General features: G+C 35.1%; 7 protein-coding genes, 1 long non-coding RNA gene and 1 pseudogene across 10 annotated transcripts in view; 1 reads left to right on the top strand and 8 right to left on the bottom strand.

Moving 5' to 3' along the window:
* Positions 1-5,070: 5,070 nt before the first annotated feature.
* On the bottom strand, positions 5,071-11,186 carry LOC111883299 (putative disease resistance RPP13-like protein 1). 3 transcript variants are annotated; one of them, XM_042900402.2, is made up of 5 exons: positions 11,048-11,186; positions 6,950-10,763; positions 6,753-6,853; positions 6,538-6,627; positions 5,071-5,408 (listed from the first exon to the last, which is right to left on the bottom strand). In XM_042900402.2, exons 1-2 carry the CDS (start codon positions 11,091-11,093, stop codon positions 6,976-6,978), a joined length of 3,834 nt encoding a protein of 1,277 aa, XP_042756336.1. In that variant the 5' UTR covers positions 11,094-11,186; the 3' UTR covers positions 5,071-5,408; positions 6,538-6,627; positions 6,753-6,853; positions 6,950-6,975. The 3 variants fall into 3 exon arrangements, with proteins under 3 accessions (XP_042756336.1, XP_023735402.1, XP_023735403.1); XM_023879634.3 differs by lacking the exon at positions 5,071-5,408 and adding an exon at positions 6,111-6,425; XM_023879635.3 differs by lacking the exons at positions 5,071-5,408; positions 11,048-11,186 and adding an exon at positions 6,111-6,425 and having other exon boundaries at positions 6,950-10,943.
* A 63-nt stretch (positions 11,187-11,249) lies between these two features.
* On the top strand, positions 11,250-11,830 carry LOC111883300 (uncharacterized). The gene is made up of 2 exons (XR_002847401.3): positions 11,250-11,389; positions 11,603-11,830. It is a non-coding gene; the product is annotated as an uncharacterized LOC111883300 (long non-coding RNA).
* A 4,453-nt stretch (positions 11,831-16,283) lies between these two features.
* Positions 16,284-21,636, bottom strand: LOC111883310 (putative disease resistance protein At3g14460; annotated as a pseudogene).
* Positions 21,637-25,244: 3,608 nt separating this feature from the next.
* Positions 25,245-30,245, bottom strand: LOC128132695 (putative disease resistance protein At3g14460). Its single transcript, XM_052769564.1, has 2 exons — positions 26,349-30,245; positions 25,245-25,642 (listed from the first exon to the last, which is right to left on the bottom strand). Exon 1 carries the CDS (start codon positions 30,188-30,190, stop codon positions 26,366-26,368), a length of 3,825 nt encoding a protein of 1,274 aa, XP_052625524.1. The 5' UTR covers positions 30,191-30,245; the 3' UTR covers positions 25,245-25,642; positions 26,349-26,365.
* A 4,025-nt stretch (positions 30,246-34,270) lies between these two features.
* On the bottom strand, positions 34,271-39,273 carry LOC128132694 (putative disease resistance protein At3g14460). Its single transcript, XM_052769563.1, has 2 exons — positions 35,375-39,273; positions 34,271-34,668 (listed from the first exon to the last, which is right to left on the bottom strand). Exon 1 carries the CDS (start codon positions 39,214-39,216, stop codon positions 35,392-35,394), a length of 3,825 nt encoding a protein of 1,274 aa, XP_052625523.1. The 5' UTR covers positions 39,217-39,273; the 3' UTR covers positions 34,271-34,668; positions 35,375-35,391.
* A 4,065-nt stretch (positions 39,274-43,338) lies between these two features.
* Positions 43,339-48,337, bottom strand: LOC128132693 (putative disease resistance protein At3g14460). Its single transcript, XM_052769562.1, has 2 exons — positions 44,443-48,337; positions 43,339-43,736 (listed from the first exon to the last, which is right to left on the bottom strand). Exon 1 carries the CDS (start codon positions 48,282-48,284, stop codon positions 44,460-44,462), a length of 3,825 nt encoding a protein of 1,274 aa, XP_052625522.1. The 5' UTR covers positions 48,285-48,337; the 3' UTR covers positions 43,339-43,736; positions 44,443-44,459.
* Positions 48,338-52,408: 4,071 nt separating this feature from the next.
* On the bottom strand, positions 52,409-57,410 carry LOC128132692 (putative disease resistance protein At3g14460). The gene is made up of 2 exons (XM_052769561.1): positions 53,513-57,410; positions 52,409-52,806 (listed from the first exon to the last, which is right to left on the bottom strand). Exon 1 carries the CDS (start codon positions 57,352-57,354, stop codon positions 53,530-53,532), a length of 3,825 nt encoding a protein of 1,274 aa, XP_052625521.1. The 5' UTR covers positions 57,355-57,410; the 3' UTR covers positions 52,409-52,806; positions 53,513-53,529.
* A 4,076-nt stretch (positions 57,411-61,486) lies between these two features.
* LOC128132691 (putative disease resistance protein At3g14460) lies at positions 61,487-66,483 on the bottom strand. Its single transcript, XM_052769560.1, has 2 exons — positions 62,591-66,483; positions 61,487-61,884 (listed from the first exon to the last, which is right to left on the bottom strand). Exon 1 carries the CDS (start codon positions 66,430-66,432, stop codon positions 62,608-62,610), a length of 3,825 nt encoding a protein of 1,274 aa, XP_052625520.1. The 5' UTR covers positions 66,433-66,483; the 3' UTR covers positions 61,487-61,884; positions 62,591-62,607.
* A 4,063-nt stretch (positions 66,484-70,546) lies between these two features.
* Positions 70,547-72,089, bottom strand: part of LOC128132690 (putative disease resistance protein At3g14460) — a 4,999-nt gene continuing 3,456 nt past the window's right edge. The window contains exons 1-2 of the mRNA XM_052769559.1: positions 71,651-72,089; positions 70,547-70,944 (exon numbers count right to left, since the gene is read on the bottom strand). The exon at positions 71,651-72,089 is cut by the window's right edge and continues 3,456 nt beyond it. Coding sequence (XP_052625519.1) covers positions 71,668-72,089 — 422 coding nt within the window. The 3' untranslated portion in view covers positions 70,547-70,944; positions 71,651-71,667. The remainder of the gene's footprint in view (positions 70,945-71,650) is intronic.

Here is a 72,089-nt window from a genome sequence, read left to right as displayed (position 1 = left end):
TTGAACGCGTTCACCCTTGGGTACACTGGGCGTAACCAGTCCAGACCTAAAAACCCTAATTGTTTCGGATGGCTATCAAAGGAATGTGTGGCTCGACTCCTCAGCCACCATCCCTCAGAAAGAACCCTAAAGAGAGTGTTTTTTTTCGTTCTTAGCCCATTTGTGAGTGTTCTAAGCTTGGTGGTGCCATTTCAAGGTAGCAAAGGAGAAGAAGAGTTCATTGGGAAGGCTAGAAGTTGGTGTTCAAGTGTGGATCCGAGCTTTGCAAAGGTTGAAACTTCATTCTAAGGTAAAAAGTTCGGATCTTGACATATAGTTCTTGTGATATGCTTTAAGTACCATTTTCTAGGGTTTTGGTCCCAAAGGTGGAGACTTTATGAGCAAATGGTCTCCATAAGCTTAGATCCATCATATTTCTGGTCTATTTGAGTTGTAGACTCATAAAAATGTAATTTTGGATGTGAATGTTTCACCATGCATGAGATCTAGATCCTTGAGTTGGAATAGAAAGATGTTATGGAGTGTAGGAGCCTCTACAGCCATGCCAAGGCTTAAAGGTTTCGACTTTATGGGTAAAGGCGCTTAAATAAAGCCGGATCTAGAAGTTGGAGTAATGGCTTAACCGATTAAGACCAGAAATGATGAATGCTTAAGTCTGATGGTTACGCTGGGCGTAACTCCCAGTACATGCAGCGTACTGGGTGGACACCCCTGATCCTTGGGTTGGCGATGTACGCCCCACGTACATCAAGCTGTACACCCCGCGTACTCAAAAGGTTGACTTTTGTTGACTTTTAGGGTTTTGGTCAACATGTAGACTTTGAGTCAAGGAAGGGTAAAATGGTCTTTTACCCTCGGAGGAATGATGATAAGGGGTAAAGTCTAGTTGTGGAAGTCTATAATAATTAAAATGATATTTATTATGATTAGGCGTGGTAGAGTCGTCGTTGGGATTTGGAGATAGCGAGTACGCGAGATTCTAGACTTTCCACGAGGTGAGTTTTCTCACTATACTGTACCCGGAAGGGTTTTATTGTGTGACCGGAAGGTCGGATATGTTATCATTTATATGCATTGTATATGATTAGTTAATCGTTTATATGTGCTATGTATGATATGCTTGATATGGGCCGGAAGGCATATACGTTATGGGCCGGAAGGCGTTGTGATGTGGACCGTAAGGTTGATGCAGGTAGGACCGGAAGGTTTACCGATTCGGGACGGAAGTCCCCTGAGACACATGGACCGGAAGGTCATGGCCTGGAAAGGCGTATGTGCGTAAGTAGTATTTTGGGGAACTCACTAAGCATTTATGCTTCCAGTTGTTGTGTTATGTGTTTCAGGTACTAGCGAGGACCGTGGGAAGGCGTCAGCGTGATTTGTACACACTGACGAAAGAACTGTTTTTATGATCATGGGATGTATTTTGTTATGATGACATTGTTACACATTTGAATTCAGAATATTAAACGATGGTTTTGATGTTTGAAAAAATGGAAAATTTGTTTTGAAAATTTATGTTGTTACAAAAGTGCTCAACCGAAAGTGACTGTGAAAACAGAAACTACACAACCAGAAGTCAGAGTCACAACCGAACTGAAGGATAATGTAGCTTCAGGTTTTGATACAAAAGAAAAGCAAAAGGAGACCATTGATGATAGTGATAGTGATGTTGGTGAAACTATTGCTGAGTCTCTCAAGAAAAAGAAGAGGGACCGAGAGTTGGATGAAACTCTCAAAGTTGCAAAGGAAGCAGAGGATAGGGAAAGGAGAAATAATGAAGAAGAAGAAGCCTTGAACTGTAAGAAGGTCTTGTTTCCCTTATGGACCAGAGAGGTACTTATCAATCAAGCTATAGAGTTTCCAAGTATTTATTGGTTGGAACCTGTTGCTTCGTTTGACTGTGATAACTCGAAGGACTCGCAGTTCGATATGCCGATAACAAGAAAAGCATTCACGTTTCATTGCTTTGAATCCACTGCTGAGGTTCCTTTTCCTTATCCGAAGGTTGATTGAGAGTTGATTGACTTCTATCTGGAGTATGGAAAACCTCAGTACCTAACATGGAGTGCACAAAAGATTGTGACTGTTAAGGTACTCAAACCCTCATCTGCTGGGAGATTTATCAATGTTCGTTTTAAAATCACTCGAGGTTCTGCAAACTCGGTGTCGACTATCTCTCTAGCAGACCTTCCTACTTTAAATCCCCATGACTGGATTCTACTATACAACATTTTGCTCACTAATCCGATGAAATATGAGCCGATTCTGGAACAGTTAAATAGAATGCTGGCCTCCTACATCTATGAAGTTACAACTATGGATCAGGAGATTGCGAAGGTTATGAATAAGAAGCCTACTGTGAAGCCTACACCAAAACCTGGAGATGTAAACAAAATGAAGATGGGTCAAATTGATTCAACACATTTGACTGTGATGTTTACTAAAGGCGAAGGTCACAGGTTTTTATTCGCTCTTGTGGATAAACACTTGTTTTCTACCAACTGCTTGGAGCACATAATCAACATAATTCATCTGTGCAAGCAGAACTCTGAAGCTGACAAGAAGAACTTTACAGATATGCTTCGGTGGTACATTACATTTCGCTATCATCTTTTAGCCATCATACCGAGGGTGTTCAAGACAGTGAAGAAGTCTTCTGTTGCTAAACAGAATTGAGGTTTCGGCTCCAAAGACGCAAAGGGGGGGATTGTTGAGTCTATTTGTGTTGCGTCATCGGCCTAATGTTTTGTATCTGGATTGGGCCTGTCCATCCGTGATTATCTAGTAGGGTTATAGTATAAATACGCATGCATGTATGCATAATACGATGTTAATTATCACGTTCATTGTTTTGTAACCCTAAACACCTCTACAGTCGATGTTCTTAATGGAGCTCTTCTGAGGTGTTGAAGTATTAATCATACGACACATTCAAATCCATACTCGTGTTCTTATTTACTTTCATAATTGTTTACTTGCATAGAATCTAACGATCCTAATAGAACTTTGTTCTAACAACCTCCAAATTCCTCCAACCACCACTCCTATTATTATCTCATCAGAACCTATCAGTGAAGGTCCTAGCACAACGTATGAAGCTGGTGGATCCTCTCCTCCAACAGGATTCTCTCCTCCCCGGCCAGATCTTGATGCTGCCTCCATAAGGCTAGCCCTGCATTTGGCTCGGGAACAACGTTTGGTACCTTCTCCTAGAGCCAAAGGAATCTCGTTTAGGGAAGGTATCACAGGAGAATACAATCCTTCTATTGTTGAGCTTAAAAAGGAAATAAGTGTGCTAAATCAAAAGAACATTGAGCTTGTAATTAAGGTGGCTGATCTTATGAGTGAAAATATCATGTTGAAGACTCTAGTTTTTGATCTTGAAGAAGATAAGAATTTAAACACCAAGTAGATCTCCAATCTTCAGACTCACTTTGGTCTCCTCACAGCTTGTTATTTTGATTTGAAAAAGAAACTGGCAGAAGAACTTGGTGACAAGTTTAAGTCCCCTGTTGATGAATCGAATATGTTTCTGCCATCTCAAGATCCTCCGGTCGTACCACCATCTGCTCAATCGTCCCGCATTGTAGATCATTTTGAAGTAGAGCCTGTTCAAGCTCCTAACGTCGTCGCTCTTAAACGTGCTAGACTTGCTGAATCTGCTGAGAAGGGAAAACTTTTGTTTAAGAAGAGCTCAGATCTAAATGCACTTGGAGATCAACAAAAAATCACTGTTACTGATCTCAAAGAAAGACGTTTTAGAGATACATATGGTGATAGGCCCGGAATTGCTTCTTGGGGTATTTCATGACACGTTAAATATGTGGATTGTGAGAAGAAAGAGTGGCAACATGGAACTGTACAAAGACTGTCATGACTTCCATTCTTGGACTAGAGTTGATCTTTCAGAGTTATCTCAAGCTCCTTTTTCAAATCCCTCACAAGATCCAAAGGCAACTCACTTTAAGCTCTTCTTAGAAGACCATGTGAAGAAAAGATTTCCGGCAATGAAGACTGCAAAATCTATTATCAAGCATTATCCTTATCTGATTGATCCCAAGACTGGTCATCCACTTCAAGTTGTGATATGGCATGCTACCAGTCAGGTTAAGCAAATCCCGGTGCTTCAAAACTATCTAGATGGATCCTTAAGCTCCATGCTTTGCTGGGTATTTGACGAAACTACAGCCTCTGCTGTCATCTAGCTTAAAGATGGATGCATTCATCTATATGACCGGAGAGATCTGTTCCAATTTGGGAAATGGGATATCCGTCAACTGAGACTTCATTAGATTAAAGTTGTCGAGGAAATTTTTGAGCAAGTTGTCGAAGAGTATACGTCAATGGTTGCAGACATTATCAACAAACAAATGTGGAACGGAGAAATGGGGAAGTCAGACATGTTGGTGGTCGACAAAGATCGAATCCAAGCTAGCCCCAAACCAAAGGGGGAGATTGAAGGGCTCAATTAATGGTTTGTGTAGGCTTTCAGTTGTAACAGTTCTTTTAAGTATTTTTGGTGTAATAGTAGGTCAAATTAGGGTTCGCGGTTTTGTGGCGAGTTTGCCGTAAACCCTGTTTTCGGCCGATGTCCTGTTTGCGGTCATTGTCCCCTATAAATAGAGGTTGTGTAGGTCATTATTGGTTGTTGATACCACAGAGTGTTCATAGTTATAGAGAACAAGTTGTACCAGACATTTTAAGCAATAAAAGTGTGTGCAAAGCTTGTTTCAATTCTGTTTCTACTCCGATTCTTATTCAATCTGATTGTTTGATTGCTTGATCATTGGTAAAGATCCATTTCAAGACCTTACACAACAAGAGGATTGTAAATTTAATAATATTATAATACGTTGTTATATTAAAGAAGGAATCATAATTAAGGGGGATTGCAAACATGTTGAGTTCTTTTGGGTAGTATTGTAACAAATTACCAACGAAATGGATTATATTGTTAAACCGTCTAGAAACATAGTAAAATCCAAATAATTAGGCTTTTTTATTCCATGAAAAATCCGTCTATATTACATTGTTGTTTTTGACAAATTTTTATGTTGCTAAAATTCGGTTGGCATTACATTTGTTTTCTAGTAGTGAATTAAATCGAACGTTTTAATACTTCCCCCGTTCCATTCTAATAGTCTATGTTTCCTTTTTGATTTGTCACATAATAATAGCAGACTTCTAAAAATAAATACCCTCATTATTAGTTCACCTACCATGGAATTAAATACAACAAGCAGGGGCGGACCTAGTAGGTGTCCCGGTGTGGCACCGGTAACACCTACTTTTTCTATCCGCAGTGGAAAAATTTTCGATTTTTCGATTTTTTTACCTTATTTTTCTACATCGGCAACACCTATTTCAACCTCGGCAACACCTACTGTGTATTCCTGCGTCCGCCCCTGACAACAAGGGATAAAACTGTCAATTCATTTAATAAAATTAACGGTAATTAATATTTTTTTAATTTGTGTGTTTTTTTTGTTTGTAGACAATAATTTTGGGACATATGAAGTATTTTGCAACCCATAAACAAAAGAAATTTCTTATATTAAGACGTTTTTTTATGATGACGTTGTAAATAGTTTATAATACTTTATACTTATGTTGCATTACTATTTATATAATCTAGTCTTTTCAATAGAAGACTATACACCTTGAATATGATTCTTATTTTACTAGGAAGTACCCAAAAAACATAAAAACCACTGTATAATCATGGAACATAGTTTGTTAAAAGAAAATAGGCCAAATTTACTTAAAAATACATTGTAAGTTGTTTTACTTTTACTTTTACTTTTTTATTTATTATTGAAGCTATTTTTTCTGATTTAACAATTGAGAGTTCTTTTCATTTAAGAAAAAAAACATTATATAAACTTTAAATTCTATGAAAATCACTACCACTCAAATAATTTTGCTTATGATTTAACTGATAAGACTTCGATTTAAAAAAAAATAATAAAATAAATAAATAAAAAGCCACCATTATCTATTACTTCTTGTAATTTATAACTGGAAAAAACTCATAGTTGTTTTTTTTAGAAAAAAGAAATCTATGTGATTAAAGTATAAAAAAATCTTGCAATGGCTAAACAAAAAAATCAAACAACAAATGGGTTCCATGGAATTTGCCCAAGAAAATACACAAAAATCTACAGTGGAAAACAGAATATACAAACAAATAAAGAAAAATCACAACAGTCAATGAAAGTCAAAGTGACAACACTTGATGAAAGTCAAAGTGTCATGAACTCTGTTTTCAACTTCTTGGAACAGCAGATGGAGTTCTCTGTTTTTGTTATGTTTTTAATCTAACTTTCAAACATAGTCTTCCTATACAAAACAAACAACCATGCCTCACAGGATGTCACTTCATGAAAACCTACACTTCTCTTTCTCTTTGGTTTGAATCAAGTCTAGAAAAAAAGTAAATATCAGAAAATATATCATATAATAATTTCTATTGAGTTTGCCTTTAGAAATTAAGAGAATAGGCCTAGTTTGAATGATTGAAAAGATGCTACATACAAAAATCATTGAAGCTTCACAGCTTAGATCATCAGCAGGAGTTCTGCACTTAACTTCCATGAATGATTGTTGGAAAGTAAAGTCGTTCACCTATAAATCAAGATTCCATTTCAAGCAAATTTAGAACAAGAAAAAATTAAGTAATTTTGGAAACCACTGTCCATAAAAGATTGTTTCAGATTGCGTAAGGGTTTATCAGTCAGACAGAAACAAACCTTGTAAACTAGAAGCAGCACCATATAAATGTCTTCCTTTGTAAACCATCATCAGTTTGATCTTTTACTTCCTCTTGATGCTTTCATTTCAAAATTCATGGCTGTAAGTGTGGGAAATGTGAGAAAAATACATTCGAACTCGATTAATAAGCCATCAATTTAAACAAAAGAAGTCCAAGGCAAACAGAGGGTTGTACCTTCAAATTAAACTTGTAAGATCTCCTTAGTGTAATCTGTTGAAGCAGGGGATAAGGGAGATTTGGGGCCAATAGTATCCTCCTTTGCTACTCTTTTCTTTCAGATTTGGGCATTCATAGATCCACAATACCAGAAGCAAAGGCAACAAGTTTTGTGGTAGATCTTTCATCTTCGGGCAGTACTCAATGAAGAGATGTTGGAGGGAGGTGAGGTGTTGGAGTCCTGTTGAAACCGATTCCAGTTTCTCAAATCCTTCTATGCCAAAAATAGTAAGAGATGAAGGAAGAAGATGTGACAATTGATCAAACTTTTTCATGTCATCATATGGTCCGGCTTGTAATATTAGGTTAACAAGTGATGTTGGAAAATTCTGTGGGCCCCACTCTGAGATGGGCTTCTTCAACCTTCCTATTCTCAGGTAACACAATTTGGGAGGCCAAAGCCCACGAGGAAAGGATGCATCCATACTTGTACACCTTTCTATGCAGATATTTGTTAAAGAGGTGAGATTTGGCAACTCATGGTCAGGAAATGACTCCATACTTGGACACTCTATTATTATCAACCTGACAAGGTTAATGAAGTAACCCAACGCAGTGATCGATTTCAGAGTTGGCCATTTATATATATGTACTGATCGAAGCATCCGCATTTTTGAGTCTATAAGCATCCCTGTCTTCTCTCTTCCTCCCAACTCCTTTTCCAATAGTTTCTTGCAACCAGTAATGAGAAGTTCCTTGAGCTTCTGCCCTCCTCCTGTTGGGAAGGAGACCGATGTAATTGAATCACAATGACAAATAGTCAATTCCTCCATGCTATCTGGACAACTGCAATGCTCCAAGTTGTTACATTTCCATACTTCTAACCTCCTAAAAGATGTTAGGCTGCTCCCACTATTAATATTATCCTCTTCTTTCTCCCCTAAACTCATCAAATTTTCACATTCACATAAATCCAAATTCTTTAAATTCATAAGAACCTTACTTGCCTCTGCTTCTGATTCCCACAAATATCTTATTTCATTACAAGAACGGATACTTATTTCTTCTACCGCCCCAAGATACTCTGTAACACCTCTCCACAGTTCATCAGTAAGCCCTGAAATATCATCTATTTCCAACTTGGTGATTGTTGAAGCTACATCAACAAGGTTTTTCAAGACACCATGACCACATTTTCTTAGTTTCAAAACCCTTAGTGAAGGTAGTGCTTTAAGGGAGAGCCGAACCAGATTAGGACAATCTAAAATTCGAAGCTCTTGAAGGCAATGAAACGCCCCACTATTTGTTGACCATTCCTCCCACCCCGACATACTATCAAACCTTAGGATTTCAAGTGAAGGAAATGCAAGGCCGGTTCCAAGTAACTCCAAACCTACAACCTTCACCTTACTCATCTTACCAATAAACAGCTCCTTCAATGATGGCAGTTGCCCAAGTCTTGGTAGAGATGTACATTCTTCACAGCCATCTATCGACACTTTAGTCAACCGAAGAAACGAGGGATCCCCAACCCAATTTGGAAACTCTGTACCCCTATATGACATAATTCCGAGTTTCTCTAGAGTACCATTATGAGGCATAAGCTCATTAAGGATCTCTTTTTCAAGTAATTCCGTCCTAATAACATTAAACTCAGAACCCCAATTCAACTCTAACTCAGTAAACCTCTTTTGTGATAAGTTTGCCTCACGTGCATCCATTGCATTCTGCACATTGCCCAGCCCTGCAATAAAAACTTTTCCATGGAGATTTTGCAATTTCTTAAGCTCTTTTATTGCAAAGCCGGATTCACCTCCAATAATGATGTTGGAGAAAGTCTGTAGGCTTTTCAACTCACCAATCCCTAAGGGCATCTTCTTCAAATTAGGAGTATCTCTCATGTCAAAATGCTGCAAATTTTTAAGCTTTGAGAAGCTATTGGGCAACTTTTCAAAACTATTACAGCCAGAAACGATCAGTGACTGTAGATTATAAAGATTGCAGACATTTTCCGGTAAACGTGTGATTAAAGTTCGAGATAGATTAAGATACCGTAAGTGCTTCATACTACCGATGACTTCTGGTACCTCGCTTATGCTAAGATTACTCAAACTTAGGACTCTTAACAATGGTAACTCCTGAAGTAAGTCACTCAGGACCTTATTTGATAAGTTAAATTTAACCCGATCTTCTACCACCCTAACAGACAATGCTATAAATGTTCTCAAATTTTTAGCTCCTCTGTATGGACTAAGCCTTTTGTACACCATGTAATCCTCACAAACAAGTGACATATGTCGGTGTTTTTGCAAAACTTCCTTCCTAAATTCCTGGTTCATCTCAATATCTAACCTTGAAAAAAAATCTCCAGCAACAAGTGCGGCCAAGTCATTCAGGAGGTCATGCATCACAAACAACGATTTGTTATTAGGAGCATGTTGAAAAAATGACCTTGACAGCAACTCTTCAAAACATTTGTGACCCCACTGCTCCATTGACTTTCTTACATCAGAGTGGTGCAAAAACCCTTCTGCCATCCACAGCAGAACCAACTCCTCTTTGTCAAACTCATAATCCTTGGGGAACAAGGAGCAGTACCCAAACAACAACTTCAAAGTGGCAGAAAGATCATTGTAGCTTAGTCTAAGAACAGGAACAATCTTATCTCCATTTCCTAAATTCCATATCTCACTATCCAACAGATATTTCCATTCTTCCTCGTCTGTTTTTGTCCTTAATAACCTCCCAAGTATTCTTAAAGCCAAAGGCAAGCCCCCACATTTTTTTACAAACTGTTCCCCATATGGCCTTAGTGTTGGGTGCGAATCAAATTTATTTACACCCAATGCATGTTGAGCAAACAAAGACAAAGAATCGTCTTGTGATAGACGCTGCAGAGGGTCTTGATGAGAAAAACTCAGCTGTTTGAGCAATTGCTCCTTCCGAGTTGTCATGATTATTCTACTTCCAGACGCCCCCACAAGAAATGGGACCACCAATTTTTCCCAATCACCATAGCTTTCAGACCATACGTCATCTAAAACTATTAGAAATAGTTTGTTCTGAAATTTCTCTCTAAGAGCTTCTTGAAGCAGATTTAAACCTGCAAATTCCTTGTTTTCACCGGTCACTGATTGATAAATAACTTTGCTTATATTAAGGACATTAAACTCATCAGAAACACAAACCCAAGCCCTGAGTTCGAAGTGATCCTTCACTTCCTTTTCGTCATACAAAAGTCTGGCTAGAGTTGTTTTACCAACCCCACCCATACCAACTATGGGCACAATGCTGAAGTTTTGACTACTTGATTCATCTTTATCCCCCAACAGCTTCTGAAGCAATTTTTTCTTATCATCTTCACGTCCAAAGACACCACTTGCATCTACCAAAGACGCCTCATCTCTTTCAATTTTGGGTTTTTCATATGTTATCACACTTAAACCAAGATTATTTTTCGCCTCTACCAGTTCTTGTAACCTGGTGGCAATATCATCTAACTTGGCATGCATCCTATTACTTTGTGAGAAACTTGTGCAACAACTTGGGATTAGTTTTCTTACCATACTGGAGGAGGCTCCACCCTCCTCAGTCAACTCACGATGAATAGCTTCTGTTGCGATATCATCAAGTAGGTCATCAGTGTCGTAAGCCAATTGTTGGAGATCAATCAGCCATCTTTTAACAGCTTCATCAGTTACTTCCTTCTGAGAAGCATCGTTAAGTAGATCTTGGATCTGGTCTAATGTTTTCTTCAATTTCTTAAGCTCTGAATCAATTCCCTTGGAGCGAGCGATTTTCTTCAAGGCTTCAGAGGTCAGCTTTTCAAAGACTAATGTAAACAAGGCAGAAAGAACGATTTCAGCCATTGTTTATTGTTTATGGCAATAGCAGAGAATATAGTATTGATGTAGATGAAATGGATGCAAAGAGAAAATTATTTCAATTATCAAGAGATGTTGACGAATTGGATGAACAATGAGATCGATTTCAATTATTGTTTAGAGTAAAGATTTGTGGATTAAATTAATGCCCACCACAAATTTGTGGGCCCAAAAGTTGAAAGTTGCAATTGAGGAGTTTCAACGAAAAGATAAAGAGATTAAAATTGTTTACCGAAACATTGCAAAGTGAGACTTCTTTGTCGATGTAAACATTCCATGAACTGATGAACCCATAATTCTTTCCATCAAAGAAAAAGGATGAACAACTGAACCCACTCCTCAGTCAGCCCATGAGGACAAAAATCATATATTCTTCATGGCCTTCTTCTCTTTCTACATCCCGCTTTTCTCCAATGTTACCAACTCCGACGATTCTGATTCCGGCTGCCATCAATGCGAACCAGAATCCTCCACCGTCTGATCTCCTCCTCCATGATGTTTACTGTGACGACTCGAAGAACTGAAGCCGGCGGAGACGGAAATTTCATCGTCATTGGTCAAAATTTCGATTTAGGTAAATTTCATATTTGGTCCCTTTGGTTGACCTAATTCATGCTTTTGGTACTAGTATTGGATTTTTTAGATGGTTGGTACCTGTGGTTTGTATTTTTTATGCCTGTGGTCCCTGCTTCATTGAAAAGACCATCTTACCCTTATTAATATGATGTTATTTATTTATTGTGATGATAAAAAATAAGGGTTTTAACAAACTCTGTTTGGTGTGCAGGGTAAAATTTCAGAAATCATGATGAATTACTAAAGTTATCCAGTTATCATTGAAAGTTAAAAGTTATATGGGCAAAGAATACAAGGTGTTGTGATTTTAATTTTTGCAATAACAGATGGTATCCTCTGTTTTTGTACTATTTTCAGTCAGCCTAATTCTCAAACTGGAGATAGCATTTGACTTTCAATAGTTTGTAATGTGCTTAGTTAGTATTAATCCTTCGCTAAATGGGTCATCGAAATAAACAAATAAATAACATATTAATCATCATTTTCAAATGGGTAAAATCGTAGATACCTATTATCAAATTGATCAAATCATTTTAAAGATCTTGTGTAAAGTGATTCATGATTTCGAAGATCTAAAAAGTAAAACTTTAACAAATAATGAAAATTCTAGGGTCAATCCTAAGATAAAGGGTCAATAAGAATTCTATTCACAAGCATTTAACAAATATAACAAAGTATCATATTTAAAAATGTCATAACCGACCTATTTAATGAAAGCCCATCCGCTTAATCTTAATTGATTTACTTAGTATTAGTCCTGGATCAAATGAGTCACCAGATAAACATCTTAATTGGCATTGTCACATGGTCGCTATTAGGCTATACATTATCAAAATGATTCTTGATTTGAATGCATTCATATTTTTTGTTGGAGGGATTCCTGTTTCTCAAATAGTAAGAGATGAAGGAAGTAGATGTGAGAATTGATCAAAGTTTTTCACATACTCACATGGTCCGCCATATAATGTTAGGATATCAAGTCAGGTTGGGAAAATTCTGTGGGCCCCACTCTGAGACGGGCTTCTTCAACCCTACTATCTGAAGCCCGTTAACAATATAGAATATCAGATTCATGAGGCACAAATTTTCTAATGATATACATGCTTTATGATTATATTGTTGCATTGCTATCAGCATAATCTAGTCTTTCACTAGAATGCTAAACTCCTTGAATAGGATTATCATTTTGGAGGTGGAAGTCCCTAAAGGACATTACTCTCAATTAAAAAGTCTGGTGTTCACAGTAGACTTACAATGGTAGTTTCATTAGGTGTCAATCAAATACTATTTGGAATTATGGAAGTTAGTTTGCTCAAAGAAAGCATAATGAGTTACTAATGTTATACATCTACCAACTAAAGTCAAGTTACATTTACCCTGATTTCAACTTCTTGGAACAGCAGATGGAGTTCTCTGCTTTTGTTCTGTTTACAATCTAACTCTCAAACGCTAGTCTTTCTAGATAAAACAAACAACCATGCTTCATAGGATGTCTCTTGATGAACACCAAAACTTCTATTTGTCTTTGGTTTGAATCAAGTCTACAAAAAAAGTAAATATCAGAAAATAAATCATATAATAATGTTTATTTCTATTAAGTTTTGCGTTTAGAAATTACGTAATCAGTTTGACAATGAGATAAATGTATACCTTTAAAATGTTTTGGAAAAGCCAAATAAGTTGGCAACATCAAGGTTATCAAGAGACTAGTTTGAATGACTGAATGGATGCTACATATAAAAAGAAAACTGGTCTTCATGAAATCAGAATGCAACATTAGTTGATCACAAAGAAACAATCAAGTCCTTTGTAGAAAAGCTATATACCCTTTAAAATATAAAGAATCTCTAACTAACCTTTATGAAGTCACAATTCCGGTCTATTCCTACAACATGATTAATGCCTACAAAAACTATAAAACAATAAAGATTGTGAGTTTTCAAAAAAAAAGGTTATGATACATTGATTCTAGTATAATCAGAAGATGATTTTTACCTTTTCTCTTGTTATATGATATTCGCTGTTGTTCATGCTCATCAAAGATATGGAGCTTTAAGAAACAGATAACCAAGTAAAATAGTTAAATATAAATAAACACAGAACAAAGTTACAGCTTAATTATTAAAGCAAGATGATAAAGTAATGCCAATCAACACCCAGCGCCTTGAAGCTATAGATGTAAAACATATTATGGCAGCTGCTTCCTTCCTCCTTTAAAATTAACAACTAGTGAGTAATGAATGCTTGCTGACCCGTCATCTTTCCTAAAATGTATAAACATCCCAATTTCTATCAAAACAATTAGCTCGTCTCTTTCAATAACCCTAGAAATTGCAACATTCTAATATCAGATTCCAACAAACTAATTAACAAAAGTTATAACGACATTACAATAGTCACAAGCTTAATTGCAACTTGTTCAATCATCTCGACATTGGTACTTTGAAAACAAAAGGGAAAATGAATTACAAGTCCAACGAAGTTTTCAAATCGTTCAAAAAACCTCAATTATGTTTTGTCTGTTCAAGAAAACTCAATGAACTTAACCTTTTGTTTATAAAAGCCCAACTAACTTACACTTTTCATTTAGGGTCAACCGGCTAATGAAAGTCAACGAATGACATGGATGATGACATGTAATTAAATATTGGAAAATGACTTGTAAGACCAACAAAGTTTCAAAACTGTTCAAAAAACCCCAATCATGTTTTGTTTGTAGAAAAAAACCCAACGAACTTAAGCTTTTGTTCAATTTTCCTTAGAGGCAACCAGATTCATTAGGAATACAACTAGTTGGCAAATGACATGGCATTATATTTAATGACATGAAATAAACAGATTAGAATTGCCCTTTAAATATCAATTTAGGGCTTGGAGAAGAGAAAAACATACGACGTCTGTGTCGATCTCTTGTAATAGCTACTTCTTCTTCCCACTACAAGAAAAAGACCATTTTATGACGCGCAAACCACGACACTCATTGATTTATGTTACGCAAAAGAGAGTGACATTAAAAAAATGTCATTTGTTCAAAAAATTTAAGGATTTATGGCGTGCATTATTGTGCGCCCTTAAATTAGTGTCTAAACAAAAAAAAAAAAAAAAAAAAAAAAAAAAAAAAAACACGGAGGGCACCTATAATAAAATGGTCGTCTAAGGATGTCGCTTTAGAAATTTTAATGGAACGCTCGTTTTAAACCTTTAAGAGTTAAGCGGGAAACAGAATCCCTACAAATTAGAAAACCCTGCCTTGTTCTCATCTTCCTTCGTTTCTACTTTTCTCTTTTCCATGGTTTGGCTTAATGAAGCTTTGCGAATTCCATGAGTTATCATACTCTAGGGCTTTTTTCAGAATTCTTTGGTTCAAGTAATATCTTCATCTCCATTTCGATCTCTCTCTCAAAACGTCAAACAGGTTGAAAAGATTTGAGATGGAGGCTCGACGGAAAGAATAGGGAAACGACGGTGGCTCCAAAGAAAAATAGACGCCACACCGATGGCTTTAGGGATGGAAGATAACTACGATGAGTGGTTAAACCTCATGAAATTGATCCACAATTGCTACCTTTCTCCTACTTTTCTCTCCCTCCCTTCTTTTTCACCATAATCATCTTCTTATTCATTCACAAAATTTTCAACATTATAATCTCTGCTTCACATTTCAGTCATTTATATAAATTCCCAATTATTCAACTTGATTTCGAACCCTAACTACATCATTATCCTGGAAAAACCTAGCACATCATCCCTAAAACGTCCAATAGAAAAACCCAGATTTAAATCCCTAAATGATTCAAATAATGATGTGAACTTGGATGAAGTCGCACCTTCTTCACCTTCCAGTTCGATTTCATTGCATTGCTGATTCAAAGTTTTAGGTAATTTTTCTTGATATTTTTATCCTTAGATCTCTTCACTATCTTCAATCGATCGCTTCAATGTCTTCAATCGATCGTTTTTTCTTCCATCACCACCGGTCCTCTTCTTCTTTATTCGATTCCCAGGATTGATTCATGAAATCGATTTTAGAAAATATATTTACAAAATTGAGATAAAGCACAATGCTTTTGATACAATCTTTGGGAAAATGCAGGTAACGAAGAAGAAATCGAGATAAAGCACAAACATCAAATGGTGCCCCCCATCTTCCCCACGTAAAGAAGAAGTACTTGAGAAGCGAATCATATGCAGATAATTAAAAAATGGTCTCATTGACTTGATAAAACTTAACCTAATCAACTATTGTTGATAATATTAAATGACATAGTTTTTAATTACATTTACCCATCTGTTCGAACAAGCCCTAAACATTATCTCTGGATGATCCTCTATTCTGGATGTCCAAATCCGAAAAGGGCGTCTACATCCACAAGAGTTTGCATCATCAAATATCTTCCTTGTAGATCTTGAGTGTCATTAAATATAATGTCATGTCATTTGCCAACTAGTTATATACCTAATGAATATGGTTGCTTCTAATAAGAATTGAACAAAAGCGTAAGTTCGTTGGATTTTTTTCAACAAACAAAACATGATCGGGGTTTTTTGAACGGTTTCGAAACTTTGTTGGTTTTACAAGTCATTTTTCGATATTTAATTATACATCATCAGCCATGTCATTCGTTGACTTTAATTAGCTGGTTGACCCTAAATGAGAAGTGAACGAAAATGTAAGTTAATTGGGCTTTTTAGACAAAATGTTAAGTTTGTTGGGTTTTCTTGAACTGACAAAACAAAATTGGGTTTTCTGAACGGTTTGAAAAATTCATTGGGCTTATAAGTCATTTTCCCAAAACAAAAAAAATGAAATCGAAATTTTACCTACACAATTCAAATGAAGAAAAACAGAAATTAACACAAAATGAATGTTTTTTTCATTCATAAAGACCTAGAAGCTACCAAAAAAGATAATTGTAACATAGCTAAACAGAATCGGTGCATAAAAATGCCACGTACAAAGAAAATAGTAGGCTAGTCCCTAACCCTTGTATCTTTCATTTACAACACTCAATGGAAGTCAAAATGACATGAACTATGTTTTCAACTTTTTGGAACAGCAGATGGAGTTCTCTGTTTTTGTTATGTTTTTAATCGAACTCTCAAACAGTCTTTCCAGCAAACTACTGATGAAACCATTGTGGTGTTAATAATTCTTGACATAGCTTCATAGGATAACCACAACCCCCCTTTCTCTTTGGGTTGAATCTAGTCTAGCAAACAAATATCAGAAAATTAATCTTATAAAAATTCGTAAAAAGTTTGACATGAGAAATTAAGAAATCAATTTGACAATGATGTAAATGTTTACCTTTAAAGAGTTTTGTAAAAGCAAAACAAATTTGCAACATCAAGGTCGTGAAGAGACTGAGTCACCTATACATCAAGATTCCATTTCAAACAAATTTGGAACAAGAAAAATTGAAGTAAATATTGGAAATCACTGTCCATAAAGTCTTGTTTTATATCACATAAGGGTTTATCAGTCAGAACTCAGATGGAAACAAACCTTGTAAACTAGAAGCAGCACCATATAAATGTCTTCCTTTGTAAACTATCTTCAGCTTGATCTTTTATTTCCTCTGATGCTTTCATTTCAAAAATCATTACATCCATCGACCTTTAATCTTTTATTGCTTGGCTGTAAGTGTGGAAAAGTGAGAAAAATAGATTTGAACTGGATTAGTAAGATATTTAAAGGTAAAATTTTGTAGATGTACACCTTAAAAGCATAAGTAAGATTTATGTTCATAACAGTTACACTTTCACAAATATAAGGAAATGCATATTGTATTAAGATTATATTTTAAAATTTATTTGACTGAGCTAAATAAATCAGTTATTTTAGTTATATACAATGAAACTGAAAAAAAAAGTTCAAGACAAACAGAGGGCTGTACCTTCATGTTAATCTTGTAATTACTCCTTACTCGTCTGTCGTGAAGCAGGGGATAAGGGAGATGTGGGGCCAATAGGAGCCTCCTCTACTAATATTTTCTTTCAGATTTGCGCATCTTTCTACTCTCAATGCCAGAAGTGAAGGCAACAATTTATCTGGTAAATCTATTGTCTTTGGGCAGTTCTCAATGAAGAAATGTTGGAGGGAGGTGAGGTGTTGGAGTCCCGTTGAAACCGATTCTAGTTTCTCAAATTCCCTAATGGAAAGAGAAGTAAGAGATGAAGGTAAAAGATGGGACAACTGAGCAAAGTTTTTCACATCATGATATGGTCCGCCATGTAATATTAGGTCAACAAGTGAGGTTGGGAAATTCTGTGGGCCCCACTCTGAGATGGGCTTCATCAACCCTCCTATATTAAGGAAACATAGATTCGGAGGCCAAAGCCCACGAGGAAAAGATGCATCCATTCTTGTACACTTTTCTATCCTGAGATGTGTTAACGAGGTGAGATTCGGCAACTCATGGTCAGGAAATGACTCCATACCTGGACACTCTGATATACATAATCTGTTCAGGTGAATGAAGCAACTCAATTCACTGATGGATTTCAGATTTGGCCAATTACGTATATTTACTACTTCAATCATCTGCATTTTTGATTTTATAAGAATCCTTGTCTTCTCTTTTCCTCCCAACTCCTTTTCCAATAGTTTCTTGCAATCCCAAATGGCAAGTGACTTGAGCTTCTGCCCTCCTCCTGTTGGGAAGGAAACGGATGTAATTGAATCACAATCCCAAATATCCAAAGTCTCCATGCTATCAGGACAACTGCAATGCTCCAAGCTGTTACAATCCCATACTCCCAACCCGCTAAAAGATGTTAGGCTGCTCCCACAATTATCCTTCTTATCTTTCTCCCCTAAACTCACCAAATTGTTACATTTAATTAAATTCAAGTTCTTTAAATTCATAAGAACCTTACTTGCCTCTGCTTCTGATTCCCACAAGTATCTTATGTCATTACACTGTTTGATGCCTAATTGTTCAACTGCCCAAGATACCCTATCACGCTTCTCCACAGTTCATCGGTAAGCCCTGAAATATCATCTATTTCTAACTTGGTGATTGATGAAGCTACATCAACCAGGCTTTTCAATACACCATGACTACATTTTCTTAGTTTCAGAACCCTTAGTGAAGGCAGTGCTTCAAGTGAGACTTGAACTAGATTAGGACAATCTTCAATACAAAGCTCTTGAAGGCAAGGAAACGCCCCACTATTTGTTGACCATTCCTCCCACCCTGACATACTTTTAAAACGTAGGATTTCAAGTGAAGGAAATGCAAGGCCGGTCCCATGTAACTCCAAACCTACAACCTTCACCTTACTCATCCCACCAATAAACAGCTCCTTCACTGATGGTAGTTGCCCAAGCATTGGTAGAGAGGTTGATTCTTCACACCCTTCTATCGACACTTTAGTCAACCGACGATAGGATGGATCCCCAACCCAATTTGGAAACTCTACACCTCTATATAAAGAAATTCTGAGTTTTTCTAGAGTACCATTATAAGGCATCAGCTCATTGAGGATCTCTTTTTCAAGTGATTTTGTTCGAAGCACATTAAACTCATCACCCCAATCCAACACTAACTCACTAAACCTTTTTTGAGAGAAGTTCGCATCACATGCATCCACTGCATTTTCCACATTTCCCAGCCCGTCAATACAAACTTTCCCATGGAGATTTTGCAAGTTCTTAAGCTCGGTTATTTTTAAGCCAATATCACTGGAGAGAGTGTGAAGACTTTTCAACTCACCAATCCCTAAGGGCATCGTCTTCAACATGAAACTACCCCTCATGTCAAAATGCTGCAAATCTTTAAGCTTTGAGAAGCTCTCGGGCAACTTAATCAATTTATAACAGCTAGAAAGAATCAACGTCTGTAAATTATAAAGATTGCAGACATTTTCCGGTAAATGGGTAATTGAAGTACAAGATAGATTAAGATACCGCAAGTGCTTCATACTACCCACGACTTCTGGTACCTCACTTATTGTAAGATGAGTCAAACTTAGGACCCTTAACAATGGTAACTCCTGAAGTAAGTCATTCAGGACCTTATTTGATAAATAAAATGTTATCCAACTTTCTACCACCCCAACAGACAATGCTAAAAATGTTCTCAAACTTTTAGCTCCTTTTAATGGCTTAAACCTTTTGTAAACCACATAATCCTCACAAACAAATGACATATGTCGTTGCTTTTTCACAGGTTCCTTCCCAAATTCCTGGTTCATCTCAATGTCTAACCTTAAAAAAAAATCTCCAGCAACAAGTGCGGCCAAGTCATTCAGAAGGTCATGCATCACAAACAACGATTTGTCATTAGGCGCCTGTTGAAAAAATGACCTTGACAGCAACTCTTCAAAACATTTGTGACCCCACTGTTGCATTGACTTTCTTACATCAGAGTGGTGCAAAAACCCTTCTGCCACCCACAGCAGAACCAACTCCTTTTTGTCAAACACATAGTCCTTGGGGAACAAGGAGCAGTATGCAAACAACAACTTCAAAGTGGCAGAAAGATCATTGTAGCTTAGTCTAAGAACAGGAACAATCTTATCTTCATTTCCTAAACTCCATATCTCACTATCCAATAGAGATTTCCATTCTTCCTCATCGGTTTTTGTCCTCAATAACCTCCCAAGTATTCTTAAAGCCAAAGGCAATCCCCCACATTTTTTCACAAACTTTTCCCCATATGGCCTTAGTGTTGGATGTGAATCAAAGTTAGGTACACCCAATGCGTGTTGAGCAAACAAAGACAAAGCATCTTCTTGTGATAGACGTTGCAGGGAGTCTATACTATGCAGAGGGTCTTCATGAGAAAAACCCAGCTGTTTGAGTAATTGCTCCTTCCGAGTAGTCATGATTATTCTACTTCCAGAAGTCCCAGCATGAAATGGGCCCACTAATTTCTCCCAATCACCATAGCTTTCAGACCATATATCATCTAAAACTATTAAAAATAGTTTGTTCTGAAGTTTCTTTTTAAGAGCTTCTTGAAGCAGATTTAAATCTGCAAATTCCTTGTTTTTCCCAGTCACAGATTGATAGATAACTCTGCTTATATTGGGAACACTGAACTCATCAGAAACACAAACCCAGGCCCTGAGTTCGAAGTGATCCTTCACTTTCTTTTCATCATACAAGAGTCTAGCTAGAGTTGTTTTGCCAACTCCACCCATACCAACTATGGGCACGATGCTGAAGTTTTGACTCCCTGATTCATCTTTATCCCCCAACAGCTTCTCCAGCAATTTTTTCTTATCATCTTCACGTCCGACAATACCGCTTTCATCTACCAAAGACGCCTCATACCTTTCAATTTTTGGCTTTTCATATGTTATCACACTTAAACCAAGATTATTTTTTGCCTCTACCAGTTCTTGTAACCTGGTGGCAATATCATCTAACTTGGCATGCATCCTATTACTTTGTGAGAAACTTGTGCAACAACTTGGGATTAGTTTTCTTACCACACTGGTGGAGGCTCCACCCTCCTCGGTCAACTCACGATGAATAGCTTCTGTTGCAAGATCATCAAGTAGGTCGTCTATGTCATAAGCCAAATGTTGGAGATCATTCAGCCATCTTTTAACGGCTTCATTAGTTACTTCCTTCTGGGAAGCGTCGTTAAGCAGATCTTGGATTTGGTCTAATGTCTTCTTCAGTTTCTTGAGCTCAGATTCAATTCCTTTGGAGCGAACAATCTTCTTCAAGGCTTCAGATGCCAGTTTTTCAAAGACCACTGTCAAGAAGGCAGAAAGAACGATTTCAGCCATTGTTTATGCCAAGAGCAGAGAATATAATATAGAGGTGGATGAAATGGATGAAGAGAGAATGATTTCAATTATCAAGAGATGTTGATAAATTCGATGAACAGAGATCGATTTCAATTATTGTTTACAGTGAATATGTGTGGATTAAATTAACGCCCACCACAAATTTGTGGGCCCAAAAGTTGCAAGTTGCAATTGAGGAGTTACAGTGAATATGGGGATTAAATTATTCATGGCCTTCTTCTCTTTCTACTTCAGCCGGCGTTTCTCCAATGTTACCAACTCCGACGATTCTAACTCCGGAAGCCATCGGTTCATGCTACATATTGATAGAGATAAACATTGCGGACCAGATTACTCCACCGTCTTCTTCTCCATGATGTTTAATGTGAAGAGACAAATAATTGTAGCCGATGACGATTCCGAGGCGGAGACGGAAAATTCAGACCCATGATTCATTATTGGCGGTGGGGACACTTGTTTTACGTTTTTGTTTAGATAAAGTTGAAAAATAAAAATAAAAATAAAATATTATAGTTTTGATAATTTTTTTTAACAAAATTAAATTGTTTCCTATATATGGCTACAAATATTTTTATCTATTAAAATTATGACATCTGTCAACATTCCATATTTACTTAATTATCTCATTAAGAATATATATTAAAAATATATCAAATAAAATTAAATTGAAATGTGGAATGATGAACGTGTCATAATGTTAGTGATTAAGAATATTTGTAGGCATAAAAGATAGGAGGCAATTTAATTTTTTTTTTTAATATTGAATCATTTTATTTTTAATATATATATATATATATATATATATATATATATATATATATATATATATATATATATATATATATATATATATAGTCAAGATCAAATATCAATATAAGCTACATTTTGCAAATATAAATTTTAATGCTTGCAGTCAGTCATGGAAACAAACAACACGAAGATGCTATAAAATCCAAAAAAAAATATGTCAATGATATAATGGTCGTTTTTACATAGATCAAAAATCGTCCAACGGACTGATATAATACTAATTAAATACAATAGTGCAAAAGATGACCCCTAAGAATCAGGGCTAATAACATACCCTAACACTTATTTTTATGGATAAATGTTTCTGTATATAAAATTGCTTTAATATTATGTACAAATGTACAATAAATTTATATTTTAGATTTATTTAATTAATATAGTACATGGATTTTCCTAGGATACAATACTCTTTAGTATAATAAAAACTTAAGTTCAATCAGTATTAGAAGCCTTTTAAATTAATAAATATTAATTTATTAGTTAATAAATATTTATAGACATACTAATCCTAACAATATTAATTTGTAAATGTTTTTACAGTGAGTCCATTTTAACAAACCATTTCAATATTTTGTGTTTGTAGAGGATGATTGTTTGTGAGTCATGCGCTTAATTTGGATGATTTAAATTTTAAATCAAGAGTCGCATTGAATTTTGAACCACCGTGCACAGGATAACAATTTGAATTTGAAAACTACTTATCAAAATATTACCATTGTATTTTGTATTTTTTACTAAAAATAATAAGATAATCAGTATTTGGTAGACATTAAAAAAAAAAGGGGGACATATGGCCCACCATTACTCTTCAGCTCCTTCCACACAGTTCACCCTCGTCAAGTTTTATACAAATGACAAATCCACCATTACTCTTCAGTGGGCTAGAGGGTCGCCAAGCTGTCATGACATTGGATTTTGCATGGGCCTGTTCCGGTTCTTGGGTCCAGTTTTGGTAGTCCATGATCATTGGAATTACCAATAGGTGGGCTACATGATCCTATATAGTTTTTACAGAAATGCCCTTTTCGTCCTTGTCTTATTCTGGTCTCTCTACTCTATCTACTACCTTCAATATTTCATTATCTTTTTAGAAAGCTAGATGCAATAGACCATAATAAATAAATCAAAGAAAAGTCACTTTCTTTTTTCTTACATTTAACCTGAAAACTAATGTTGGTATATTATTAAACATGATAAATATCTTTCTGATATTAACATAATAACAACAGACATTCACTTTTTTCTTCGTTCAACCAAATTAGGTTGCTATTTTTGGCATTATTAACAAAAGTTGATTCTTTTTTTCCTCCTGGTATGTCCTTTTCGCGGGTTCACTCTAACTAGAACCATAACCAAATGGAGCAGTGTGTTATTCGGTAATCAACACAATAGTTCCCAAAATTGTGATTGGAATTCTTGATAAAGATCTTGGAAGGGCTCATTGAGTCATTTTCACAAACACTTGCAGTGCATAAACCGATAAACCAACTAAAATCAGTTTATTTTTACAAGAATTCAGCCAACATTAGTGCACTCTTTTTGCTTACTCTTCTTAATCTCTCTTCTCATCTGGTTTCAGGTAAATCGTCTTGTTACAGTTTCAGATTATTCAGCTCTCCAATCCATCACACAAGATATCGTTGATTTCAGAGGATACTTGAGGAACTGTAAAGACAGGAATAGCGTGTGTTCATGTGGATGGGTAGGCGTAAAGTGTGGTCAAGGTCAAGTCACCGCAATATAAAGGATTACGAGGCATAAAGATGCGCTCAGGAAGAAATAATGCACGTCGGAAGAAATGATGCAAATCAATCCTTATTTAATTACATTAATTATAATTAAAATTGTTTAATTTTAATCTTTTATTTAGAAAGGTAATTTTAGTAATATCATACTATTTTATTTTGAACTTTAGATAAGTTTCTAATATTAAATTAGTTTTTTTTTAATTAAAATTTGAGTTTGGATATAAATGTAAATATTATAGTTTTAGAATGATGTATATATATATTTTAAAATTCTATAAGAATATTGATGTAATACATAAACTTGAGAAGGATAATATATGAAATTTTCCTTATAAAAATTAAAAGAAAGGACATTATGGTGATTCCATCAAACAAATTATAATCCAAATCAATTCATTTCCATGGTGAAGGCATTTTAGTATAAGTTTATACAATTGGACTTGGTGTAAATTGGTAAGAGATTGAGTATGTTGTGTAAAACATACAAAAATGTAACTTCTATATTAATAGTTATGTATGTGTTTCTACCTTCACCATCTAATTATTAGTATGTTTCGGTGAAGACATCATGTACAGACTTGTAAACACATGACTAAAGTTGATTTAGCATTTCAACTTAATGCAATAATTTTGGCCTTCCTTGATGAATTGAAGACTTGTAAAAAAGAAAATGGTGGTTCTAGATTTAAAGTTGTTGATTCTGTGAAGAGACCTCCCGTACAGTTACTAATACTAACAGTAAGAAAAATGGTGTTTTCAGACCTCGCAAATGAATGAAGAAGCTACTGATGAAATGGATGGAGAAGAGACATGAGATGATGAAGTACCTAAGGGACATTATGATAGAAACCAGAGTATGGGATATGTAGAATCTAGAAAGCTATTTGATTACTGAATGAAATGAAAATAGAACAAAATCAGTAAAGACCCAAATGGTTCTTCCTGACCTAATCAGAGAGTCCCTTCAAAGGGACAACCCTGCCCAAGCTAATGCCGAACACTCAAAACGCAAATGGAAAAGACTGAATGATCCATAACCCTAAGACTACAGTTATTTATACTAGCCTAGGGATCGGGTGCAAAACAGAAAATATAAATATTACAATTTGGTCCCTTCACTTTTCCCCTCTTTTATATAAGACCCATTCTTTATCATGTTCTCTATCACATTACTCTCAATTAAACAACCAACCGGTGTCTACAATAGACTTACAGTGGTAGTTTGATTAGGTGTCAATCAAATACTATTGTAATTATGAAAGTTAGTTTGCTCAAAGAAAGTATGGAAGAACCTAGAGTGGAGAATGGCAAAAAAAATCCAAAATGAGTAAAAAATTGAAGCATAATTCAAAGTGCATTTTGTCGCTATCTAATAACTTTATCATAAAGCAAAATGAGTTACTAAAGCTATACATCTACCAGCGAAAGTCAAAGTTACAAGGAGTTTGTTTTCAACTTCTTGGAAGAGCAGACGGAGTTCACTGTTTTAGTTTTAGTCTTCAGTCTAACTCTTAAATGTAGTCTTCCTAGACAACAAATGGAGTTCATGGGATATCTCTTCATGAAATATACAAGAATCTAGAATAGAAACCGGCAAAAAGAAAAATCAAAATGAGTCGTAATTAAAAAGCAAAATTCTAAATGCATTTTGTTGGCTGGCAAATGTATCTATTCAGAAAGCAAGATGAGGTACTAAAGTGATAAATGGACTTTGTTTTCAATGAAAGTCAAGAATACATGGACTCTGTTATCAACGTCTTGGAAGAGCAGTTGGAGTTCTCTGTTTTTGTTCTGCTTTCAAGCTAACTCTGAAACATAGTCTTTCCATACAAACAAATGTGCGGTTAATAATTCCTTGACCATGCTTCATGGGGTTTCTGGTGCTGAAAAGCACAAGCTCTCCTTCTCTTTGGGTTCAATCCAATCTAGAAAAGAAGTCAATATTAATTTGCCAGCAAGATAAATAAATTTAAATCAAATATTGTTTTCAAAATAGAATATGACAATCTACACCTTGAAAAATAAAAAAGTTTTCTGTTCATAACAATTTCACAAATATACTGAGTCTTAATTAAAGCTCCATCCACTTAATCTTAATGCGTTTAGTTAGCATTAATCGTGGGTCAAATGAGTCACTTGATAAATAACATAATTGTTGACATTATCAAATAGGTACAACCCTGGTAGCTATTAGAATGATTCGTGATATAAAAAGTATTCATATCATTTGTTTATACTGTTACTAAATTATTATCATCATCATGAAAAATTTAAGTACTAAATATTTAACAAATAACGATAATTCTATTAGCAATCCAAGTTCAATCTAAGACTTTTTCTTTTTATTTCAAAGTACTTAACTCACTAGTCATTTTAATTCATTTTGCAATCCATCGTGACCCTTCCATGTTACAACCTAATCAGTTTCATCAACAAAAAAGAAACAATGAAATCCAATGAATCAACGTGCATATCCATGTTAACAACCAGACATTGAGACACAAGTAGAATTTTGGATGAAATGCATATATTAATGTATTGAGATAATATGAAAAGAATAAACTGTTTGAATGAGAAAATTCACTCATTTAACTTACACATAGTAAAAGATGTCAAAGGCATAAAGTGTACCTTCACATGAAACTTAATTACTCGTCTATGTCCAAGTAGGGGATAAGGGAGATGAGGGGCCAATAGGAGCCTCCTTTGCAACTCTTTTCTTTCAGATTTGGGCATTTTACTATTCTCAAAACCAGAAGTGAAGACAACAACTTTTCTGGTAGATCCACCGTCTTTGGGCAGTTGCAAATGAAGAGATGTTGGAGGGAGGTGAGGTGTTGGAGTCCCGTTGAAACCGAATCCAGTTTCTCAAATCGATCTATGCCAAGAGAAGTAAGAGATGAAGGTAAAAGATGGGACAACTGCGCAAAGTTTTTCACATCATCATATGGTCCGCCATACAATGTTAAGTGAGAAAGTGAGGTTGGGAAATTCTGTGGGCCCCACTCTGAGATGGGCTTCTTCAACTCTCCTATTTCAAGCCGACACAATTTCGGAGGCCAAAGCCCACGAGGAAAGGATGCATCCATACTTGTACACTTTTTAATTGTTAGTTCTGTTAACGAGGTGAGATTCGGCAACTCATGGTCAGGAAATGACTCCATACCTGGACACTCTGATATACATAATCTGTTCAGGTGAATGAAGCAACTCAATTCACTGATGGATTTCAGATTTGGCCAATTAGCTATAAATACAAATTCAAGCATCTGCATTTTTGATTTTATAAGAAACCTTGTCTTCTCTTTTCCTCCCAACTCCTTTTCCGATAGTTTCTTGCAATCCCAAATGACAAGTGACTTGAGCTTCTGCCCTCCTCCTGTTGGGAAGGAGACGGATGTAATTGAATCACAATCCCAAATATCCAAAGTCTCCATGCTATCAGGACAACTGCAATGCTCCAAGCTGTTACAATTCCATACTCCCAACCAACTAAAAGATGTTAGGCTGCTCCCACAATTATCCTCCTTATCTTTCTCCCCTAAACTCACCAAATTTTCACATTTTCTTAACTCCAACATCTTTAAATTCATAAGAAGCTTACTTGCCTCTGCTTCTGATTCCCACAAGTATCTTATTTCATTACATTCGCTGATTTTTATTTCTTCAACTGCCCCTAGACACCCAATCATACCTCTCCACTCCTCGTCAGTAAGCCCTGAAATATCATCTATTTCCAACTTGGTGATTGACAAAGCTATATCAACCAGGCTTTTCAATACACCATGACCACATTTTCTTAGTTTCAGAACCCTTAGTGAAGGTAGTGCTTCAAGGGAGACCCGGACCAGATTAGGACAATCTTCAATACAAAGCTCTTGAAGGCAAGGAAACGCCCCACTCTTTGTTGACCATTCCTCCCACCCTGACATACTATCAAACTCTAGGATTTCAAGTGAAGGAAATGCAAGATCGGTCCCAAGAAACACCATACCTACAACCTTCACCTTACTCATCCCACCAATAAACAGCTCCTTCAGTGATGGTAGTTGCCCAAGCATTGGTAGAGAGGTTGATTCTTCACAGCTTTCTATCGACACTATAGTCAACCGACGATAGGATGGATCCCCAACCCAATTTGGAAACTCTACACCTCTATATAAAGAAATTCTGAGTTTTTCTAGAGTACCATTATAAGGCATCAGCTCATTGAGGATCTCTTTTTCAAGTGATTTTGTTCGAAGGACATTAAACTCATCACCCCAATCCAACACTAACTCACTAAACCTTTTTCGAGAGAAGTTCGCCTCACGTGCGTCCGCTGAATTTTCCACATTTCCCAGCCCATCAATACAAACTTTCCCATGGAGATTTTGCAAGTTCTTAAGCTCGGTTAATTTTAAGCCAATATCACTGGAGAGAGTGTGAAGACTTTTCAACTCACCAATCCCTAAGGGCATCGTCTTCAACATGAAACTACCCATCATGTCAAAATGCTGCAAATCTTTAAGCTTTGAGAAGCTCTCGGGCAACTTAATCAATTTATAACAGCTAGAAAGAATCAACGTCTGTAAATTATAAAGATTGCAGACATTTTCCGGTAAATGGGTAATTGAAGTCCAAGATAGATTAAGATACCGCAAGTGCTTCATACTACCCACCACTTCTGGTACCTCACTTATTGTAAGATGAGTCAAACTTAGGACCCTTAACAATGGTAACTCCTGAAGTAAGTCATTCAGGACCTTATTTGATAAATAAAATGTTATCCAACTTCCTACCACCCCAACAGACAATGCTAAAAATGTTCTCAAACTTTTAGCTCCTTTTAATGGCTTAAACCTTTTGTAAACCACATAATCCTCACAAACAAATGACATATGTCGTTGCTTTTTCAAAGGTTCCTTCCCAAATTCCTGTTTTATCTCAATGTCTAACCTTGAAAAAAAGTCTCCAGCAACATATGTGGCCATGTCATTCAGGAGGTCATGCATCACAAACAACGATTTGTCATGAGGAGCATGTTGAAAAAATGACCTTGACAGCAACTCTTCAAAACATTTCTGACCCCACTGCTGCATTGAATTTCTTGCAGCAGAGTGTTGCAAAAACCCTTCCGCCATCCACAGCAGAACCAACTCCTCTTTGTCAAACACATAGTCCTTGGGGAACAAAGAGCAGTATGCAAACAACAACTTCAAAGTGGCAGAAAGATCATTGTAGCTTAGTCTAAGAACAGGAACAATCTTATCTTCATTTCCTAAACTCCATATCTCACTATCCAACAGAGATTTCCATTCTTCCTCATCTGTTTTTGTCCTTAATAACCTTCCAAGTATTCTTAAAGCCAAAGGCAATCCCCCACATTTTTTCACAAACTGTTCCCCATATGGCCTTAGTGTTGGATGTGAATCAAAGTTAGGTACACCAAATGCGTGTTGAGAAAACAAAGACAAAGCATCTTCTTGTGATAGACGTTGCAGGGAGTCTATGCTATGCAGAGGGTCTTCATGAGAAAAACCCAGCTGTTTGAGTAATTGCTCCTTCCGAGTAGTCATGATTATTCTACTTCCAGAAGTCCCAGCATGAAATGGGCCCACTAATTTCTCCCAATCACCATAGCTTTCAGACCATATATCATCTAAAACTATTAAAAATAGTTTGTTCTGAAGTTTCTTTTTAAGAGCTTCTTGAAGCAGATTTAAATCTGCAAATTCCTTGTTTTCCCCAGTCACAGATTGATAGATAACTCTGCTTATATTGGGAACACTGAACTCATCAGAAACACAAACCCAGGCCCTGAGTTCGAAGTGATCCTTCACTTTCTTTTCATCATACAAGAGTCTAGCTAGAGTTGTTTTGCCAACTCCACCCATACCAACTATGGGCACGATGCTGAAGTTTTGACTCCCTGATTCATCTTTATCCCCCAACAGCTTCTCCAGCAATTTTTTCTTATCATCTTCACGTCCGACAATACCGCTTTCATCTACCAAAGACGCCTCATACCTTTCAATTTTTGGCTTTTCATATGTTATCACACTTAAACCAAGATTATTTTTTGCCTCTACCAGTTCTTGTAACCTGGTGGCAATATCATCTAACTTGGCATGCATCCTATTACTTTGTGAGAAACTTGTGCAACAACTTGGGATTAGTTTTCTTACCACACTGGTGGAGGCTCCACCCTCCTCGGTCAACTCACGATGAATAGCTTCTGTTGCAAGATCATCAAGTAGGTCGTCTATGTCATAAGCCAAATGTTGGAGATCATTCAGCCATCTTTTAACGGCTTCATTAGTTACTTCCTTCTGGGAAGCGTCGTTAAGCAGATCTTGGATTTGGTCTAATGTCTTCTTCAGTTTCTTGAGCTCAGATTCAATTCCTTTGGAGCGAACAATCTTCTTCAAGGCTTCAGATGCCAGTTTTTCAAAGACCACTGTCAAGAAGGCAGAAAGAACGATTTCAGCCATTGTTTATGCCAAGAGCAGAGAATATAATATAGAGGTGGATGAAATGGATGAAGAGAGAATGATTTCAATTATCAAGAGATGTTGATAAATTCGATGAACAGAGATCGATTTCAATTATTGTTTACAGTGAATATGTGTGGATTAAATTAACGCCCACCACAAATTTGTGGGCCCAAAAGTTGCAAGTTGCAATTGAGGAGTTACAGTGAATATGGGGATTAAATTATTCATGGCCTTCTTCTCTTTCTACTTCAGCCGGCGTTTCTCCAATGTTACCAACTCCGACGATTCTAACTCCGGAAGCCATCGGTTCATGCTACATATTGATAGAGATAAACATTGCGGACCAGATTACTCCACCGTCTTCTTCTCCATGATGTTTAATGTGAAGAGACAAATAATTGTAGCCGATGACGATTCCGAGGCGGAGACGGAAAATTCAGACCCATGATTCATTATTGGCGGTGGGGACACTTGTTTTACGTTTTTGTTTAGATAAAGTTGAAAAATAAAAATAAAAATAAAATATTATAGTTTTGATAATTTTTTTTAACAAAATTAAATTGTTTCCTATATATGGCTACAAATATTTTTATCTATTAAAATTATGACATCTGTCAACATTCCATATTTACTTAATTATCTCATTAAGAATATATATTAAAAATATATCAAATAAAATTAAATTGAAATGTGGAATGATGAACGTGTCATAATGTTAGTGATTAAGAATATTTGTAGGCATAAAAGATAGGAGGCAATTTAATTTTTTTTTTTAATATTGAATCATTTTATTTTTAATATATATATATATATATATATATATATATATATATATATATATATATAGTCAAGATCAAATATCAATATAAGCTACATTTTGCAAATATAAATTTTAATGCTTGCAGTCAGTCATGGAAACAAACAACACGAAGATGCTATAAAATCCAAAAAAAAATATGTCAATGATATAATGGTCGTTTTTACATAGATCAAAAATCGTCCAACGGACTGATATAATACTAATTAAATACAATAGTGCAAAAGATGACCCCTAAGAATCAGGGCTAATAACATACCCTAACACTTATTTTTATGGATAAATGTTTCTGTATATAAAATTGCTTTAATATTATGTACAAATGTACAATAAATTTATATTTTAGATTTATTTAATTAATATAGTACATGGATTTTCCTAGGATACAATACTCTTTAGTATAATAAAAACTTAAGTTCAATCAGTATTAGAAGCCTTTTAAATTAATAAATATTAATTTATTAGTTAATAAATATTTATAGACATACTAATCCTAACAATATTAATTTGTAAATGTTTTTACAGTGAGTCCATCTTAACAAACCATTTCAATATTTTGTGTTTGTAGAGGATGATTGTTTGTGAGTCATGCGCTTAATTTGGATGATTTAAATTTTAAATCAAGAGTCGCATTGAATTTTGAACCACCGTGCACAGGATAACAATTTGAATTTGAAAACTACTTATCAAAATATTACCATTGTATTTTGTATTTTTTACTAAAAATAATAAGATAATCAGTATTTGGTAGACATTAAAAAAAAAAGGGGGACATATGGCCCACCATTACTCTTCAGCTCCTTCCACACAGTTCACCCTCGTCAAGTTTTATACAAATGACAAATCCACCATTACTCTTCAGTGGGCTAGAGGGTCGCCAAGCTGTCATGACATTGGATTTTGCATGGGCCTGTTCCGGTTCTTGGGTCCAGTTTTGGTAGTCCATGATCATTGGAATTACCAATAGGTGGGCTACATGATCCTATATAGTTTTTACAGAAATGCCCTTTTCGTCCTTGTCTTATTCTGGTCTCTCTACTCTATCTACTACCTTCAATATTTCATTATCTTTTTAGAAAGCTAGATGCAATAGACCATAATAAATAAATCAAAGAAAAGTCACTTTCTTTTTTCTTACATTTAACCTGAAAACTAATGTTGGTATATTATTAAACATGATAAATATCTTTCTGATATTAACATAATAACAACAGACATTCACTTTTTTCTTCGTTCAACCAAATTAGGTTGCTATTTTTGGCATTATTAACAAAAGTTGATTCTTTTTTTCCTCCTGGTATGTCCTTTTCGCGGGTTCACTCTAACTAGAACCATAACCAAATGGAGCAGTGTGTTATTCGGTAATCAACACAATAGTTCCCAAAATTGTGATTGGAATTCTTGATAAAGATCTTGGAAGGGCTCATTGAGTCATTTTCACAAACACTTGCAGTGCATAAACCGATAAACCAACTAAAATCAGTTTATTTTTACAAGAATTCAGCCAACATTAGTGCACTCTTTTTGCTTACTCTTCTTAATCTCTCTTCTCATCTGGTTTCAGGTAAATCGTCTTGTTACAGTTTCAGATTATTCAGCTCTCCAATCCATCACACAAGATATCGTTGATTTCAGAGGATACTTGAGGAACTGTAAAGACAGGAATAGCGTGTGTTCATGTGGATGGGTAGGCGTAAAGTGTGGTCAAGGTCAAGTCACCGCAATATAAAGGATTACGAGGCATAAAGATGCGCTCAGGAAGAAATAATGCACGTCGGAAGAAATGATGCAAATCAATCCTTATTTAATTACATTAATTATAATTAAAATTGTTTAATTTTAATCTTTTATTTAGAAAGGTAATTTTAGTAATATCATACTATTTTATTTTGAACTTTAGATAAGTTTCTAATATTAAATTAGTTTTTTTTTAATTAAAATTTGAGTTTGGATATAAATGTAAATATTATAGTTTTAGAATGATGTATATATATATTTTAAAATTCTATAAGAATATTGATGTAATACATAAACTTGAGAAGGATAATATATGAAATTTTCCTTATAAAAATTAAAAGAAAGGACATTATGGTGATTCCATCAAACAAATTATAATCCAAATCAATTCATTTCCATGGTGAAGGCATTTTAGTATAAGTTTATACAATTGGACTTGGTGTAAATTGGTAAGAGATTGAGTATGTTGTGTAAAACATACAAAAATGTAACTTCTATATTAATAGTTATGTATGTGTTTCTACCTTCACCATCTAATTATTAGTATGTTTCGGTGAAGACATCATGTACAGACTTGTAAACACATGACTAAAGTTGATTTAGCATTTCAACTTAATGCAATAATTTTGGCCTTCCTTGATGAATTGAAGACTTGTAAAAAAGAAAATGGTGGTTCTAGATTTAAAGTTGTTGATTCTGTGAAGAGACCTCCCGTACAGTTACTAATACTAACAGTAAGAAAAATGGTGTTTTCAGACCTCGCAAATGAATGAAGAAGCTACTGATGAAATGGATGGAGAAGAGACATGAGATGATGAAGTACCTAAGGGACATTATGATAGAAACCAGAGTATGGGATATGTAGAATCTAGAAAGCTATTTGATTACTGAATGAAATGAAAATAGAACAAAATCAGTAAAGACCCAAATGGTTCTTCCTGACCTAATCAGAGAGTCCCTTCAAAGGGACAACCCTGCCCAAGCTAATGCCGAACACTCAAAACGCAAATGGAAAAGACTGAATGATCCATAACCCTAAGACTACAGTTATTTATACTAGCCTAGGGATCGGGTGCAAAACAGAAAATATAAATATTACAATTTGGTCCCTTCACTTTTCCCCTCTTTTATATAAGACCCATTCTTTATCATGTTCTCTATCACATTACTCTCAATTAAACAACCAACCGGTGTCTACAATAGACTTACAGTGGTAGTTTGATTAGGTGTCAATCAAATACTATTGTAATTATGAAAGTTAGTTTGCTCAAAGAAAGTATGGAAGAACCTAGAGTGGAGAATGGCAAAAAAAATCCAAAATGAGTAAAAAATTGAAGCATAATTCAAAGTGCATTTTGTCGCTATCTAATAACTTTATCATAAAGCAAAATGAGTTACTAAAGCTATACATCTACCAGCGAAAGTCAAAGTTACAAGGAGTTTGTTTTCAACTTCTTGGAAGAGCAGACGGAGTTCACTGTTTTAGTTTTAGTCTTCAGTCTAACTCTTAAATGTAGTCTTCCTAGACAACAAATGGAGTTCATGGGATATCTCTTCATGAAATATACAAGAATCTAGAATAGAAACCGGCAAAAAGAAAAATCAAAATGAGTCGTAATTAAAAAGCAAAATTCTAAATGCATTTTGTTGGCTGGCAAATGTATCTATTCAGAAAGCAAGATGAGGTACTAAAGTGATAAATGGACTTTGTTTTCAATGAAAGTCAAGAATACATGGACTCTGTTATCAACGTCTTGGAAGAGCAGTTGGAGTTCTCTGTTTTTGTTCTGCTTTCAAGCTAACTCTGAAACATAGTCTTTCCATACAAACAAATGTGCGGTTAATAATTCCTTGACCATGCTTCATGGGGTTTCTGGTGCTGAAAAGCACAAGCTCTCCTTCTCTTTGGGTTCAATCCAATCTAGAAAAGAAGTCAATATTAATTTGCCAGCAAGATAAATAAATTTAAATCAAATATTGTTTTCAAAATAGAATATGACAATCTACACCTTGAAAAATAAAAAAGTTTTCTGTTCATAACAATTTCACAAATATACTGAGTCTTAATTAAAGCTCCATCCACTTAATCTTAATGCGTTTAGTTAGCATTAATCGTGGGTCAAATGAGTCACTTGATAAATAACATAATTGTTGACATTATCAAATAGGTACAACCCTGGTAGCTATTAGAATGATTCGTGATATAAAAAGTATTCATATCATTTGTTTATACTGTTACTAAATTATTATCATCATCATGAAAAATTTAAGTACTAAATATTTAACAAATAACGATAATTCTATTAGCAATCCAAGTTCAATCTAAGACTTTTTCTTTTTATTTCAAAGTACTTAACTCACTAGTCATTTTAATTCATTTTGCAATCCATCGTGACCCTTCCATGTTACAACCTAATCAGTTTCATCAACAAAAAAGAAACAATGAAATCCAATGAATCAACGTGCATATCCATGTTAACAACCAGACATTGAGACACAAGTAGAATTTTGGATGAAATGCATATATTAATGTATTGAGATAATATGAAAAGAATAAACTGTTTGAATGAGAAAATTCACTCATTTAACTTACACATAGTAAAAGATGTCAAAGGCATAAAGTGTACCTTCACATGAAACTTAATTACTCGTCTATGTCCAAGTAGGGGATAAGGGAGATGAGGGGCCAATAGGAGCCTCCTTTGCAACTCTTTTCTTTCAAATTTGGGCATTTTACTATTCTCAAAACCAGAAGTGAAGACAACAACTTTTCTGGTAGATCCACCGTCTTTGGGCAGTTGCAAATGAAGAGATGTTGGAGGGAGGTGAGGTGTTGGAGTCCCGTTGAAACCGAATCCAGTTTCTCAAATCGATCTATGCCAAGAGAAGTAAGAGATGAAGGTAAAAGATGGGACAACTGCGCAAAGTTTTTCACATCATCATATGGTCCGCCATACAATGTTAAGTGAGAAAGTGAGGTTGGGAAATTCTGTGGGCCCCACTCTGAGATGGGCTTCTTCAACTCTCCTATTTCAAGCCGACACAATTTTGGAGGCCAAAGCCCACGAGGAAAGGATGCATCCATACTTGTACACTTTTTAATTGTTAGTTCTGTTAACGAGGTGAGATTCGGCAACTCATGGTCAGGAAATGACTCCATACCTGGACACTCTGATATACATAATCTGTTCAGGTGAATGAAGCAACTCAATTCACTGATGGATTTCAGATTTGGCCAATTAGCTATAAATACAAATTCAAGCATCTGCATTTTTGATTTTATAAGAAACCTTGTCTTCTCTTTTCCTCCCAACTCCTTTTCCGATAGTTTCTTGCAATCCCAAATGACAAGTGACTTGAGCTTCTGCCCTCCTCCTGTTGGGAAGGAGACGGATGTAATTGAATCACAATCCCAAATATCCAAAGTCTCCATGCTATCAGGACAACTGCAATGCTCCAAGCTGTTACAATTCCATACTCCCAACCAACTAAAAGATGTTAGGCTGCTCCCACAATTATCCTCCTTATCTTTCTCCCCTAAACTCACCAAATTTTCACATTTTCTTAACTCCAACATCTTTAAATTCATAAGAAGCTTACTTGCCTCTGCTTCTGATTCCCACAAGTATCTTATTTCATTACATTCGCTGATTTTTATTTCTTCAACTGCCCCTAGACACCCAATCATACCTCTCCACACCTCGTCAGTAAGCCCTGAAATATCATCTATTTCCAACTTGGTGATTGACAAAGCTATATCAACCAGGCTTTTCAATACACCATGACCACATTTTCTTAGTTTCAGAACCCTTAGTGAAGGTAGTGCTTCAAGGGAGACCCGGACCAGATTAGGACAATCTTCAATACAAAGCTCTTGAAGGCAAGGAAACGCCCCACTCTTTGTTGACCATTCCTCCCACCCTGACATACTATCAAACTCTAGGATTTCAAGTGAAGGAAATGCAAGATCGGTCCCAAGAAACTCCATACCTACAACCTTTACCTTACTCATCCCACCAATAAACAGCTCCTTCAGTGATGGTAGTTGCCCAAGCATTGGTAGAGAGGTTGATTCTTCACAGCTTTCTATCGACACTATAGTCAACCGACGATAGGATGGATCCCCAACCCAATTTGGAAACTCTACACCTCTATATAAAGAAATTCTGAGTTTTTCTAGAGTACCATTATAAGGCATCAGCTCATTGAGGATCTCTTTTTCAAGTGATTTTGTTCGAAGGACATTAAACTCATCACCCCAATCCAACACTAACTCACTAAACCTTTTTCGAGAGAAGTTCGCCTCACGTGCGTCCGCTGAATTTTCCACATTTCCCAGCCCATCAATACAAACTTTCCCATGGAGATTTTGCAAGTTCTTAAGCTCGGTTAATTTTAAGCCAATATCACTGGAGAGAGTGTGAAGACTTTTCAACTCACCAATCCCTAAGGGCATCGTCTTCAACATGAAACTACCCATCATGTCAAAATGCTGCAAATCTTTAAGCTTTGAGAAGCTCTCGGGCAACTTAATCAATTTATAACAGCTAGAAAGAATCAACGTCTGTAAATTATAAAGATTGCAGACATTTTCCGGTAAATGGGTAATTGAAGTCCAAGATAGATTAAGATACCGCAAGTGCTTCATACTACCCACCACTTCTGGTACCTCACTTATTGTAAGATGAGTCAAACTTAGGACCCTTAACAATGGTAACTCCTGAAGTAAGTCATTCAGGACCTTATTTGATAAATAAAATGTTATCCAACTTCCTACCACCCCAACAGACAATGCTAAAAATGTTCTCAAACTTTTAGCTCCTTTTAATGGCTTAAACCTTTTGTAAACCACATAATCCTCACAAACAAATGACATATGTCGTTGCTTTTTCAAAGGTTGCTTCCCAAATTCCTGTTTTATCTCAATGTCTAACCTTGAAAAAAAGTCTCCAGCAACATATGTGGCCATGTCATTCAGGAGGTCATGCATCACAAACAACGATTTGTCATGAGGAGCATGTTGAAAAAATGACCTTGACAGCAACTCTTCAAAACATTTCTGACCCCACTGCTGCATTGAATTTCTTGCAGCAGAGTGTTGCAAAAACCCTTCCGCCATCCACAGCAGAACCAACTCCTCTTTGTCAAACACATAGTCCTTGGGGAACAAAGAGCAGTATGCAAACAACAACTTCAAAGTGGCAGAAAGATCATTGTAGCTTAGTCTAAGAACAGGAACAATCTTATCTTCATTTCCTAAACTCCATATCTCACTATCCAACAGAGATTTCCATTCTTCCTCATCTGTTTTTGTCCTTAATAACCTTCCAAGTATTCTTAAAGCCAAAGGCAATCCCCCACATTTTTTCACAAACTGTTCCCCATATGGCCTTAGTGTTGGATGTGAATCAAAGTTAGGTACACCAAATGCGTGTTGAGAAAACAAAGACAAAGCATCTTCTTGTGATAGACGTTGCAGGGAGTCTATGCTATGCAGAGGGTCTTCATGAGAAAAACCCAGCTGTTTGAGTAATTGCTCCTTCCGAGTAGTCATGATTATTCTACTTCCAGAAGTCCCAGCATGAAATGGGCCCACTAATTTCTCCCAATCACCATAGCTTTCAGACCATATATCATCTAAAACTATTAAAAATAGTTTGTTCTGAAGTTTCTTTTTAAGAGCTTCTTGAAGCAGATTTAAATCTGCAAATTCCTTGTTTTCCCCAGTCACAGATTGATAGATAACTCTGCTTATATTGGGAACACTGAACTCATCAGAAACACAAACCCAGGCCCTGAGTTCGAAGTGATCCTTCACTTTCTTTTCATCATACAAGAGTCTAGCTAGAGTTGTTTTGCCAACTCCACCCATACCAACTATGGGCACGATGCTGAAGTTTTGACTCCCTGATTCATCTTTATCCCCCAACAGCTTCTCCAGCAATTTTTTCTTATCATCTTCACGTCCGACAATACCGCTTTCATCTACCAAAGACGCCTCATACCTTTCAATTTTTGGCTTTTCATATGTTATCACACTTAAACCAAGATTATTTTTTGCCTCTACCAGTTCTTGTAACCTGGTGGCAATATCATCTAACTTGGCATGCATCCTATTACTTTGTGAGAAACTTGTGCAACAACTTGGGATTAGTTTTCTTACCACACTGGTGGAGGCTCCACCCTCCTCGGTCAACTCACGATGAATAGCTTCTGTTGCAAGATCATCAAGTAGGTCGTCTATGTCATAAGCCAAATGTTGGAGATCATTCAGCCATCTTTTAACGGCTTCATTAGTTACTTCCTTCTGGGAAGCGTCGTTAAGCAGATCTTGGATTTGGTCTAATGTCTTCTTCAGTTTCTTGAGCTCAGATTCAATTCCTTTGGAGCGAACAATCTTCTTCAAGGCTTCAGATGCCAGTTTTTCAAAGACCACTGTCAAGAAGGCAGAAAGAACGATTTCAGCCATTGTTTATGCCAAGAGCAGAGAATATAATATAGAGGTGGATGAAATGGATGAAGAGAGAATGATTTCAATTATCAAGAGATGTTGATAAATTCGATGAACAGAGATCGATTTCAATTATTGTTTACAGTGAATATGTGTGGATTAAATTAACGCCCACCACAAATTTGTGGGCCCAAAAGTTGCAAGTTGCAATTGAGGAGTTACAGTGAATATGGGGATTAAATTATTCATGGCCTTCTTCTCTTTCTACTTCAGCCGGCGTTTCTCCAATGTTACCAACTCCGATGATTCTAACTCCGGAAGCCATCGGTTCATGCTACATATTGATAGAGATAAACATTGCGGACCAGATTACTCCACCGTCTTCTTCTCCATGATGTTTAATGTGAAGAGACAAATAATTGAAGCCGATGACGATTCCGAGGCGGAGACGGAAAATTCAGACCCATGATTCATTATTGGCGGTGGGGACACTTGTTTTACGTTTTTGTTTAGATAAAGTTGAAAAATAAAAATAAAAATAAAATATTATAGTTTTGATAATTTTTTTTAACAAAATTAAATTGTTTCCTATATATGGCTACAAATATTTTTATCTATTAAAATTATGACATCTGTCAACATTCCATATTTACTTAATTATCTCATTAAGAATATATATTAAAAATATATCAAATAAAATTAAATTGAAATGTGGAATGATGAACGTGTCATAATGTTAGTGATTAAGAATATTTGTAGGCATAAAAGATAGGAGGCAATTTAATTTTTTTTTTTAATATTGAATCATTTTATTTTTAATATATATATATATATATATATATATATATATATATATATATATATATATATATATATATATATATATATATATATATATATATATATATAGTCAAGATCAAATATCAATATAAGCTACATTTTGCAAATATAAATTTTAATGCTTGCAGTCAGTCATGGAAACAAACAACACGAAGATGCTATAAAATCCAAAAAAAAATATGTCAATGATATAATGGTCGTTTTTACATAGATCAAAAATCGTCCAACGGACTGATATAATACTAATTAAATACAATAGTGCAAAAGATGACCCCTAAGAATCAGGGCTAATAACATACCCTAACACTTATTTTTATGGATAAATGTTTCTGTATATAAAATTGCTTTAATATTATGTACAAATGTACAATAAATTTATATTTTAGATTTATTTAATTAATATAGTACATGGATTTTCCTAGGATACAATACTCTTTAGTATAATAAAAACTTAAGTTCAATCAGTATTAGAAGCCTTTTAAATTAATAAATATTAATTTATTAGTTAATAAATATTTATAGACATACTAATCCTAACAATATTAATTTGTAAATGTTTTTACAGTGAGTCCATTTTAACAAACCATTTCAATATTTTGTGTTTGTAGAGGATGATTGTTTGTGAGTCATGCGCTTAATTTGGATGATTTAAATTTTAAATCAAGAGTCGCATTGAATTTTGAACCACCGTGCACAGGATAACAATTTGAATTTGAAAACTACTTATCAAAATATTACCATTGTATTTTGTATTTTTTACTAAAAATAATAAGATAATCAGTATTTGGTAGACATTAAAAAAAAAAGGGGGACATATGGCCCACCATTACTCTTCAGCTCCTTCCACACAGTTCACCCTCGTCAAGTTTTATACAAATGACAAATCCACCATTACTCTTCAGTGGGCTAGAGGGTCGCCAAGCTGTCATGACATTGGATTTTGCATGGGCCTGTTCCGGTTCTTGGGTCCAGTTTTGGTAGTCCATGATCATTGGAATTACCAATAGGTGGGCTACATGATCCTATATAGTTTTTACAGAAATGCCCTTTTCGTCCTTGTCTTATTCTGGTCTCTCTACTCTATCTACTACCTTCAATATTTCATTATCTTTTTAGAAAGCTAGATGCAATAGACCATAATAAATAAATCAAAGAAAAGTCACTTTCTTTTTTCTTACATTTAACCTGAAAACTAATGTTGGTATATTATTAAACATGATAAATATCTTTCTGATATTAACATAATAACAACAGACATTCACTTTTTTCTTCATTCAACCAAATTAGGTTGCTATTTTTGGCATTATTAACAAAAGTTGATTCTTTTTTTCCTCCTGGTATGTCCTTTTCGCGGGTTCACTCTAACTAGAACCATAACCAAATGGAGCAGTGTGTTATTCGGTAATCAACACAATAGTTCCCAAAATTGTGATTGGAATTCTTGATAAAGATCTTGGAAGGGCTCATTGAGTCATTTTCACAAACACTTGCAGTGCATAAACCGATAAACCAACTAAAATCAGTTTATTTTTACAAGAATTCAGCCAACATTAGTGCACTCTTTTTGCTTACTCTTCTTAATCTCTCTTCTCATCTGGTTTCAGGTAAATCGTCTTGTTACAGTTTCAGATTATTCAGCTCTCCAATCCATCACACAAGATATCGTTGATTTCAGAGGATACTTGAGGAACTGTAAAGACAGGAATAGCGTGTGTTCATGTGGATGGGTAGGCGTAAAGTGTGGTCAAGGTCAAGTCACCGCAATATAAAGGATTACGAGGCATAAAGATGCGCTCAGGAAGAAATAATGCACGTCGGAAGAAATGATGCAAATCAATCCTTATTTAATTACATTAATTATAATTAAAATTGTTTAATTTTAATCTTTTATTTAGAAAGGTAATTTTAGTAATATCATACTATTTTATTTTGAACTTTAGATAAGTTTCTAATATTAAATTAGTTTTTTTTTAATTAAAATTTGAGTTTGGATATAAATGTAAATATTATAGTTTTAGAATGATGTATATATATATTTTAAAATTCTATAAGAATATTGATGTAATACATAAACTTGAGAAGGATAATATATGAAATTTTCCTTATAAAAATTAAAAGAAAGGACATTATGGTGATTCCATCAAACAAATTATAATCCAAATCAATTCATTTCCATGGTGAAGGCATTTTAGTATAAGTTTATACAATTGGACTTGGTGTAAATTGGTAAGAGATTGAGTATGTTGTGTAAAACATACAAAAATGTAACTTCTATATTAATAGTTATGTATGTGTTTCTACCTTCACCATCTAACTATTAGTATGTTTCGGTGAAGACATCATGTACAGACTTGTAAACACATGACTAAAGTTGATTTAGCATTTCAACTTAATGCAATAATTTTGGCCTTCCTTGATGAATTGAAGACTTGTAAAAAAGAAAATGGTGGTTCTAGATTTAAAGTTGTTGATTCTGTGAAGAGACCTCCCGTACAGTTACTAATACTAACAGTAAGAAAAATGGTGTTTCCAGACCTCGCAAATGAATGAAGAAGCTACTGATGAAATGGATGGAGAAGAGACATGAGATGATGAAGTACCTAAGGGACATTATGATAGAAACCAGAGTATGGGATATGTAGAATCTAGAAAGCTATTTGATTACTGAATGAAATGAAAATAGAACAAAATCAGTAAAGACCCAAATGGTTCTTCCTGACCTAATCAGAGAGTCCCTTCAAAGGGACAACCCTGCCCAAGCTAATGCCGAACACTCAAAACGCAAATGGAAAAGACTGAATGATCCATAACCCTAAGACTACAGTTATTTATACTAGCCTAGGGATCGGGTGCAAAACAGAAAATATAAATATTACAATTTGGTCCCTTCACTTTTCCCCTCTTTTATATAAGACCCATTCTTTATCATGTTCTCTATCACATTACTCTCAATTAAACAACCAACCGGTGTCTACAATAGACTTACAGTGGTAGTTTGATTAGGTGTCAATCAAATACTATTGTAATTATGAAAGTTAGTTTGCTCAAAGAAAGTATGGAAGAACCTAGAGTGGAGAATGGCAAAAAAAATCCAAAATGAGTAAAAAATTGAAGCATAATTCAAAGTGCATTTTGTCGCTATCTAATAACTTTATCATAAAGCAAAATGAGTTACTAAAGCTATACATCTACCAGCGAAAGTCAAAGTTACAAGGAGTTTGTTTTCAACTTCTTGGAAGAGCAGACGGAGTTCACTGTTTTAGTTTTAGTCTTCAGTCTAACTCTTAAATGTAGTCTTCCTAGACAACAAATGGAGTTCATGGGATATCTCTTCATGAAATATACAAGAATCTAGAATAGAAACCGGCAAAAAGAAAAATCAAAATGAGTCGTAATTAAAAAGCAAAATTCTAAATGCATTTTGTTGGCTGGCAAATGTATCTATTCAGAAAGCAAGATGAGGTACTAAAGTGATAAATGGACTTTGTTTTCAATGAAAGTCAAGAATACATGGACTCTGTTATCAACGTCTTGGAAGAGCAGTTGGAGTTCTCTGTTTTTGTTCTGCTTTCAAGCTAACTCTGAAACATAGTCTTTCCATACAAACAAATGTGCGGTTAATAATTCCTTGACCATGCTTCATGGGGTTTCTGGTGCTGAAAAGCACAAGCTCTCCTTCTCTTTGGGTTCAATCCAATCTAGAAAAGAAGTCAATATTAATTTGCCAGCAAGATAAATAAATTTAAATCAAATATTGTTTTCAAAATAGAATATGACAATCTACACCTTGAAAAATAAAAAAGTTTTCTGTTCATAACAATTTCACAAATATACTGAGTCTTAATTAAAGCTCCATCCACTTAATCTTAATGCGTTTAGTTAGCATTAATCGTGGGTCAAATGAGTCACTTGATAAATAACATAATTGTTGACATTATCAAATAGGTACAACCCTGGTAGCTATTAGAATGATTCGTGATATAAAAAGTATTCATATCATTTGTTTATACTGTTACTAAATTATTATCATCATCATGAAAAATTTAAGTACTAAATATTTAACAAATAACGATAATTCTATTAGCAATCCAAGTTCAATCTAAGACTTTTTCTTTTTATTTCAAAGTACTTAACTCACTAGTCATTTTAATTCATTTTGCAATCCATCGTGACCCTTCCATGTTACAACCTAATCAGTTTCATCAACAAAAAAGAAACAATGAAATCCAATGAATCAACGTGCATATCCATGTTAACAACCAGACATTGAGACACAAGTAGAATTTTGGATGAAATGCATATATTAATGTATTGAGATAATATGAAAAGAATAAACTGTTTGAATGAGAAAATTCACTCATTTAACTTACACATAGTAAAAGATGTCAAAGGCATAAAGTGTACCTTCACATGAAACTTAATTACTCGTCTATGTCCAAGTAGGGGATAAGGGAGATGAGGGGCCAATAGGAGCCTCCTTTGCAACTCTTTTCTTTCAAATTTGGGCATTTTACTATTCTCAAAACCAGAAGTGAAGACAACAACTTTTCTGGTAGATCCACCGTCTTTGGGCAGTTGCAAATGAAGAGATGTTGGAGGGAGGTGAGGTGTTGGAGTCCCGTTGAAACCGAATCCAGTTTCTCAAATCGATCTATGCCAAGAGAAGTAAGAGATGAAGGTAAAAGATGGGACAACTGCGCAAAGTTTTTCACATCATCATATGGTCCGCCATACAATGTTAAGTGAGAAAGTGAGGTTGGGAAATTCTGTGGGCCCCACTCTGAGATGGGCTTCTTCAACTCTCCTATTTCAAGCCGACACAATTTCGGAGGCCAAAGCCCACGAGGAAAGGATGCATCCATACTTGTACACTTTTTAATTGTTAGTTCTGTTAACGAGGTGAGATTCGGCAACTCATGGTCAGGAAATGACTCCATACCTGGACACTCTGATATACATAATCTGTTCAGGTGAATGAAGCAACTCAATTCACTGATGGATTTCAGATTTGGCCAATTAGCTATAAATACAAATTCAAGCATCTGCATTTTTGATTTTATAAGAAACCTTGTCTTCTCTTTTCCTCCCAACTCCTTTTCCGATAGTTTCTTGCAATCCCAAATGACAAGTGACTTGAGCTTCTGCCCTCCTCCTGTTGGGAAGGAGACGGATGTAATTGAATCACAATCCCAAATATCCAAAGTCTCCATGCTATCAGGACAACTGCAATGCTCCAAGCTGTTACAATTCCATACTCCCAACCAACTAAAAGATGTTAGGCTGCTCCCACAATTATCCTCCTTATCTTTCTCCCCTAAACTCACCAAATTTTCACATTTTCTTAACTCCAACATCTTTAAATTCATAAGAAGCTTACTTGCCTCTGCTTCTGATTCCCACAAGTATCTTATTTCATTACATTCGCTGATTTTTATTTCTTCAACTGCCCCTAGACACCCAATCATACCTCTCCACACCTCGTCAGTAAGCCCTGAAATATCATCTATTTCCAACTTGGTGATTGACAAAGCTATATCAACCAGGCTTTTCAATACACCATGACCACATTTTCTTAGTTTCAGAACCCTTAGTGAAGGTAGTGCTTCAAGGGAGACCCGGACCAGATTAGGACAATCTTCAATACAAAGCTCTTGAAGGCAAGGAAACGCCCCACTCTTTGTTGACCATTCCTCCCACCCTGACATACTATCAAACTCTAGGATTTCAAGTGAAGGAAATGCAAGATCGGTCCCAAGAAACTCCATACCTACAACCTTCACCTTACTCATCCCACCAATAAACAGCTCCTTCAGTGATGGTAGTTGCCCAAGCATTGGTAGAGAGGTTGATTCTTCACAGCTTTCTATCGACACTATAGTCAACCGACGATAGGATGGATCCCCAACCCAATTTGGAAACTCTACACCTCTATATAAAGAAATTCTGAGTTTTTCTAGAGTACCATTATAAGGCATCAGCTCATTGAGGATCTCTTTTTCAAGTGATTTTGTTCGAAGGACATTAAACTCATCACCCCAATCCAACACTAACTCACTAAACCTTTTTCGAGAGAAGTTCGCCTCACGTGCGTCCGCTGAATTTTCCACATTTCCCAGCCCATCAATACAAACTTTCCCATGGAGATTTTGCAAGTTCTTAAGCTCGGTTAATTTTAAGCCAATATCACTGGAGAGAGTGTGAAGACTTTTCAACTCACCAATCCCTAAGGGCATCGTCTTCAACATGAAACTACCCATCATGTCAAAATGCTGCAAATCTTTAAGCTTTGAGAAGCTCTCGGGCAACTTAATCAATTTATAACAGCTAGAAAGAATCAACGTCTGTAAATTATAAAGATTGCAGACATTTTCCGGTAAATGGGTAATTGAAGTCCAAGATAGATTAAGATACCGCAAGTGCTTCATACTACCCACCACTTCTGGTACCTCACTTATTGTAAGATGAGTCAAACTTAGGTCCCTTAACAATGGTAACTCCTGAAGTAAGTCATTCAGGACCTTATTTGATAAATAAAATGTTATCCAACTTCCTACCACCCCAACAGACAATGCTAAAAATGTTCTCAAACTTTTAGCTCCTTTTAATGGCTTAAACCTTTTGTAAACCACATAATCCTCACAAACAAATGACATATGTCGTTGCTTTTTCAAAGGTTCCTTCCCAAATTCCTGTTTTATCTCAATGTCTAACCTTGAAAAAAAGTCTCCAGCAACATATGTGGCCATGTCATTCAGGAGGTCATGCATCACAAACAACGATTTGTCATGAGGAGCATGTTGAAAAAATGACCTTGACAGCAACTCTTCAAAACATTTCTGACCCCACTGCTGCATTGAATTTCTTGCAGCAGAGTGTTGCAAAAACCCTTCCGCCATCCACAGCAGAACCAACTCCTCTTTGTCAAACACATAGTCCTTGGGGAACAAAGAGCAGTATGCAAACAACAACTTCAAAGTGGCAGAAAGATCATTGTAGCTTAGTCTAAGAACAGGAACAATCTTATCTTCATTTCCTAAACTCCATATCTCACTATCCAACAGAGATTTCCATTCTTCCTCATCTGTTTTTGTCCTTAATAACCTTCCAAGTATTCTTAAAGCCAAAGGCAATCCCCCACATTTTTTCACAAACTGTTCCCCATATGGCCTTAGTGTTGGATGTGAATCAAAGTTAGGTACACCAAATGCGTGTTGAGAAAACAAAGACAAAGCATCTTCTTGTGATAGACGTTGCAGGGAGTCTATGCTATGCAGAGGGTCTTCATGAGAAAAACCCAGCTGTTTGAGTAATTGCTCCTTCCGAGTAGTCATGATTATTCTACTTCCAGAAGTCCCAGCATGAAATGGGCCCACTAATTTCTCCCAATCACCATAGCTTTCAGACCATATATCATCTAAAACTATTAAAAATAGTTTGTTCTGAAGTTTCTTTTTAAGAGCTTCTTGAAGCAGATTTAAATCTGCAAATTCCTTGTTTTCCCCAGTCACAGATTGATAGATAACTCTGCTTATATTGGGAACACTGAACTCATCAGAAACACAAACCCAGGCCCTGAGTTCGAAGTGATCCTTCACTTTCTTTTCATCATACAAGAGTCTAGCTAGAGTTGTTTTGCCAACTCCACCCATACCAACTATGGGCACGATGCTGAAGTTTTGACTCCCTGATTCATCTTTATCCCCCAACAGCTTCTCCAGCAATTTTTTCTTATCATCTTCACGTCCGACAATACCGCTTTCATCTACCAAAGACGCCTCATACCTTTCAATTTTTGGCTTTTCATATGTTATCACACTTAAACCAAGATTATTTTTTGCCTCTACCAGTTCTTGTAACCTGGTGGCAATATCATCTAACTTGGCATGCATCCTATTACTTTGTGAGAAACTTGTGCAACAACTTGGGATTAGTTTTCTTACCACACTGGTGGAGGCTCCACCCTCCTCGGTCAACTCACGATGAATAGCTTCTGTTGCAAGATCATCAAGTAGGTCGTCTATGTCATAAGCCAAATGTTGGAGATCATTCAGCCATCTTTTAACGGCTTCATTAGTTACTTCCTTCTGGGAAGCGTCGTTAAGCAGATCTTGGATTTGGTCTAATGTCTTCTTCAGTTTCTTGAGCTCAGATTCAATTCCTTTGGAGCGAACAATCTTCTTCAAGGCTTCAGATGCCAGTTTTTCAAAGACCACTGTCAAGAAGGCAGAAAGAACGATTTCAGCCATTGTTTATGCCAAGAGCAGAGAATATAATATAGAGGTGGATGAAATGGATGAAGAGAGAATGATTTCAATTATCAAGAGATGTTGATAAATTCGATGAACAGAGATCGATTTCAATTATTGTTTACAGTGAATATGTGTGGATTAAATTAACGCCCACCACAAATTTGTGGGCCCAAAAGTTGCAAGTTGCAATTGAGGAGTTACAGTGAATATGGGGATTAAATTATTCATGGCCTTCTTCTCTTTCTACTTCAGCCGGCGTTTCTCCAATGTTACCAACTCCGACGATTCTAACTCCGGAAGCCATCGGTTCATGCTACATATTGATAGAGATAAACATTGCGGACCAGATTACTCCACCGTCTTCTTCTCCATGATGTTTAATGTGAAGAGACAAATAATTGAAGCCGATGACGATTCCGAGGCGGAGACGGAAAATTCAGACCCATGATTCATTATTGGCGGTGGGGACACTTGTTTTACGTTTTTGTTTAGATAAAGTTGAAAAATAAAAATAAAAATAAAATATTATAGTTTTGATAATTTTTTTTAACAAAATTAAATTGTTTCCTATATATGGCTACAAATATTTTTATCTATTAAAATTATGACATCTGTCAACATTCCATATTTACTTAATTATCTCATTAAGAATATATATTAAAAATATATCAAATAAAATTAAATTGAAATGTGGAATGATGAACGTGTCATAATGTTAGTGATTAAGAATATTTGTAGGCATAAAAGATAGGAGGCAATTTAATTTTTTTTTTTAATATTGAATCATTTTATTTTTAATATATATATATATATATATATATATATATATATATATATATATATATATATATATATATATATATATATATATATATATATATATATATATAGTCAAGATCAAATATCAATATAAGCTACATTTTGCAAATATAAATTTTAATGCTTGCAGTCAGTCATGGAAACAAACAACACGAAGATGCTATAAAATCCAAAAAAAAATATGTCAATGATATAATGGTCGTTTTTACATAGATCAAAAATCGTCCAACGGACTGATATAATACTAATTAAATACAATAGTGCAAAAGATGACCCCTAAGAATCAGGGCTAATAACATACCCTAACACTTATTTTTATGGATAAATGTTTCTGTATATAAAATTGCTTTAATATTATGTACAAATGTACAATAAATTTATATTTTAGATTTATTTAATTAATATAGTACATGGATTTTCCTAGGATACAATACTCTTTAGTATAATAAAAACTTAAGTTCAATCAGTATTAGAAGCCTTTTAAATTAATAAATATTAATTTATTAGTTAATAAATATTTATAGACATACTAATCCTAACAATATTAATTTGTAAATGTTTTTACAGTGAGTCCATTTTAACAAACCATTTCAATATTTTGTGTTTGTAGAGGATGATTGTTTGTGAGTCATGCGCTTAATTTGGATGATTTAAATTTTAAATCAAGAGTCGCATTGAATTTTGAACCACCGTGCACAGGATAACAATTTGAATTTGAAAACTACTTATCAAAATATTACCATTGTATTTTGTATTTTTTACTAAAAATAATAAGATAATCAGTATTTGGTAGACATTAAAAAAAAAAGGGGGACATATGGCCCACCATTACTCTTCAGCTCCTTCCACACAGTTCACCCTCGTCAAGTTTTATACAAATGACAAATCCACCATTACTCTTCAGTGGGCTAGAGGGTCGCCAAGCTGTCATGACATTGGATTTTGCATGGGCCTGTTCCGGTTCTTGGGTCCAGTTTTGGTAGTCCATGATCATTGGAATTACCAATAGGTGGGCTACATGATCCTATATAGTTTTTACAGAAATGCCCTTTTCGTCCTTGTCTTATTCTGGTCTCTCTACTCTATCTACTACCTTCAATATTTCATTATCTTTTTAGAAAGCTAGATGCAATAGACCATAATAAATAAATCAAAGAAAAGTCACTTTCTTTTTTCTTACATTTAACCTGAAAACTAATGTTGGTATATTATTAAACATGATAAATATCTTTCTGATATTAACATAATAACAACAGACATTCACTTTTTTCTTCATTCAACCAAATTAGGTTGCTATTTTTGGCATTATTAACAAAAGTTGATTCTTTTTTTCCTCCTGGTATGTCCTTTTCGCGGGTTCACTCTAACTAGAACCATAACCAAATGGAGCAGTGTGTTATTCGGTAATCAACACAATAGTTCCCAAAATTGTGATTGGAATTCTTGATAAAGATCTTGGAAGGGCTCATTGAGTCATTTTCACAAACACTTGCAGTGCATAAACCGATAAACCAACTAAAATCAGTTTATTTTTACAAGAATTCAGCCAACATTAGTGCACTCTTTTTGCTTACTCTTCTTAATCTCTCTTCTCATCTGGTTTCAGGTAAATCGTCTTGTTACAGTTTCAGATTATTCAGCTCTCCAATCCATCACACAAGATATCGTTGATTTCAGAGGATACTTGAGGAACTGTAAAGACAGGAATAGCGTGTGTTCATGTGGATGGGTAGGCGTAAAGTGTGGTCAAGGTCAAGTCACCGCAATATAAAGGATTACGAGGCATAAAGATGCGCTCAGGAAGAAATAATGCACGTCGGAAGAAATGATGCAAATCAATCCTTATTTAATTACATTAATTATAATTAAAATTGTTTAATTTTAATCTTTTATTTAGAAAGGTAATTTTAGTAATATCATACTATTTTATTTTGAACTTTAGATAAGTTTCTAATATTAAATTAGTTTTTTTTTAATTAAAATTTGAGTTTGGATATAAATGTAAATATTATAGTTTTAGAATGATGTATATATATATTTTAAAATTCTATAAGAATATTGATGTAATACATAAACTTGAGAAGGATAATATATGAAATTTTCCTTATAAAAATTAAAAGAAAGGACATTATGGTGATTCCATCAAACAAATTATAATCCAAATCAATTCATTTCCATGGTGAAGGCATTTTAGTATAAGTTTATACAATTGGACTTGGTGTAAATTGGTAAGAGATTGAGTATGTTGTGTAAAACATACAAAAATGTAACTTCTATATTAATAGTTATGTATGTGTTTCTACCTTCACCATCTAACTATTAGTATGTTTCGGTGAAGACATCATGTACAGACTTGTAAACACATGACTAAAGTTGATTTAGCATTTCAACTTAATGCAATAATTTTGGCCTTCCTTGATGAATTGAAGACTTGTAAAAAAGAAAATGGTGGTTCTAGATTTAAAGTTGTTGATTCTGTGAAGAGACCTCCCGTACAGTTACTAATACTAACAGTAAGAAAAATGGTGTTTTCAGACCTCGCAAATGAATGAAGAAGCTACTGATGAAATGGATGGAGAAGAGACATGAGATGATGAAGTACCTAAGGGACATTATGATAGAAACCAGAGTATGGGATATGTAGAATCTAGAAAGCTATTTGATTACTGAATGAAATGAAAATAGAACAAAATCAGTAAAGACCCAAATGGTTCTTCCTGACCTAATCAGAGAGTCCCTTCAAAGGGACAACCCTGCCCAAGCTAATGCCGAACACTCAAAACGCAAATGGAAAAGACTGAATGATCCATAACCCTAAGACTACAGTTATTTATACTAGCCTAGGGATCGGGTGCAAAACAGAAAATATAAATATTACAATTTGGTCCCTTCACTTTTCCCCTCTTTTATATAAGACCCATTCTTTATCATGTTCTCTATCACATTACTCTCAATTAAACAACCAACCGGTGTCTACAATAGACTTACAGTGGTAGTTTGATTAGGTGTCAATCAAATACTATTGTAATTATGAAAGTTAGTTTGCTCAAAGAAAGTATGGAAGAACCTAGAGTGGAGAATGGCAAAAAAAATCCAAAATGAGTAAAAAATTGAAGCATAATTCAAAGTGCATTTTGTCGCTATCTAATAACTTTATCATAAAGCAAAATGAGTTACTAAAGCTATACATCTACCAGCGAAAGTCAAAGTTACAAGGAGTTTGTTTTCAACTTCTTGGAAGAGCAGACGGAGTTCACTGTTTTAGTTTTAGTCTTCAGTCTAACTCTTAAATGTAGTCTTCCTAGACAACAAATGGAGTTCATGGGATATCTCTTCATGAAATATACAAGAATCTAGAATAGAAACCGGCAAAAAGAAAAATCAAAATGAGTCGTAATTAAAAAGCAAAATTCTAAATGCATTTTGTTGGCTGGCAAATGTATCTATTCAGAAAGCAAGATGAGGTACTAAAGTGATAAATGGACTTTGTTTTCAATGAAAGTCAAGAATACATGGACTCTGTTATCAACGTCTTGGAAGAGCAGTTGGAGTTCTCTGTTTTTGTTCTGCTTTCAAGCTAACTCTGAAACATAGTCTTTCCATACAAACAAATGTGCGGTTAATAATTCCTTGACCATGCTTCATGGGGTTTCTGGTGCTGAAAAGCACAAGCTCTCCTTCTCTTTGGGTTCAATCCAATCTAGAAAAGAAGTCAATATTAATTTGCCAGCAAGATAAATAAATTTAAATCAAATATTGTTTTCAAAATAGAATATGACAATCTACACCTTGAAAAATAAAAAAGTTTTCTGTTCATAACAATTTCACAAATATACTGAGTCTTAATTAAAGCTCCATCCACTTAATCTTAATGCGTTTAGTTAGCATTAATCGTGGGTCAAATGAGTCACTTGATAAATAACATAATTGTTGACATTATCAAATAGGTACAACCCTGGTAGCTATTAGAATGATTCGTGATATAAAAAGTATTCATATCATTTGTTTATACTGTTACTAAATTATTATCATCATCATGAAAAATTTAAGTACTAAATATTTAACAAATAACGATAATTCTATTAGCAATCCAAGTTCAATCTAAGACTTTTTCTTTTTATTTCAAAGTACTTAACTCACTAGTCATTTTAATTCATTTTGCAATCCATCGTGACCCTTCCATGTTACAACCTAATCAGTTTCATCAACAAAAAAGAAACAATGAAATCCAATGAATCAACGTGCATATCCATGTTAACAACCAGACATTGAGACACAAGTAGAATTTTGGATGAAATGCATATATTAATGTATTGAGATAATATGAAAAGAATAAACTGTTTGAATGAGAAAATTCACTCATTTAACTTACACATAGTAAAAGATGTCAAAGGCATAAAGTGTACCTTCACATGAAACTTAATTACTCGTCTATGTCCAAGTAGGGGATAAGGGAGATGAGGGGCCAATAGGAGCCTCCTTTGCAACTCTTTTCTTTCAAATTTGGGCATTTTACTATTCTCAAAACCAGAAGTGAAGACAACAACTTTTCTGGTAGATCCACCGTCTTTGGGCAGTTGCAAATGAAGAGATGTTGGAGGGAGGTGAGGTGTTGGAGTCCCGTTGAAACCGAATCCAGTTTCTCAAATCGATCTATGCCAAGAGAAGTAAGAGATGAAGGTAAAAGATGGGACAACTGCGCAAAGTTTTTCACATCATCATATGGTCCGCCATACAATGTTAAGTGAGAAAGTGAGGTTGGGAAATTCTGTGGGCCCCACTCTGAGATGGGCTTCTTCAACTCTCCTATTTCAAGCCGACACAATTTCGGAGGCCAAAGCCCACGAGGAAAGGATGCATCCATACTTGTACACTTTTTAATTGTTAGTTCTGTTAACGAGGTGAGATTCGGCAACTCATGGTCAGGAAATGACTCCATACCTGGACACTCTGATATACATAATCTGTTCAGGTGAATGAAGCAACTCAATTCACTGATGGATTTCAGATTTGGCCAATTAGCTATAAATACAAATTCAAGCATCTGCATTTTTGATTTTATAAGAAACCTTGTCTTCTCTTTTCCTCCCAACTCCTTTTCCGATAGTTTCTTGCAATCCCAAATGACAAGTGACTTGAGCTTCTGCCCTCCTCCTGTTGGGAAGGAGACGGATGTAATTGAATCACAATCCCAAATATCCAAAGTCTCCATGCTATCAGGACAACTGCAATGCTCCAAGCTATTACAATTCCATACTCCCAACCAACTAAAAGATGTTAGGCTGCTCCCACAATTATCCTCCTTATCTTTCTCCCCTAAACTCACCAAATTTTCACATTTTCTTAACTCCAACATCTTTAAATTCATAAGAAGCTTACTTGCCTCTGCTTCTGATTCCCACAAGTATCTTATTTCATTACATTCGCTGATTTTTATTTCTTCAACTGCCCCTAGACACCCAATCATACCTCTCCACACCTCGTCAGTAAGCCCTGAAATATCATCTATTTCCAACTTGGTGATTGACAAAGCTATATCAACCAGGCTTTTCAATACACCATGACCACATTTTCTTAGTTTCAGAACCCTTAGTGAAGGTAGTGCTTCAAGGGAGACCCGGACCAGATTAGGACAATCTTCAATACAAAGCTCTTGAAGGCAAGGAAACGCCCCACTCTTTGTTGACCATTCCTCCCACCCTGACATACTATCAAACTCTAGGATTTCAAGTGAAGGAAATGCAAGATCGGTCCCAAGAAACTCCATACCTACAACCTTCACCTTACTCATCCCACCAATAAACAGCTCCTTCAGTGATGGTAGTTGCCCAAGCATTGGTAGAGAGGTTGATTCTTCACAGCTTTCTATCGACACTATAGTCAACCGACGATAGGATGGATCCCCAACCCAATTTGGAAACTCTACACCTCTATATAAAGAAATTCTGAGTTTTTCTAGAGTACCATTATAAGGCATCAGCTCATTGAGGATCTCTTTTTCAAGTGATTTTGTTCGAAGGACATTAAACTCATCACCCCAATCCAACACTAACTCACTAAACCTTTTTCGAGAGAAGTTCGCCTCACGTGCGTCCGCTGAATTTTCCACATTTCCCAGCCCATCAATACAAACTTTCCCATGGAGATTTTGCAAGTTCTTAAGCTCGGTTAATTTTAAGCCAATATCACTGGAGAGAGTGTGAAGACTTTTCAACTCACCAATCCCTAAGGGCATCGTCTTCAACATGAAACTACCCATCATGTCAAAATGCTGCAAATCTTTAAGCTTTGAGAAGCTCTCGGGCAACTTAATCAATTTATAACAGCTAGAAAGAATCAACGTCTGTAAATTATAAAGATTGCAGACATTTTCCGGTAAATGGGTAATTGAAGTCCAAGATAGATTAAGATACCGCAAGTGCTTCATACTACCCACCACTTCTGGTACCTCACTTATTGTAAGATGAGTCAAACTTAGGACCCTTAACAATGGTAACTCCTGAAGTAAGTCATTCAGGACCTTATTTGATAAATAAAATGTTATCCAACTTCCTACCACCCCAACAGACAATGCTAAAAATGTTCTCAAACTTTTAGCTCCTTTTAATGGCTTAAACCTTTTGTAAACCACATAATCCTCACAAACAAATGACATATGTCGTTGCTTTTTCAAAGGTTCCTTCCCAAATTCCTGTTTTATCTCAATGTCTAACCTTGAAAAAAAGTCTCCAGCAACATATGTGGCCATGTCATTCAGGAGGTCATGCATCACAAACAACGATTTGTCATGAGGAGCATGTTGAAAAAATGACCTTGACAGCAACTCTTCAAAACATTTCTGACCCCACTGCTGCATTGAATTTCTTGCAGCAGAGTGTTGCAAAAACCCTTCCGCCATCCACAGCAGAACCAACTCCTCTTTGTCAAACACATAGTCCTTGGGGAACAAAGAGCAGTATGCAAACAACAACTTCAAAGTGGCAGAAAGATCATTGTAGCTTAGTCTAAGAACAGGAACAATCTTATCTTCATTTCCTAAACTCCATATCTCACTATCCAACAGAGATTTCCATTCTTCCTCATCTGTTTTTGTCCTTAATAACCTTCCAAGTATTCTTAAAGCCAAAGGCAATCCCCCACATTTTTTCACAAACTGTTCCCCATATGGCCTTAGTGTTGGATGTGAATCAAAGTTAGGTACACCAAATGCGTGTTGAGAAAACAAAGACAAAGCATCTTCTTGTGATAGACGTTGCAGGGAGTCTATGCTATGCAGAGGGTCTTCATGAGAAAAACCCAGCTGTTTGAGTAATTGCTCCTTCCGAGTAGTCATGATTATTCTACTTCCAGAAGTCCCAGCATGAAATGGGCCCACTAATTTCTCCCAATCACCATAGCTTTCAGACCATATATCATCTAAAACTATTAAAAATAGTTTGTTCTGAAGTTTCTTTTTAAGAGCTTCTTGAAGCAGATTTAAATCTGCAAATTCCTTGTTTTCCCCAGTCACAGATTGATAGATAACTCTGCTTATATTGGGAACACTGAACTCATCAGAAACACAAACCCAGGCCCTGAGTTCGAAGTGATCCTTCACTTTCTTTTCATCATACAAGAGTCTAGCTAGAGTTGTTTTGCCAACTCCACCCATACCAACTATGGGCACGATGCTGAAGTTTTGACTCCCTGATTCATCTTTATCCCCCAACAGCTTCTCCAGCAATTTTTTCTTATCATCTTCACGTCCGACAATACCGCTTTCATCTACCAAAGACGCCTCATACCTTTCAATTTTTGGCTTTTCATATGTTATCACACTTAAACCAAGATTATTTTTTGCCTCTACCAGTTCTTGTAACCTGGTGGCAATATCATCTAACTTGGCATGCATCCTATTACTTTGTGAGAAACTTGTGCAACAACTTGGGATTAGTTTTCTTACCACACTGGTGGAGGCTCCACCCTCCTCGGTCAACTCACGATGAATAGCTTCTGTTGCAAGATCATCAAGTAGGTCGTCTATGTCATAAGCCAAATGTTGGAGATCATTCAGCCATCTTTTAACGGCTTCATTAGTTACTTCCTTCTGGGAAGCGTCGTTAAGCAGATCTTGGATTTGGTCTAATGTCTTCTTCAGTTTCTTGAGCTCAGATTCAATTCCTTTGGAGCGAACAATCTTCTTCAAGGCTTCAGATGCCAGTTTTTCAAAGACCACTGTCAAGAAGGCAGAAAGAACGATTTCAGCCATTGTTTATGCCAAGAGCAGAGAATATAATATAGAGGTGGATGAAATGGATGAAGAGAGAATGATTTCAATTATCAAGAGATGTTGATAAATTCGATGAACAGAGATCGATTTCAATTATTGTTTACAGTGAATATGTGTGGATTAAATTAACGCCCACCACAAATTTGTGGGCCCAAAAGTTGCAAGTTGCAATTGAGGAGTTACAGTGAATATGGGGATTAAATTATTCATGGCCTTCTTCTCTTTCTACTTCAGCCGGCGTTTCTCCAATGTTACCAACTCCGACGATTCTAACTCCGGAAGCCATCGGTTCATGCTACATATTGATAGAGATAAACATTGCGGACCAGATTACTCCACCGTCTTCTTCTCCATGATGTTTAATGTGAAGAGACAAATAATTGTAGCCGATGACGATTCCGAGGCGGAGACGGAAAATTCAGACCCATGATTCATTATTGGCGGTGGGGACACTTGTTTTACGTTTTTGTTTAGATAAAGTTGAAAAATAAAAATAAAAATAAAATATTATAGTTTTGATAATTTTTTTTAACAAAATTAAATTGTTTCCTATATATGGCTACAAATATTTTTATCTATTAAAATTATGACATCTGTCAACATTCCATATTTACTTAATTATCTCATTAAGAATATATATTAAAAATATATCAAATAAAATTAAATTGAAATGTGGAATGATGAACGTGTCATAATGTTAGTGATTAAGAATATTTGTAGGCATAAAAGATAGGAGGCAATTTAATTTTTTTTTTTAATATTGAATCATTTTATTTTTAATATATATATATATATATATATATATATATATATATATATATATATATATATATATATATATATATATATATATATATATATATATATATATATATATATAGTCAAGATCAAATATCAATATAAGCTACATTTTGCAAATATAAATTTTAATGCTTGCAGTCAGTCATGGAAACAAACAACACGAAGATGCTATAAAATCCAAAAAAAAATATGTCAATGATATAATGGTCGTTTTTACATAGATCAAAAATCGTCCAACGGACTGATATAATACTAATTAAATACAATAGTGCAAAAGATGACCCCTAAGAATCAGGGCTAATAACATACCCTAACACTTATTTTTATGGATAAATGTTTCTGTATATAAAATTGCTTTAATATTATGTACAAATGTACAATAAATTTATATTTTAGATTTATTTAATTAATATAGTACATGGATTTTCCTAGGATACAATACTCTTTAGTATAATAAAAACTTAAGTTCAATCAGTATTAGAAGCCTTTTAAATTAATAAATATTAATTTATTAGTTAATAAATATTTATAGACATACTAATCCTAACAATATTAATTTGTAAATGTTTTTACAGTGAGTCCATTTTAACAAACCATTTCAATATTTTGTGTTTGTAGAGGATGATTGTTTGTGAGTCATGCGCTTAATTTGGATGATTTAAATTTTAAATCAAGAGTCGCATTGAATTTTGAACCACCGTGCACAGGATAACAATTTGAATTTGAAAACTACTTATCAAAATATTACCATTGTATTTTGTATTTTTTACTAAAAATAATAAGATAATCAGTATTTGGTAGACATTAAAAAAAAAAGGGGGACATATGGCCCACCATTACTCTTCAGCTCCTTCCACACAGTTCACCCTCGTCAAGTTTTATACAAATGACAAATCCACCATTACTCTTCAGTGGGCTAGAGGGTCGCCAAGCTGTCATGACATTGGATTTTGCATGGGCCTGTTCCGGTTCTTGGGTCCAGTTTTGGTAGTCCATGATCATTGGAATTACCAATAGGTGGGCTACATGATCCTATATAGTTTTTACAGAAATGCCCTTTTCGTCCTTGTCTTATTCTGGTCTCTCTACTCTATCTACTACCTTCAATATTTCATTATCTTTTTAGAAAGCTAGATGCAATAGACCATAATAAATAAATCAAAGAAAAGTCACTTTCTTTTTTCTTACATTTAACCTGAAAACTAATGTTGGTATATTATTAAACATGATAAATATCTTTCTGATATTAACATAATAACAACAGACATTCACTTTTTTCTTCATTCAACCAAATTAGGTTGCTATTTTTGGCATTATTAACAAAAGTTGATTCTTTTTTTCCTCCTGGTATGTCCTTTTCGCGGGTTCACTCTAACTAGAACCATAACCAAATGGAGCAGTGTGTTATTCGGTAATCAACACAATAGTTCCCAAAATTGTGATTGGAATTCTTGATAAAGATCTTGGAAGGGCTCATTGAGTCATTTTCACAAACACTTGCAGTGCATAAACCGATAAACCAACTAAAATCAGTTTATTTTTACAAGAATTCAGCCAACATTAGTGCACTCTTTTTGCTTACTCTTCTTAATCTCTCTTCTCATCTGGTTTCAGGTAAATCGTCTTGTTACAGTTTCAGATTATTCAGCTCTCCAATCCATCACACAAGATATCGTTGATTTCAGAGGATACTTGAGGAACTGTAAAGACAGGAATAGCGTGTGTTCATGTGGATGGGTAGGCGTAAAGTGTGGTCAAGGTCAAGTCACCGCAATATAAAGGATTACGAGGCATAAAGATGCGCTCAGGAAGAAATAATGCACGTCGGAAGAAATGATGCAAATCAATCCTTATTTAATTACATTAATTATAATTAAAATTGTTTAATTTTAATCTTTTATTTAGAAAGGTAATTTTAGTAATATCATACTATTTTATTTTGAACTTTAGATAAGTTTCTAATATTAAATTAGTTTTTTTTTAATTAAAATTTGAGTTTGGATATAAATGTAAATATTATAGTTTTAGAATGATGTATATATATATTTTAAAATTCTATAAGAATATTGATGTAATACATAAACTTGAGAAGGATAATATATGAAATTTTCCTTATAAAAATTAAAAGAAAGGACATTATGGTGATTCCATCAAACAAATTATAATCCAAATCAATTCATTTCCATGGTGAAGGCATTTTAGTATAAGTTTATACAATTGGACTTGGTGTAAATTGGTAAGAGATTGAGTATGTTGTGTAAAACATACAAAAATGTAACTTCTATATTAATAGTTATGTATGTGTTTCTACCTTCACCATCTAACTATTAGTATGTTTCGGTGAAGACATCATGTACAGACTTGTAAACACATGACTAAAGTTGATTTAGCATTTCAACTTAATGCAATAATTTTGGCCTTCCTTGATGAATTGAAGACTTGTAAAAAAGAAAATGGTGGTTCTAGATTTAAAGTTGTTGATTCTGTGAAGAGACCTCCCGTACAGTTACTAATACTAACAGTAAGAAAAATGGTGTTTTCAGACCTCGCAAATGAATGAAGAAGCTACTGATGAAATGGATGGAGAAGAGACATGAGATGATGAAGTACCTAAGGGACATTATGATAGAAACCAGAGTATGGGATATGTAGAATCTAGAAAGCTATTTGATTACTGAATGAAATGAAAATAGAACAAAATCAGTAAAGACCCAAATGGTTCTTCCTGACCTAATCAGAGAGTCCCTTCAAAGGGACAACCCTGCCCAAGCTAATGCCGAACACTCAAAACGCAAATGGAAAAGACTGAATGATCCATAACCCTAAGACTACAGTTATTTATACTAGCCTAGGGATCGGGTGCAAAACAGAAAATATAAATATTACAATTTGGTCCCTTCACTTTTCCCCTCTTTTATATAAGACCCATTCTTTATCATGTTCTCTATCACATTACTCTCAATTAAACAACCAACCGGTGTCTACAATAGACTTACAGTGGTAGTTTGATTAGGTGTCAATCAAATACTATTGTAATTATGAAAGTTAGTTTGCTCAAAGAAAGTATGGAAGAACCTAGAGTGGAGAATGGCAAAAAAAATCCAAAATGAGTAAAAAATTGAAGCATAATTCAAAGTGCATTTTGTCGCTATCTAATAACTTTATCATAAAGCAAAATGAGTTACTAAAGCTATACATCTACCAGCGAAAGTCAAAGTTACAAGGAGTTTGTTTTCAACTTCTTGGAAGAGCAGACGGAGTTCACTGTTTTAGTTTTAGTCTTCAGTCTAACTCTTAAATGTAGTCTTCCTAGACAACAAATGGAGTTCATGGGATATCTCTTCATGAAATATACAAGAATCTAGAATAGAAACCGGCAAAAAGAAAAATCAAAATGAGTCGTAATTAAAAAGCAAAATTCTAAATGCATTTTGTTGGCTGGCAAATGTATCTATTCAGAAAGCAAGATGAGGTACTAAAGTGATAAATGGACTTTGTTTTCAATGAAAGTCAAGAATACATGGACTCTGTTATCAACGTCTTGGAAGAGCAGTTGGAGTTCTCTGTTTTTGTTCTGCTTTCAAGCTAACTCTGAAACATAGTCTTTCCATACAAACAAATGTGCGGTTAATAATTCCTTGACCATGCTTCATGGGGTTTCTGGTGCTGAAAAGCACAAGCTCTCCTTCTCTTTGGGTTCAATCCAATCTAGAAAAGAAGTCAATATTAATTTGCCAGCAAGATAAATAAATTTAAATCAAATATTGTTTTCAAAATAGAATATGACAATCTACACCTTGAAAAATAAAAAAGTTTTCTGTTCATAACAATTTCACAAATATACTGAGTCTTAATTAAAGCTCCATCCACTTAATCTTAATGCGTTTAGTTAGCATTAATCGTGGGTCAAATGAGTCACTTGATAAATAACATAATTGTTGACATTATCAAATAGGTACAACCCTGGTAGCTATTAGAATGATTCGTGATATAAAAAGTATTCATATCATTTGTTTATACTGTTACTAAATTATTATCATCATCATGAAAAATTTAAGTACTAAATATTTAACAAATAACGATAATTCTATTAGCAATCCAAGTTCAATCTAAGACTTTTTCTTTTTATTTCAAAGTACTTAACTCACTAGTCATTTTAATTCATCTTGCAATCCATCGTGACCCTTCCATGTTACAACCTAATCAGTTTCATCAACAAAAAAGAAACAATGAAATCCAATGAATCAACGTGCATATCCATGTTAACAACCAGACATTGAGACACAAGTAGAATTTTGGATGAAATGCATATATTAATGTATTGAGATAATATGAAAAGAATAAACTGTTTGAATGAGAAAATTCACTCATTTAACTTACACATAGTAAAAGATGTCAAAGGCATAAAGTGTACCTTCACATGAAACTTAATTACTCGTCTATGTCCAAGTAGGGGATAAGGGAGATGAGGGGCCAATAGGAGCCTCCTTTGCAACTCTTTTCTTTCAAATTTGGGCATTTTACTATTCTCAAAACCAGAAGTGAAGACAACAACTTTTCTGGTAGATCCACCGTCTTTGGGCAGTTGCAAATGAAGAGATGTTGGAGGGAGGTGAGGTGTTGGAGTCCCGTTGAAACCGAATCCAGTTTCTCAAATCGATCTATGCCAAGAGAAGTAAGAGATGAAGGTAAAAGATGGGACAACTGCGCAAAGTTTTTCACATCATCATATGGTCCGCCATACAATGTTAAGTGAGAAAGTGAGGTTGGGAAATTCTGTGGGCCCCACTCTGAGATGGGCTTCTTCAACTCTCCTATTTCAAGCCGACACAATTTCGGAGGCCAAAGCCCACGAGGAAAGGATGCATCCATACTTGTACACTTTTTAATTGTTAGTTCTGTTAACGAGGTGAGATTCGGCAACTCATGGTCAGGAAATGACTCCATACCTGGACACTCTGATATACATAATCTGTTCAGGTGAATGAAGCAACTCAATTCACTGATGGATTTCAGATTTGGCCAATTAGCTATAAATACAAATTCAAGCATCTGCATTTTTGATTTTATAAGAAACCTTGTCTTCTCTTTTCCTCCCAACTCCTTTTCCGATAGTTTCTTGCAATCCCAAATGACAAGTGACTTGAGCTTCTGCCCTCCTCCTGTTGGGAAGGAGACGGATGTAATTGAATCACAATCCCAAATATCCAAAGTCTCCATGCTATCAGGACAACTGCAATGCTCCAAGCTGTTACAATTCCATACTCCCAACCAACTAAAAGATGTTAGGCTGCTCCCACAATTATCCTCCTTATCTTTCTCCCCTAAACTCACCAAATTTTCACATTTTCTTAACTCCAACATCTTTAAATTCATAAGAAGCTTACTTGCCTCTGCTTCTGATTCCCACAAGTATCTTATTTCATTACATTCGCTGATTTTTATTTCTTCAACTGCCCCTAGACACCCAATCATACCTCTCCACACCTCGTCAGTAAGCCCTGAAATATCATCTATTTCCAACTTGGTGATTGACAAAGCTATATCAACCAGGCTTTTCAATACACCATGACCACATTTTCTTAGTTTCAGAACCCTTAGTGAAGGTAGTGCTTCAAGGGAGACCCGGACCAGATTAGGACAATCTTCAATACAAAGCTCTTGAAGGCAAGGAAACGCCCCACTCTTTGTTGACCATTCCTCCCACCCTGACATACTATCAAACTCTAGGATTTCAAGTGAAGGAAATGCAAGATCGGTCCCAAGAAACTCCATACCTACAACCTTCACCTTACTCATCCCACCAATAAACAGCTCCTTCAGTGATGGTAGTTGCCCAAGCATTGGTAGAGAGGTTGATTCTTCACAGCTTTCTATCGACACTATAGTCAACCGACGATAGGATGGATCCCCAACCCAATTTGGAAACTCTACACCTCTATATAAAGAAATTCTGAGTTTTTCTAGAGTACCATTATAAGGCATCAGCTCATTGAGGATCTCTTTTTCAAGTGATTTTGTTCGAAGGACATTAAACTCATCACCCCAATCCAACACTAACTCACTAAACCTTTTTCGAGAGAAGTTCGCCTCACGTGCGTCCGCTGAATTTTCCACATTTCCCAGCCCATCAATACAAACTTTCCCATGGAGATTTTGCAAGTTCTTAAGCTCGGTTAATTTTAAGCCAATATCACTGGAGAGAGTGTGAAGACTTTTCAACTCACCAATCCCTAAGGGCATCGTCTTCAACATGAAACTACCCATCATGTCAAAATGCTGCAAATCTTTAAGCTTTGAGAAGCTCTCGGGCAACTTAATCAATTTATAACAGCTAGAAAGAATCAACGTCTGTAAATTATAAAGATTGCAGACATTTTCCGGTAAATGGGTAATTGAAGTCCAAGATAGATTAAGATACCGCAAGTGCTTCATACTACCCACCACTTCTGGTACCTCACTTATTGTAAGATGAGTCAAACTTAGGACCCTTAACAATGGTAACTCCTGAAGTAAGTCATTCAGGACCTTATTTGATAAATAAAATGTTATCCAACTTCCTACCACCCCAACAGACAATGCTAAAAATGTTCTCAAACTTTTAGCTCCTTTTAATGGCTTAAACCTTTTGTAAACCACATAATCCTCACAAACAAATGACATATGTCGTTGCTTTTTCAAAGGTTCCTTCCCAAATTCCTGTTTTATCTCAATGTCTAACCTTGAAAAAAAGTCTCCAGCAACATATGTGGCCATGTCATTCAGGAGGTCATGCATCACAAACAACGATTTGTCATGAGGAGCATGTTGAAAAAATGACCTTGACAGCAACTCTTCAAAACATTTCTGACCCCACTGCTGCATTGAATTTCTTGCAGCAGAGTGTTGCAAAAACCCTTCCGCCATCCACAGCAGAACCAACTCCTCTTTGTCAAACACATAGTCCTTGGGGAACAAAGAGCAGTATGCAAACAACAACTTCAAAGTGGCAGAAAGATCATTGTAGCTTAGTCTAAGAACAGGAACAATCTTATCTTCATTTCCTAAACTCCATATCTCACTATCCAACAGAGATTTCCATTCTTCCTCATCTGTTTTTGTCCTTAATAACCTTCCAAGTATTCTTAAAGCCAAAGGCAATCCCCCACATTTTTTCACAAACTGTTCCCCATATGGCCTTAGTGTTGGATGTGAATCAAAGTTAGGTACACCAAATGCGTGTTGAGAAAACAAAGACAAAGCATCTTCTTGTGATAGACGTTGCAGGGAGTCTATGCTATGCAGAGGGTCTTCATGAGAAAAACCCAGCTGTTTGAGTAATTGCTCCTTCCGAGTAGTCATGATTATTCTACTTCCAGAAGTCCCAGCATGAAATGGGCCCACTAATTTCTCCCAATCACCATAGCTTTCAGACCATATATCATCTAAAACTATTAAAAATAGTTTGTTCTGAAGTTTCTTTTTAAGAGCTTCTTGAAGCAGATTTAAATCTGCAAATTCCTTGTTTTCCCCAGTCACAGATTGATAGATAACTCTGCTTATATTGGGAACACTGAACTCATCAGAAACACAAACCCAGGCCCTGAGTTCGAAGTGATCCTTCACTTTCTTTTCATCATACAAGAGTCTAGCTAGAGTTGTTTTGCCAACTCCACCCATACCAACTATGGGCACGATGCTGAAGTTTTGACTCCCTGATTCATCTTTATCCCCCAACAGCTTCTCCAGCAATTTTTTCTTATCATCTTCACGTCCGACAATACCGCTTTCATCTACCAAAGACGCCTCATACCTTTCAATTTTTGGCTTTTCATATGTTATCACACTTAAACCAAGATTATTTTTTGCCTCTACCAGTTCTTGTAACCTGGTGGCAATATCATCTAACTTGGCATGCATCCTATTACTTTGTGAGAAACTTGTGCAACAACTTGGGATTAGTTTTCTTACCACACTGGTGGAGGCTCCACCCTCCTCGGTCAACTCACGATGAATAGCTTCTGTTGCAAGATCATCAAGTAGGTCGTCTATGTCATAAGCCAAATGTTGGAGATCATTCAGCCATCTTTTAACGGCTTCATTAGTTACTTCCTTCTGGGAAGCGTCGTTAAGCAGATCTTGGATTTGGTCTAATGTCTTCTTCAGTTTCTTGAGCTCAGATTCAATTCCTTTGGAGCGAACAATCTTCTTCAAGGCTTCAGATGCCAGTTTTTCAAAGACCACTGTCAAGAAGGCAGAAAGAACGATTTCAGCCATTGTTTATGCCAAGAGCAGAGAATATAATATAGAGGTGGATGAAATGGATGAAGAGAGAATGATTTCAATTATCAAGAGATGTTGATAAATTCGATGAACAGAGATCGATTTCAATTATTGTTTACAGTGAATATGTGTGGATTAAATTAACGCCCACCACAAATTTGTGGGCCCAAAAGTTGCAAGTTGCAATTGAGGAGTTACAGTGAATATGGGGATTAAATTATTCATGGCCTTCTTCTCTTTCTACTTCAGCCGGCGTTTCTCCAATGTTACCAACTCCGACGATTCTAACTCCGGAAGCCATCGGTTCATGCTACATATTGATAGAGATAAACATTGCGGACCAGATTACTCCACCGTCTTCTTCTCCATGATGTTTAATGTGAAGAGACAAATAATTGTAGCCGATGACGATTCCGAGGCGGAGACGGAAAATTCAGACCCATGATTCATTATTGGCGGTGGGGACACTTGTTTTACGTTTTTGTTTAGATAAAGTTGAAAAATAAAAATAAAAATAAAATATTATAGTTTTGATAATTTTTTTTAACAAAATTAAATTGTTTCCTATATATGGCTACAAATATTTTTATCTATTAAAATTATGACATCTGTCAACATTCCATATTTACTTAATTATCTCATTAAGAATATATATTAAAAATATATCAAATAAAATTAAATTGAAATGTGGAATGATGAACGTGTCATAATGTTAGTGATTAAGAATATTTGTAGGCATAAAAGATAGGAGGCAATTTAATTTTTTTTTTTAATATTGAATCATTTTATTTTTAATATATATATATATATATATATATATATATATATATATATATATATATATATATATATATATATATATATATATATATATATAGTCAAGATCAAATATCAATATAAGCTACATTTTGCAAATATAAATTTTAATGCTTGCAGTCAGTCATGGAAACAAACAACACGAAGATGCTATAAAATCCAAAAAAAAATATGTCAATGATATAATGGTCGTTTTTACATAGATCAAAAATCGTCCAACGGACTGATATAATACTAATTAAATACAATAGTGCAAAAGATGACCCCTAAGAATCAGGGCTAATAACATACCCTAACACTTATTTTTATGGATAAATGTTTCTGTATATAAAATTGCTTTAATATTATGTACAAATGTACAATAAATTTATATTTTAGATTTATTTAATTAATATAGTACATGGATTTTCCTAGGATACAATACTCTTTAGTATAATAAAAACTTAAGTTCAATCAGTATTAGAAGCCTTTTAAATTAATAAATATTAATTTATTAGTTAATAAATATTTATAGACATACTAATCCTAACAATATTAATTTGTAAATGTTTTTACAGTGAGTCCATTTTAACAAACCATTTCAATATTTTGTGTTTGTAGAGGATGATTGTTTGTGAGTCATGCGCTTAATTTGGATGATTTAAATTTTAAATCAAGAGTCGCATTGAATTTTGAACCACCGTGCACAGGATAACAATTTGAATTTGAAAACTACTTATCAAAATATTACCATTGTATTTTGTATTTTTTACTAAAAATAATAAGATAATCAGTATTTGGTAGACATTAAAAAAAAAAGGGGGACATATGGCCCACCATTACTCTTCAGCTCCTTCCACACAGTTCACCCTCGTCAAGTTTTATACAAATGACAAATCCACCATTACTCTTCAGTGGGCTAGAGGGTCGCCAAGCTGTCATGACATTGGATTTTGCATGGGCCTGTTCCGGTTCTTGGGTCCAGTTTTGGTAGTCCATGATCATTGGAATTACCAATAGGTGGGCTACATGATCCTATATAGTTTTTACAGAAATGCCCTTTTCGTCCTTGTCTTATTCTGGTCTCTCTACTCTATCTACTACCTTCAATATTTCATTATCTTTTTAGAAAGCTAGATGCAATAGACCATAATAAATAAATCAAAGAAAAGTCACTTTCTTTTTTCTTACATTTAACCTGAAAACTAATGTTGGTATATTATTAAACATGATAAATATCTTTCTGATATTAACATAATAACAACAGACATTCACTTTTTTCTTCATTCAACCAAATTAGGTTGCTATTTTTGGCATTATTAACAAAAGTTGATTCTTTTTTTCCTCCTGGTATGTCCTTTTCGCGGGTTCACTCTAACTAGAACCATAACCAAATGGAGCAGTGTGTTATTCGGTAATCAACACAATAGTTCCCAAAATTGTGATTGGAATTCTTGATAAAGATCTTGGAAGGGCTCATTGAGTCATTTTCACAAACACTTGCAGTGCATAAACCGATAAACCAACTAAAATCAGTTTATTTTTACAAGAATTCAGCCAACATTAGTGCACTCTTTTTGCTTACTCTTCTTAATCTCTCTTCTCATCTGGTTTCAGGTAAATCGTCTTGTTACAGTTTCAGATTATTCAGCTCTCCAATCCATCACACAAGATATCGTTGATTTCAGAGGATACTTGAGGAACTGTAAAGACAGGAATAGCGTGTGTTCATGTGGATGGGTAGGCGTAAAGTGTGGTCAAGGTCAAGTCACCGCAATATAAAGGATTACGAGGCATAAAGATGCGCTCAGGAAGAAATAATGCACGTCGGAAGAAATGATGCAAATCAATCCTTATTTAATTACATTAATTATAATTAAAATTGTTTAATTTTAATCTTTTATTTAGAAAGGTAATTTTAGTAATATCATACTATTTTATTTTGAACTTTAGATAAGTTTCTAATATTAAATTAGTTTTTTTTTAATTAAAATTTGAGTTTGGATATAAATGTAAATATTATAGTTTTAGAATGATGTATATATATATTTTAAAATTCTATAAGAATATTGATGTAATACATAAACTTGAGAAGGATAATATATGAAATTTTCCTTATAAAAATTAAAAGAAAGGACATTATGGTGATTCCATCAAACAAATTATAATCCAAATCAATTCATTTCCATGGTGAAGGCATTTTAGTATAAGTTTATACAATTGGACTTGGTGTAAATTGGTAAGAGATTGAGTATGTTGTGTAAAACATACAAAAATGTAACTTCTATATTAATAGTTATGTATGTGTTTCTACCTTCACCATCTAACTATTAGTATGTTTCGGTGAAGACATCATGTACAGACTTGTAAACACATGACTAAAGTTGATTTAGCATTTCAACTTAATGCAATAATTTTGGCCTTCCTTGATGAATTGAAGACTTGTAAAAAAGAAAATGGTGGTTCTAGATTTAAAGTTGTTGATTCTGTGAAGAGACCTCCCGTACAGTTACTAATACTAACAGTAAGAAAAATGGTGTTTTCAGACCTCGCAAATGAATGAAGAAGCTACTGATGAAATGGATGGAGAAGAGACATGAGATGATGAAGTACCTAAGGGACATTATGATAGAAACCAGAGTATGGGATATGTAGAATCTAGAAAGCTATTTGATTACTGAATGAAATGAAAATAGAACAAAATCAGTAAAGACCCAAATGGTTCTTCCTGACCTAATCAGAGAGTCCCTTCAAAGGGACAACCCTGCCCAAGCTAATGCCGAACACTCAAAACGCAAATGGAAAAGACTGAATGATCCATAACCCTAAGACTACAGTTATTTATACTAGCCTAGGGATCGGGTGCAAAACAGAAAATATAAATATTACAATTTGGTCCCTTCACTTTTCCCCTCTTTTATATAAGACCCATTCTTTATCATGTTCTCTATCACATTACTCTCAATTAAACAACCAACCGGTGTCTACAATAGACTTACAGTGGTAGTTTGATTAGGTGTCAATCAAATACTATTGTAATTATGAAAGTTAGTTTGCTCAAAGAAAGTATGGAAGAACCTAGAGTGGAGAATGGCAAAAAAAATCCAAAATGAGTAAAAAATTGAAGCATAATTCAAAGTGCATTTTGTCGCTATCTAATAACTTTATCATAAAGCAAAATGAGTTACTAAAGCTATACATCTACCAGCGAAAGTCAAAGTTACAAGGAGTTTGTTTTCAACTTCTTGGAAGAGCAGACGGAGTTCACTGTTTTAGTTTTAGTCTTCAGTCTAACTCTTAAATGTAGTCTTCCTAGACAACAAATGGAGTTCATGGGATATCTCTTCATGAAATATACAAGAATCTAGAATAGAAACCGGCAAAAAGAAAAATCAAAATGAGTCGTAATTAAAAAGCAAAATTCTAAATGCATTTTGTTGGCTGGCAAATGTATCTATTCAGAAAGCAAGATGAGGTACTAAAGTGATAAATGGACTTTGTTTTCAATGAAAGTCAAGAATACATGGACTCTGTTATCAACGTCTTGGAAGAGCAGTTGGAGTTCTCTGTTTTTGTTCTGCTTTCAAGCTAACTCTGAAACATAGTCTTTCCATACAAACAAATGTGCGGTTAATAATTCCTTGACCATGCTTCATGGGGTTTCTGGTGCTGAAAAGCACAAGCTCTCCTTCTCTTTGGGTTCAATCCAATCTAGAAAAGAAGTCAATATTAATTTGCCAGCAAGATAAATAAATTTAAATCAAATATTGTTTTCAAAATAGAATATGACAATCTACACCTTGAAAAATAAAAAAGTTTTCTGTTCATAACAATTTCACAAATATACTGAGTCTTAATTAAAGCTCCATCCACTTAATCTTAATGCGTTTAGTTAGCATTAATCGTGGGTCAAATGAGTCACTTGATAAATAACATAATTGTTGACATTATCAAATAGGTACAACCCTGGTAGCTATTAGAATGATTCGTGATATAAAAAGTATTCATATCATTTGTTTATACTGTTACTAAATTATTATCATCATCATGAAAAATTTAAGTACTAAATATTTAACAAATAACGATAATTCTATTAGCAATCCAAGTTCAATCTAAGACTTTTTCTTTTTATTTCAAAGTACTTAACTCACTAGTCATTTTAATTCATTTTGCAATCCATCGTGACCCTTCCATGTTACAACCTAATCAGTTTCATCAACAAAAAAGAAACAATGAAATCCAATGAATCAACGTGCATATCCATGTTAACAACCAGACATTGAGACACAAGTAGAATTTTGGATGAAATGCATATATTAATGTATTGAGATAATATGAAAAGAATAAACTGTTTGAATGAGAAAATTCACTCATTTAACTTACACATAGTAAAAGATGTCAAAGGCATAAAGTGTACCTTCACATGAAACTTAATTACTCGTCTATGTCCAAGTAGGGGATAAGGGAGATGAGGGGCCAATAGGAGCCTCCTTTGCAACTCTTTTCTTTCAAATTTGGGCATTTTACTATTCTCAAAACCAGAAGTGAAGACAACAACTTTTCTGGTAGATCCACCGTCTTTGGGCAGTTGCAAATGAAGAGATGTTGGAGGGAGGTGAGGTGTTGGAGTCCCGTTGAAACCGAATCCAGTTTCTCAAATCGATCTATGCCAAGAGAAGTAAGAGATGAAGGTAAAAGATGGGACAACTGCGCAAAGTTTTTCACATCATCATATGGTCCGCCATACAATGTTAAGTGAGAAAGTGAGGTTGGGAAATTCTGTGGGCCCCACTCTGAGATGGGCTTCTTCAACTCTCCTATTTCAAGCCGACACAATTTCGGAGGCCAAAGCCCAC

Source organism: Lactuca sativa, chromosome 3, assembly GCF_002870075.4.
Source record: "Lactuca sativa cultivar Salinas chromosome 3, Lsat_Salinas_v11, whole genome shotgun sequence".
Classification (NCBI taxonomy): Eukaryota; Viridiplantae; Streptophyta; class Magnoliopsida; order Asterales; family Asteraceae; genus Lactuca; species Lactuca sativa.
Note: the sequence above shows the minus strand (reverse complement) of the source record. Positions and strands in the feature narration are given on the sequence as shown.

What these genes read in the sequence shown, in the direction of transcription:
- LOC128132695 (XM_052769564.1), bottom strand. Translation starts at nt 30,190, where the DNA reads ATGGCTGAAATCGTTCTTTCTGCCTTCTTGACAGTGGTCTTTGAAAAA.
- LOC128132692 (XM_052769561.1), bottom strand. Translation starts at nt 57,354, where the DNA reads ATGGCTGAAATCGTTCTTTCTGCCTTCTTGACAGTGGTCTTTGAAAAA.
- LOC128132693 (XM_052769562.1), bottom strand. Translation starts at nt 48,284, where the DNA reads ATGGCTGAAATCGTTCTTTCTGCCTTCTTGACAGTGGTCTTTGAAAAA.
- LOC111883299 (XM_042900402.2), bottom strand. Translation starts at nt 11,093, where the DNA reads ATGGAATGTTTACATCGACAAAGAAGTCTCACTTTGCAATGTTTCG. An exon ending in TCTCACTTTGCAATGTTTCG is followed by an intron (nt 10,764 to 11,047) that starts GTAAACAATTTT and finishes TGTTTACATTAG; the next exon opens with TCTTTGAAAAGCTGACCTCT.
- LOC128132691 (XM_052769560.1), bottom strand. Translation starts at nt 66,432, where the DNA reads ATGGCTGAAATCGTTCTTTCTGCCTTCTTGACAGTGGTCTTTGAAAAA.
- LOC128132694 (XM_052769563.1), bottom strand. Translation starts at nt 39,216, where the DNA reads ATGGCTGAAATCGTTCTTTCTGCCTTCTTGACAGTGGTCTTTGAAAAA.